At 38.2% G+C, this 72,089-nt stretch overlaps 2 protein-coding genes and 1 pseudogene across 2 annotated transcripts; 1 reads left to right on the forward strand and 2 right to left on the reverse strand.

The window, feature by feature from the left end:
- Positions 1 to 3,390: 3,390 nt before the first annotated feature.
- On the reverse strand, positions 3,391 to 10,399 carry LOC130458052 (ceramide synthase 4-like; the record flags this gene model as incomplete). Its single annotated transcript, XM_056820954.1, has 3 exons — positions 3,391 to 3,501; positions 9,587 to 9,715; positions 10,295 to 10,399. Coding segments are annotated over 3 exons (345 nt in total), but the record flags the coding sequence as incomplete, so codon positions are not given.
- Positions 10,400 to 15,597: 5,198 nt separating this feature from the next.
- Positions 15,598 to 42,375, reverse strand: LOC100619489 (ceramide synthase 4-like). The gene is made up of 4 exons (XM_007489477.3): positions 42,108 to 42,375; positions 21,486 to 21,659; positions 17,391 to 17,508; positions 15,598 to 15,721 (listed from the first exon to the last, which is right to left on the reverse strand). Exons 2-4 carry the CDS (start codon positions 21,656 to 21,658, stop codon positions 15,599 to 15,601), a joined length of 414 nt encoding a protein of 137 aa, XP_007489539.2. The 5' UTR covers position 21,659; positions 42,108 to 42,375; the 3' UTR covers position 15,598.
- LOC100619094 (non-histone chromosomal protein HMG-14-like) lies at positions 22,611 to 23,044 on the forward strand (annotated as a pseudogene).
- Positions 42,376 to 72,089: the final 29,714 nt, after the last annotated feature.

Here is a 72,089-nt window from a genome sequence, read left to right on the forward strand (position 1 = left end):
CCAAGGACAATGATTCAGGAAGACAGTTTAAAAGAAAAGTCAATAAACCCACCATAAAATCTTCAGCGGAGGTATTCCATCCTTCTTCATCTACCTCAGTGAAGGTGGGGACCGAGGGATCGATAGACATGGAGAGACAAAAGTAAAGGGCCCCAGTCCAGCAAAGGTTTTGTTTTATGGAACTGATAGTCAGAATCTGAGATATTTTCCAGGTGATTCAGTCTTCAGACATGAGAATACTATTATCAGGAATCATTATTGAACTGGACTAGGTTATGCCACTGGAACAGGCTCAGTAGCAAGTTGGTTAGCCCCTTGAACTTCTCCAGGCTGTAGACTCTGTGACATAATTGGCCTGGAGTCTCCCATTGCTTTACTTTAATAGCTGACTATTCATCACTTGTCTCCTGTTTCTCTATGTCACTCCTCACATCATTTTCCACCTGAGAACCAGAGGGATAATCAATAAACTTTTATTAAGCCCCTGCCATGCACCCATCACTGTTCTAAGTAAGGGAGAAACCTAGACAAAAATGCAACAGGCCTTGCACTCAAAGAACTTCCATTTCATCAGCAGAAATATCTTATACATGTAAAAGTATATATAGAATATTTGCAAAGTAAAAAGATAAAGAAATTTTGATACTAGAAATTGGGGGAGGGTAGGAAATCAGCAAACGCTTAATTTAGAGGATACTTGAGTTATTTATTAGAGGATATAAGGAATTCTGAGCAGTAGAGGTGAGGGAGGATTGCATAATAGACATGGGACAATCACTACAAAGACACAGAGATGGGAGATGGAGTGTTCTTGGTGAAAATAGCAAGAAGACCAGTTTGGCTGAGCAGAATTATAGGTGAAGCAATAAGAAAATGTTGAGTGAGAATGGAAAAAGTTGATTTGGGCCAAGTAGTATCAAGTTTTAAATAACAAATAGGGTTTATACTTTTGTTGTTGTTGTTGGTAATGGGGATCTACTGGAATATCCACTGTTACCTTGTCATTGATACCACTTGCTATTTCACCCTTTGGAGCACTGGGTCTTGCATTTGCCCTGGCACTATATGAACCCTCAAACCTCCACATTCTGATTTCTGGCTTTGGAACATGCATCAATATTCCATTACTCTAGGATCCATTGTTCCTGGAAAGAACATGTTCATTATGAGTTCATTCACAACCCTAATGACTTCCCCAAAGAGATAAAGTTTATAAAGTTCTTTGGAAACCTTAAAGCACTACACAATTGCTAGTTATTATTCTCAAATTAAAATACTACTTTCTGGCCACTTGCTTTCTATATATTATCTTCCCTTACTTAAGAGCAGGGATAGTTTTCATTTTGTTTAAGTTTCCTTGGAGCTTAGCACAATGGTAAGGCTTTCAATAATCTTTTTCAATTAATTTATTAATTGCATAGGAGAGTTAATTTTTTCTATACTTAATCAATTCATCACATAATCTCAGTCCTGGTGGCTATTATTAATCAACAATCAGGCCCTCAGTGAGTTCAATAGGCATGGGGGCAATAGTTTACCTTGCAGTGTTTCTCCACCCCCTCTCCACAACAAACACTTACCATCATGCTTGTTATTGTTGTACTCTATCCATGGTTCCATTTAGCTGCCTTATCCTTATACTGGGGACTTCAATATCTTCTCTTAATTATCCTAACTTTCCAACACAACTATTTATTTCCCATGACCTCCTCTTCTCCACCTCAGTCACATATAGGAATGGTCATAACATTAATCTTGCCATCACCCACAAAATCACCATATCTATAACTCTAAGATTCTCTTGTTGATGATAATTTTTTATCATTCCATATTTCCTTCTGATTTACAATCCCCAACCACATCAACCTTTCTTATCTTGACCCCTAGGTGAATCAATCCAACTGGACCGTATTCTCCACACATGAATATCTCGTCTCCTTGTCCTATTAGCTATCATACTTTGCCAAACAAACTTTGGATTACTTCTACTATCCATCTCCTTTATTCCTATTTATGTGCTATAGAATGGAGATTTAAAAAAACAACCACAAAAAGCCATAATCACCAAGATGTCCTATAAATTTGTTATATTTTCCTCAACTGGGCTCTCACTAAAGCAAGGAAATTCTTTTATACTTTCCTAATTGTTTTGCTAGGCTACTCACTATTATAGAAATTCCAAACCTTTTCATCCTTCCTGTAGATTCCCATAGTAATTTCATAGAAGGTATCCTACTTTCTTAGCTGAGGATCTCGTCCCCTTCTTCACTGAAACAATTAAGGACATTCCATGAGAGTTTCCTCATCTCCCCTACTTCTTTTCTTAAGTAACTCACATATCTTCTTTCATTAACTCCCTCTTTACCATTCTCTCACATAAAACAGTGGTCTTTCTCTTTGCCAAAGCAAACTCTTCAATGTGTATCCTTAAGCCCATCTCCTCCCATTTCTTCAGCATACTGTATTTTTTCATCTCCTTTCTCTCTGATTTAACATATATTTTGGGGATATCACTTTTAATCTGTGAGTTAGATTAATTAGATTGTTAAGGTTAAAGATGATAAAGACCTGAATTAGGATTATGGGTGTGAGAGTAGAGAAAAAGAGTTTAGAAAGTTGAGATATTGTATAATTTGGACCCTGACAATATGTAGAGTGAGAAAGAGTGGAAAAGAATAGGCATTGATGAAGTGAAAGAATAAAGAGGGATGGGGGGAGAGATGGGAAGAGATATTGGGGAAGATAAAAGTTGAAAGATAAGGGCAAGATTGCTTACTGGAACCAATCAGGTGCCTGTTGACACTAGGATTTGAAGATTGAGTCTCCCACACTCCCCTTCTATATCTAGTAATTCTTTTTCCTCCCTTCTCCTTTGCTGCTGGTCATGAGTTGTGGGGAAGGTCAGTGGGCCAGAGCTAATGTTGTACCTACCTGACCATTTGATAAAAGTTTGTAGAACATTTGGAGGATGAGGAAAGACCAGAAGATATTGAGACACTGAAGGACCAGAAGGAGGCCAATGGCAAAATAGTATCCAAAGAAGAACTTGTTTCTGGTGACAACAACATGGTAGACTGAGTAGAGGACACTGCAATAGAGAGAAGAACTGGGAATCACAATGTAGGAAGGGAAGAAGCCAGGCTGCTAGAGTTTAGACCTCTTGGTCATCAGAAACAACCCCCATACAACCCCAAAATGGGAGAGGCAGAGTGAAAAGCCTACTCTCTTGGTCTGACCTTATCCCATCTTTCTCACACATTGAAAGACTGGTCAGGCAAGAGGTTCACTCCTCTTTCTAGGAGTCAGTTTTTGCCATCAAAATCTCCCCAGGATTCAGACCATTTTTCTCTCCATCCTGCCCTCCTCCCATTCTACTTCTGAGGTCCAGGCTCACTTGATTGGGAAGAGAATAAGTCTGCTAAACAGGAACACCAGGGTAAAGAGGATGAACACCGTGTCCCGAGCTTGGCTCCACTGTGCATAACTTAACATCTTATAGCTCTGGAAGGAGATAAAAAAAAATTGCTAACACATAAATCTAGAGTTCAGAGGGGCCTCAGAGGGTATCTAGTGCAACCTACACATGTCCAAGGGTCCTCCTACCGCAGATAAGTAATCATTTCACTTGAAGGTCTATAATGATGGGGAATTCATTACTGCTCACAGAGAACCTATTTCACTTTCAGAGAACTCTGAGCCTTAGGAAGCTTTTCCTTATATGCAACCTAAAGATGGGCTGAGTTTCAGGTCATTGACCAGTGAAAAAGAGCTTCACTATTTTTATTTGGGTATACCTGGATGGATGGTGATATTCATTATAGATCACGTCCCCTTCAAATTCACCCATTTCCAGAACTCCATTCCTCTCAAAGACACCATATCCCTCATCACTCAGATTTGAACCCCACTGGGTATCTTAAACTCTTCTTCATTGTTATCCGCCACTACATATCCAAACAGCTGTTATGACATGTCTCATCTCTATTCTCTTATCACCAATTATAGAGTCAGTAGAAGTAGGGTTAGTATCTTTTCCATGGATTATTGTAAACAACTTCCTAATTGGATTCCCTGCCTCATGTCTCTCCCCACTCCAGTTCACTCAACTGCCTATACTTCCTAAAGTACAGGTCCTACCAAATTACCCCCCCCCCCCACTCAAAAAATTCCAATAGTTTCTTATTATCTCTAAGATGAAATAGAAATCCCCCCTTTATTTTTTGTCATTTGAAGCTCATCATGACCTAGCCCCAATCTATTTTTCTAACCTTTTTCTCACATTCCTGCACTCTACTCTCTAGCCAAGCTGGCCTGTTTTCCATTCCTCAAATTTATACATAACATACAATTAAATCTACAAAAATAATAATAGCCGACATATATAAAAAGCACTATACAAATACCATTTAATTTTGTCTTCACAGCCACTCCAGGAAGTAGGTGCTATTATTATCCTCATTTCACAGATGAGGAAACTGAGGCAGGCAGAAGTTAAGTGACTTGCTCAGGGTCACACAACTTGGAAATGTTTGAGGCAGTATTTGAACTTAGATCTTCCTGATTCCTGATTGTGTATGCTAGCCAGTGAGCCACATAACTTAAGGTATGAAGCCATCATAAAGAGAGGAATTTATTTGTGTCAAATATTCTTTGCTGTGTTGAAACTGAAGACAATATTCTCTTGTTTATTATTTTTGTACTGACACTGCTTTGTTCACTGACAATTATGACATAGTATTTTGGATCTCTCTACAAAGTATTATTTTTTTAATGGAAGTACATCAGCTTGACTAGTTATATTGATTTAAATAACTAATTAATTACTGGATAAGAACAGGGATAGGGTTTGGATCTGTGATTTCACTGATCTAGGGGACTCTGGGCTAAGGAAATCCCCTCTACCAATTTGGGTTGACACCTTTGACTACAGTGATGGAGTCAAATTCAAATTAGACAAAATGAGTCACTAAACACGTCAGGATTCCTTAGCTGCATAGTGACTTCAGAAAACTATATATTACCATTATCTATGTTCTATTATATCTTTATTTATCTTATTAGATATGTCTTAGTTACATTTAATCTGTTTCCTCCTGTACTGTGGAAAGCTGCTAGCTGACCTCTGTGGTTTAGAGCATTACAATATTCAGACACTGGCTCAGTGTCACATACTGGTATGTGTCAGATTTACTTGAATTTGAATTCAACTCTTTATTACTAATAACCAAGGCATATACAGGATTAAAAATAATGAAATATAATCAGTCACATAGTACTCAAGAGGAGCAAGGATTTTTTGTACACTGATAAATAATTAAAATTTTTTATTCCATTTTTCTCTTTTAAAAACTGATATTTGTGGGTTTTCTTAGGTATCAATAAGAATTCAATAGGACATGAAAATGATTTATAAATAAATGCATATATATAGGAAATAAAATTCAAAGAAACTTTTTTTTTTTACTGAAAGGAATGTGAATTCAAAAATCTTAATGATTTCTGAGTTAAAATGTTCTCCACTTTGTCAATTCCTAAAATACATGTCTGTCTACTGACACTCCTCTTTGGAAAAATAAAATCTTTTTCCCTTTAAGAGGAAGGGGGCAGCACTAGCAGTTGGGGAATAGGACAGGCTTCTACATAAATTGCTGCATGAACTGAGTTTTAAAGGAAGGCAGGGATGAAGTAAGGAGGGATAGAGTATATCAGGCCAGAGAGACTGCCAGTACAACAGCAATAAGACAGATGAGCATTGTGTGTACAAAACAAGTAAGCCAGCATGGTTTGGGCCATGCAGTTCAAGATGGGAAATACAATATACCTAGACTAGAAAGACAGGAAGAGACCAAGTTCTGAAAACCTCTAAATGCTAAATAAAAGAATTTTAATTTTCATCCTAGAGGTAATAGGGAGCCACTGCAATTTACTGAGTAGTGGGAATGACATGGGGAGAATTACACTTTAAGAAAATTACAGTGATGGCTCTGTGGAGTATGGATTGGAGTAAGGAAAGATGAGTAAGAGAGACCAGGATAAGGTTATTGCAGTAGTCTAGCTGAGAAGTGATGAGGGTGGCAACTGTGTGAGAGAAAGAGAGCTATATGTGAAAGATGGAGGGGATGATAAAACGACTCATTGTTTAGCACAGTGCCTAGCACATAGGGGTTAAATAAATGATGGCTGAATGACCAACAGATAGAAACAAGATTGCACAATTGATTGAGTGGAGTGAGGGTGAGGAGTCAAGAATTTCAATCAATTGGTATTTATTATTATTAATTATTATTATTAACTAATTACATTAATAAATATAAATAATTAATAATTAAATACAATTATTAAGTGCCTGTTTTGTGTTAAGTGCTGAGTATAGAAAATGAGACAAAAATCCCCTGTCCTGAAGGGACAATCTAATGGGAGATACATCATTCAGACAAATGTATACCAGGATATTCGAGATTATGGACCCAGATGACTAGAATGTCCTTGGAAGTAAAAGGTGTTAGAAGAATGGAGTGTTGGTCTTAATTAGGGAGGGGGGATAATTAATTTTTATTTTGAAAATGTTAAGTTTGAGTTTGGTATTCAGTTCCAAATGTGAGTTATGTGGGACTGAACCTCGAGAGAGATACCAGAGTTGGATATATATATTCTAGAAGGTTTCCCTATAGGGATAGTCACTGAATCCATGGGACCTCATGGAATCTCCAAGTGAGAAAGTACAGAGAAGAAAATAGAAGAGAGCCCGGGATAGAGCCAAGAGACATATCCACAGTTACTGAGTGTGACATGGATGAAGATCCAGCAAAGGAGACCAAGAAGGACTGCTCAGCCAGGTAGGAGAAAAGTCAAGAGATAGCAGAATTACAAACATTTAGAGAGGAGAGAATATTCAGGAGAATTTAACACAGTATCTTAGATGTAGTCTGACCAAGACAACCCATAGCAGGACTATATTTCCCATATACTCGTATAAGTACAGGTTGTCTTCCTGATAGAATGTAAACTCCTCAAAGGTGGAAGTGTTTCCTTTTTTTCTTTGTAGCCTTACTTCTCTGTACTGACTCTGGCATTTAGTAGGCATTTAATAGACATTTGTTGATTGATGAATGTCTGGATATATTGTTTACTTCTACTGTTTTGGACACTGGTTCAAGCATTAACTTTTATAGCTAAAAGTGTCATCTCTTGAGCTCCCCAGGTACTTTCTATCTATTCACATCCTAAACCTTTTCCAAAGAAAATGGCTAGGCATATTTCACTATATTTCACTGCTTGTATAAGGTGTGCATCCTTCATCCTAGCACTGGATCTTTTGGGATCCTGGTGGAAACCCGTTACTTGCAATCTTCCTCACTTTCTGCCATGGACTCATTAGCTAAGCCACCATTGATTCTTTAACCAAGTTATTCAACGTGGCCTGGATAAGTCTCCAGATTATTCCCATCCTATCAAGTTCCACCCCTCCTTTGAGCTCTATCCCCTGCCCACATATTTATGTCTTCTTCCTCACACCACCTCCCTATGACTCCTGCCAAGACTTGACAGAAGAACTAAGGATGTTGGGATGGAAGAAGACTTAAAATATAGAGGCATACACCATCCCCACAGGAAGGCAAAGCAAGATGCCTGATGGCTGCATTGCTGTGTAAACTCCTTAAATGTAAGATTGGCACTTGACAATTATTTTGGCCTTTTACTGGAGACATAGACTGCTAGAATAATACAGTTTAGCTTTCAGACTGTCCATAGGAAATCAGAAAAAACAGAATTGTTATGGAACTCAAAAATTATGAAAAGCTTTGCCAATTCTCTTTTGGGGCCATTCACTATTAGGGATTTGCTAACACTGTTGCTTCATGGACTTTCAGCAAGTTTGGGGAAGGGTCTTTTCTATCAACCATCCCTTTGCAGTGCAGGTCATAGACCAATGATCCTGAGAAATACCACCCTTGGTAACAACCTTATAAGCAATGAGTTCCAGAGTTCTGAATTCAGATATCAACTGACCAGTTCCTTTGAGAAGGTAGTCATTTCAATTGTAGTCTTGTTGAAAGACTAAAAGAATCCATGTCTTGGCTGGCCAGAAGATCTGGCTTGACTATGAAAGCCTGAGGTCAATGTTAAATATCTGTCCCATTGTTCTACAAAGGGCCTGTGACTTTCAGAGGTGTACAATGAGCATAGATTTCTAAGGATGATGTTTTGTGTTTCTGTATAGTTTTAAATATGTGTGTGTGTGTGTGTGTGTGTGTGGTTCTATGGGGATGTGATTGGGGATGGAGACTCTAAATGGTCATTCTATTGCAAATATAGTAATATGGAAATAGGTCTTGATTAATGACATGTAAAACCCAGTGGAATTGACTACGGGAGGGGGGTGGGAGGAGAGGGGAGGGAAAGAGCATGAATCATGTAACCATGAAAAATATTCTAAATTAAATCAATAAATGAATAAATAAAAATTTAAATAAATATGTGTCCATATGTATATATATGTGTGTGTATATATAAATGCTATAATGTGTCTTTTGAAAATTTGAATTTATTACAATGCTAGTGACATATTAAGGAGCACTTTGAACATAGCAGGAATTTTCAATTTGCTTCTAATCAATTTCTTCTGCAAAAATCAGCAAGATAATCCAGAAAACAGCATCACTTCACAATAACTCTGAAGCTGCATCCCTTTCTGACACCTACTTGTTATAAACAAAACTTCAGATATTTGTCAAGTTAAGGTGTCATATTCTAATAGAACAGGAACTGGGAGCAGAAAAAAAACTGCTCTACACCTTCCTACCTTCACCCCAACGCCCATCTCTCATGGCCTCATGACAACTTGTTTGTACACCTAGGGTACAATTAGAGTAGCTGCCCAAGGCACACTCACCATCTGTTGTACTATTTATCTTGGTCATTTAATAAGTATAAAATTCTACTTTCATTTAAAATTAGACTCCTATCTTCTTTGTGTCACTGATGAAGTTTTTGAGTTTTGTGCCTTTAACCTCATTAACCTCATAAATAACTTCATAGAAGCTGTATTTTTTTTATTGGACAATTCTGTATGATATAGTTTTTCTTGGGAATGTTTGTGTCACATTATAGCAAACTGATTGTAAATTTACTAATGAATACTTGGGAGTCTTTTGCATCAGATCCTCTGGAGGGAGAAAATAAATAGTGTCCCATATCTAAAACCCATATTTAGAAGGAAATCAGTTACTATGCCTCTTCCCCTATTTTGAGGGAATTCTCAAGATATGAACCATAGCTAAGTTTTTACTTTTAGGGATTTCTCTGGATTTTTATTGTCTGGTAGGGATAGATCTAGGGAGAGAAAAAATCTTGGCTCTCTCCTTGGGGGCATTCCCTACCTCCCCAAGGATAGAGTCAGGTTAGGACTTCTGTTAGGATCCCTGGGACACCAGGCACAATGGACTACAATAACAGTGTGAGAATTTAGGAACAGCTCTGTTATTTTCTCTGGTACTGTGGCTCCTGCATACATGAGACTCAGGAACTCAGGATGATCCCAGATATGTGTGTATATATATGTATATGTCAGGCTAAACTTACTCACCTCTAAGAAGACATCTGACACATCATAGAGCAGCAATACCAGGGCGCCAATGTGAACAAAGTTGACACAATAGGAGAAGGAGACCAAAGTGATTGTAACAAAATGGTGGATGACCTGCTCCCTGAAGTCCTGGGAAGAGGAGTACAGCCATGTGTTCAGGACATCACATACTTTCTAGAGAATATAGCTGGCTTTGCTCATGCTCAAAGTTATACTCTGACACACAGTTGAGGTATACCATTCCTCCCACCAGTTCTGCTCTGACTTTATGAGAGTCCACTTAGGGCAGGTTCTAGCCCATCAAAGGGAGGCAGAGACTGAAGTATAAGGAGGAGATGGAGGACAGTGGTCAAATTATTGACATCATGATTGAGGGAGAGCTGGAGATTGGGTTGGATATTGAACTAGTGGTAGGAGCTCCAGAGACAGCACTTTGGCCACTGAATTGAAAAGAGTGAAAATGGTTCCTGTCCCAGTTATCCAGCCTCCCACAGTATTTACCACATTCAAATGGACCAGGTCTGCCCTTGTTGCTTCCATGGGGCAAGACCCTTCACTCAGCCCTAGGCACTACCCTTCAGGGCTAGGATCAAGCATGACACTTTTCTCACAGAAGAAGACACTAGAAGTCAGGTTTATCTTCCCTCTACTCTTCTCACTTCTGATTGGAAAAACGGGATTTTTTTTCTCAAATCTATCCAGACTCACCTTTCTCTTTACATCCACGGACAGAGTCAATATTAAGGAGAAGTAGAAGCTGAGTTCTAAAAGGTACCACCAGTATATGGCAGGCTGTAGAGGCTGAGGGTGAAAGCATCCACGTGGTCATTGGTGTTGCCCATGGATTAGGTCATGCTCAGAAATCAAGCAATCAACAAGCATCTATGAAACTTATCTATTATGTAGAAGACACTAGGGATAGAAAGACAAAATAAAACTGTTCTTGCCCTCAAGGAGCTTACATTTTATTAGGGGAAACAATATGTACCTGCACACAAACATATGTTCATATACACACATTCATGAATACATTCACACATATGCATACATCTACAATGTAGACAGGTATACATATACATTGAAAATTGAGTAAATCAAATTGATTCCATTGTGTAATTTATTTCATTTTGTATCACTACCCACATTTTGAGTAACTAAGTTTCGTGTCATTTGTCTCTGAGTTAAATTTGGAAGTTCATCTTTCCTGACAATCACTCTGCCTCTGAATTAAGTTTAGAAGTTTGGTTTTCCTTCTTATTTGCTGTTTTGTCCTTGTATCAAGAGAAACAGTTATCCTTTAAGGATGCAGGTGGATGCCAGGGAGTCTGACTGTTATCTCTGCAACATTGGCTGCCCTTCAAGAAAGTCTAGAGTCTTTTATTGTTGTGATACTAAATAGTCATGCAAGTGGACACCACTATTGAGTTTTCCATTGTGACAAGAGTGAAGAAAGATTTGTTGTTAGCCCCACATTCCAAATTTCTAGCCAATTATATTGCCCCCTCCCATCTATGATGCTTCTGACTTTCTAATCAAATATAGTTTTCCCCATCTATAATACTGCCTTCTAATTTGTGGATGCTACTCCTTTCATACTTAAAAATATGCTAACCCTCATTCAGGGTCTTTTGCCTTGCTGAGAAGCTAAACACTACTTTTATTGGTAACTGCTAGCCTTACCAAAAAACTGAACATGCTCTTCAGGTTGTTGTTGTTTGATCTCTTTTTCAGTCATATTGGACCTTTTGTGTCCTCATTTGGGATTTCCTTGGCAGATACTAGAGTGGTTTACTATTTCCTTCTTCTATTCATTTTAAAGATTAGTCACTGATGCAAAAAGTTTTAAATGATTTACTCAGGGTCACACATCTATTAAATGTCTGAGGTCAGATTTGAACTCAGGAAGATGAGTCTTCCTTACTTCAGTCCTGGCACTCTATCTACTATATCATCTAGCTGACAATTAAGGAACAATGTTTTGACAGAGAAAAGGGAGGATAATATCAAGGGAATCTGTATGAGGGTTGGCCTTAGTGAAAAGTACTTTATCTTCATGAGAGACATATAGGGGAAAGAATGGGGAATAATATGAAGGGGGATTGGGGAAACTGATAAGAGAAGAAGAGGGAGCTTTTGGCATATGGCCTTTTTACTCAGTAAAATATAGAACAAAGTACTCAACTGATTGAGGGTGTTAGAGGGGGTGGTGTAGGCAATTCAAGAAGAGGAGCAAATAATTGGAACAGCTGGTGTGGGGAATATCTAAGATAAAAGATTGCAAGAAAGGGATTGCAGTCAGGGCATAACTTAAATTCCATAACATAACTAAGTCCTTTTGTTCATAATTATGGTGGAATTTGTTACAAGAAACAGGTGGGGATGAAATCAAGAGAATCTGTAGAGAATTGTCTTGTTGAGAAGAGTCATCTCTTCATCAGACATGTAGAAGAGATAAAGGGAGATGATGTCAACAGATTTTGAAATGTGGACAAGGGAAAAAAAGGCCACTCTTGGAAAATAGCCTCTTTTCCTCAATAAAGTATGGAGCAAGGTCCTCAGCTGTGTTAGGATGTGTGAAGGGGTATGGGGATGGGAAGCTCAATGAGAGAAGAAAAGAAATGGGACAATTTCTGTGGACAATGACCAAGACAATCAAAAGCAAGAGGGGAAGGATTTATGGTGAGTCTGATTTGACCACAGCTGGATTGGCCATAGTCTTTATGGTCTAAGTACTATATTTTATGAAAGACATAAAAAAACTGGAAAAGGTTGAAAAGGTGAGTAATCAGGATAATTATGGGCCTGTAGGTAACACCACAATCAGTATTTTAAAAAATGAATTGAATATGGTTTGCTTGGAAAAAAGAAAAAGAAAAGGAGGACATGGTAAACATCTCCAAAATCTTGAAGGGCTATGATGTGTAAGATGACCCAAAAGGGGAGGACTAGGCTTAGTGGAAGGAAATAATGGGCCAGGGTTAGATTTTATGTAAGACCAAAGTAGCTAACAAAGCAAGTTGTTCTAAAGTGTCTTCAAAATTAGGGGGTTTATGCTCCTTCGACAACTTCACATAGAGCAATTTAATCATTTTTTGAGCAAATTATGGTTAGCCACTCTCTCTAGTCCTTTCCAATTTTAAGATTCTGTGATTCTAAAGGTAGGGTTTAGAGGAGGGATAGAAAGGAGAGGGTTTGCAGCAACTACATTCATTTCTAGCCACTAGGTTCTAGTCTTTGAATTATGTAAGGAGTTAAAATCCAGCCTCAGATACTTACCAGTTATGTGACCCTGGGCAAGTCATTTAACCTCTGTATGCCTCAGGTTCCTTATCTGTAAAAAGGGATAATCATAGCACCTCCTTTACAGATTGTTGTGGATTCAAATGTGATATTTGTAATGTACTTTGTAAACCTTAAGATACTTAAATGCTAACTTTCATCATTATCATCATTCCTCAGCCTTATTTCACTGGACAAATCTTGCAACTGCCTTTGTCCAATGACAACTCACCAGTTTGGGATATTTTCTCAAGACTGTCTCTAAGTCCCAAAATGAGGTTTCCTGGAAGAAACAATGGACTTGTTTTAGACATTGCTCTTAGAATCCCTTCCCCACAAATAATGGTTTCTCACCATAGCTGAGAACCTTCCCTCAGGGAACTCCTAGCACTCAAGAGGAATTATCTCTTGTCTTTATCCTGGCCTCATATTTCTTCCTTCTCCTGTAGGGATCAATTAGAATCAAACTGATGGTGTTAAATGAGATATAAACCCTGGTTAAATGAGAAGTTTGGCCCTTTTCTCCTTTCTACTTCTATCTAGGGCAGTGTTGGTGAACATTTTCGCGATCATGTGCCCAAAGTATAACTTCAAGCTGCCTGTGAGCCCCTTGCATTACTCCAGACAGTGGAGGAAGGAAATGCTCCTATTGGGTGGCTGGACAGTGGTGGGGCATGCAAAAAATATCCCTTGGCACTGTGGAGGGGAAACAGAACAGCCCCTCCTGGTGCTGCTGTGGCTTTGCCAATAGGGTTTAGGCTATCAACACCTACTCCTTTTATTAGCTACAGAATAGTTAGGGGGTATGGTCTGGGTTAAGGAAGTCTGTCAAAGTAAGAAGCTTTTATATGATTAGAGAATTTAACCAGCCATTCTGTGTCAAAAATTTTTAAAAAGGTTTTAGCAGTAGAGTAGGACAGCCAAAAATACTAATTAGACTTTGGGCTTCCTTAAGAGAGTTATAACTTCCATGAATAAAGAGGGGTAGTCCCACTGTATTCTATCCTTATCATTCTGGAGAACCAAGTGAAGTTCTATGCACCAGCATTTAAGAAAGACATAAAAAAGGTAAGGAGTATTCTGAGGAGGGCCACCATTAACAAGAAGTAGGTGAATTTGCCTAGAATACAGAGTATATGTTGGGGCTAATATATGAGAAGCCTCAAAGCATAAATTAAAGTCAAATTGTGTGGAGTCAAAGAGAATAGTTTGTATTTGGTCTTAGAGGCAATAGAGAATAAATCAAGTTTCTTAAGGAGGGAAGTGACCTGGTCAGATAATGACTGTGTGGAGGATGGACTGTTAGAAGGGAGACAATGGAGCCAATAGAAGAAATTAGGAGGCTATGTCAATGGTGGGGAACAGAGATGAAGGGGATGGGTTTCAAGATATATTACAGAAATAGAATCATCATCAACACTTGGGAACTGATTGGAAGACTAAGAGGAATTTGATGACCATATTCAAATCAGTTGTCATAAGGGAAAGGGATTTGCTTTTTTCTGCTTGGTGTTAGGGGCAGAAGTAAGAGTAATGGGGGAAAATTACAAAGAGGCCAATTTCAGCTTGATCTCAGGAAAAACTCAATAATGAGAACTGTCCCAAAGTTGAATAGGCTACTCTGTGATGTGGAGTCTTCCCCCTACATAGAAATCGTCAAGCAAAAGCTGAGTGATGACCATTTTTCAGGTACTTTAAAGTGAGGACTTCTTTCCTATATGGATTGGAAATTATGCTGAGATTCCTTTTTATTCTTGATTCATGTGGTTCTGTGATTCATTCTTTCCTCCTCCCCTCCCCTATGAACTCTGGCCTTCTTCCTCTGAACCCCCCCCCCCCCATGATGTGGTAGACTGACCAGCCTAGCTACATCACCACTAGAGAATTTGTGACCTTACCTCCTCAATTCCCAATACCACAGGGACTGCAAGGTAGGGTGGTATAAGAGGATAGAAGACAATTTATGGTTGATGGGGAGAAATGATTTGGACAAGGTAGGGGGTGGAGTCACAATGAAATAGATGGGAAGAGAAGGGGGAAAGTGAGACAGAAAGACAATGGAGGATAAATTTTCTGGGTGGCGAGTCTAAGAGGGTAGAATGATTGAGAATGGAGGAATGAATCAAGAATAGAAGAATAAAGGCAATGGGAGTTAAGGGACACAGAGGTAATAGAAAGAATAAAGGATGGAGCAGGGAGAGATAAGAAGAGAATGAGAGATGGAAAGGGCAAAAATCACAAAGGGGGAAAAGGAGAGGGATAATAGGTGTGAGGACATGGTAATAGAGAGATTGGGAAGTGACAGGAAGAATAGGAAAAGCAAGAAGGGTCAATATGAATAGTATGGGTAGATAGCAAAGAGGATAGGGAGAGAGAAGAGATGATAAAAGGGATGGAAGAGAATGAATGGACAGAAAAAAGGCAGAAGAATGAAGGCAATAGGAATGGTAAGAATAAGGAAGGACAATTATGTGATAGGCATGGAACCAGACATACTTACATTGCAGAAGATGAACAAACCGCCAAAGAAAGAAGAGGAGTAAAATAAAAATCTCCAACTGAAAATGCAGAATGGGGTAAAGATGAATGGATGTGGTCATATTGTTGGGGGTGGAAGGGAATGGGCTGAGAGAAGAACAAATGGTACCCCTACTTTCCCAATCAGGTCTATTTCCATGACCCATTGGCCCAAGTCTAGGTACCTTGTATCCAGTCTTCCATAGTCCCCCCAGCTCACCAGGATTCAGAGAATTTCTTGCTAATTAATGGCTGCTCTTGGTTTCTCCGGTGTCGAAACCAACGCTGGGCTTGCCTCGTAGAGAGGCCACACTGTCTGGCCAGGTGACTCACTTTATCCTGAGGACAGCAGGAAAATATTAGCAGTAGGGCAGGAAAATGAAGGACCTTGATTTCAGGTGATTATCCTCTCCTATAACATCACACAATCTTCCTAAACAAAGAGTGCTCACTCTGCTTCCCATGGACCTGAATGATTCCAAAAGCATGATAAGAAGTATGCTTCAGACCAAAGAGCTTGAGCCTTGTCTCAAGGGGCAATGTCCAAGGAGGTCTCATCTCCCTTCCACAAATACCCACAAATCTGGAGGCATATTCCCTATAAAAGCATTCCCCAAGCCCTGGTCCCTGCCATAACCTTGTTGCTCTTTAGGGAAGAGGAACCTTACATTGGGTATGGGGAATAGTCTCTGAAACCAACCTGCCAGGCATTGTGGAAGTATAAAAATGAAACATTTCTTGCCTTCATTGATCTTACACTATATTGGGGGAGAGAACATGTATACATGTAACTAAATACAATATATATCAATAAAGACTAACTCATTTTAGGAGAATATAATATTAACAAGTAGGAAAACTGAAAAAAGTTTCTTAAAGGAGGTGGAAGTCTTGAAGAGAATCAGGGTTTCTAAAATGAAGAAGTGAGAGAATTTCTAGAGAAGGAAAGCATTTCACATATTGGAGATAACCTCTACAATGATTGGGGAGTAAGAGATGGAATGTCAAATACAAATAACAGCAGGTAGGTGAATTTGCCTAAAAGATAGAGCATATGTAGGATAATGATGTGCAATAAATCTTGAAAGGTAGCCCAGAGTCAAATTGTAAAGGACTTTATGGGTGAAAAAGAACCATTTATATTTTATCTTAGGGTCAATAGAGAGTCACTCAGGAGAGCAAAGAAGTGGCATGGTTAGACATGAACTTTAGAAATGTCCGATTGGTAGCTGTGTGAAGCATGGACTGTAGAGGGGAAAAAATGGAGGAGGCAATGGAACATTGTAGGAGGGGAGGAAGAGGTGATGAGGGTTTTAATTAAAATGGCTATGGAGAGAAGGGATAGTTTCAGTGGATATTATGGAAAAAATCAAGAAGACTTGGGAACTGTTTGGATATGGAGATGAAATATTGGGAATGACTCTTAGGGAAGAAACTTATGTCCACAAAACAGAATGGGAAAGCTCAGATATCATCCCTTCATTTTACAGATGAGAAAACCAAGGTTCCCCAAAAAAGTCAAATGATTTAACTAAAGTCAGAAAACAAGTCAATGGCAGAAGTGAGATAAGAACCCAGGTCTTACAAGCTCTCAAAAAAATTTCTTACCTTCTGTCTTAGTATGAATCCAAAGGCAGAAGAACTATAAAGTCTAGGCAATTAGGTTTAAGTGACTTGCCCAGGGTCATACACCTAGAAAGTATTTGAGGTCAAATTTGAACCCAGGTCTTCCTGACTCTACTTTATCCACTTTTCTACCTACTAGTCCTCTGGTGAACTCTTAATTCTTTCTGAGGTTAAAGCTTGATAGAACTTGATGCTCAAATAAATATCTTTTCTAGAGGAAACAGCTGTGCAGAGAGCAAATGTCTGAGTGACCTCTGGAAACAGTACCTCCCATTTTTTTCCTCCTTTTTATATTCAAACAGTTGGGACTGGCATATTGAAGGGGATTGGGACTTAAACCTTCCAGAATCCTTAACAGCATCCAAACCTGGAACCTGCTTACCTTTTGGGGATTCTTACTCTGATTCTGGAAAAATGATTCCAGGATGGGGTTGGGAGTAGCCTTGATCCGGATAGGATTATGCACACCCATGGCTCTGCTCAAGGGCAGCCCTATGAACCTGTGAGAGGAGAAAAAGCAGGTAAGTACATAGGAACTCACTCATTTATCTCCCTTGAGGGATTTTTGCCAAATCTGCCCACCAGCTGAAGTTTGAGGGAGATGGAACATAGGATGGAGAGGTTGTATGAAGGGGCAGGGGTACCTGTGGGGCACATGTTAGATGCTAAATCTAGAAGAAAACATCATTTATTTTCCTTATGGGAAAGGACTGCTTAGCTCCCAGGAAAAGGGGTAGGAATATCCCTTTCAGTGGGTCAGAGGTCTTTCCTAAGTTGCTGAGCCACAACAAAAGAGCAAACATTCTCTTCCCCTGAATTTCATTAAATATTTGTTAATGATACTATTGCATACCAAATACAGTGCCCAGCACTAGGGGAAGATATAGACTTTAGATAAGACATTATCTGTGCCCTTACAAAGCTTATGGAGTAGAAGAAGAAAAAAGAACCCATATAGATATTCTTAATATTATATTTTACATATATAATAGTATGCTATATAATATATTAATAATATATAAAGGGCCTCTTCCAAGGGGAAGACAGTTTCCAACTAAGGATAAGGGAGGGAAAGAGGTTAGGAAAGGCTTCCTGGAGAAGGTGGGATTAGTATTGGACTTCAAGGATTGGTGAGGGAAGAAAGTAAGCTCATGTAAGGAGTATTCAAGGATTTTCAGGGGAACAGTGCCCTCCAATTTAGCTGGAACAGAAGACATAAGGAAGAGCAGTGTTAAGGCACCTCTCCATTTCTTATGACCCATTTATAGCCCATCATATTTTTTGTATGACTGGAATTCACTGCTCCTACATGTGAGGAGTCCAGGAATAGAGCTGAGAAAGAAGCATAGACAAACAGAGATTTTACTCTTGGGCATGGATCGCCGTTGTATCTTTTTTAATACATTTATCTATATAGTGATAACTGGAAAAATTTAATTTAAAAATTGAGGCACCCTGATCCTAAGAGCTATCTGATAATCCCTATGCAAATAGATATTGCCTAACGTATACCCAGGTCTTTGAATGGATAAAAATTGTTTTCAATAGAATACTCACTGTAAAGTAGCATGAAGTGTCTGACGAGAGAGTACAAATCAGGTACAATAAGTTGTCTATAGAGAAGACATGATCTGGGCATGGCCAAGGTTGTTACTTGCTGGAAAGGGCCCGGTATTTTTTATTCTAAAGAAACTGGCCCCTAGGGCTGAAAATTTCCTGCTAGATCAATGGAATGCTACAGTAGGGAATAAAATGGGATGTTTCTTTTGGTCTTTAGAATAAGGATCCTTCTTCCTTTTTAAAAAAGAGCTAGGAAAGAGAAAACCTTGGCATAACTATAGCTGAGAAAGCTGGTTGGAGATTGGAAATGATAGAGAAAGACTATGACCAAGAGAGTAGGTCAAAGTCATGTGGGGACCAGAGAGCCATGGGAAAAGCATTTGACAGAGATTTAAAAATCAGCATGGATGAGGCTTACTTAGTCACCGGTCTTTAGGGGCATTAGCCCAAAGAGACAGGTTAAACCAGTCCTGAAGGTCAGAAACTTTTTTTCCTCTTGTTGTCTACTGCTAAAGACTTTGAATTTAAGAAAGCTGGCATAGATATAGTATAGAATAGGAATAAAAGAAACCCTCCACAAGCCTGTGAGGCCTGGGTTCAGCTCAGAAGCTGAGAGACTTGAAAACCAATCTATGCTAAGGAAATCCTTATTTCCCTCTATCCTAATACCTTCCCTTTTGGACTTGTTATTAAATCATCTTTAGTTACAGAGTCAGATAAATCTTTGTAAGGGTGAGGGGGCCCTGAAGGGAGAAAGGGATTCTAAGGGGAGAAGGTTCTATGTAATCTCAAGTTACTCTAAACCTTGAGGTGCTCATCAGTATCTCTCCCCCTTTCATCCTGATTTAATATGTGACAACTACAGAGGCATCTCACTACTCTCCACTGTTGGAAAGATCTCGCCCGTGTTATACTCAACAAACTCCTGTCATCTGTTTCAGAGCAGAACCTGCCTGAATCACAATGTGGCTTCTGACCAGATCGCAGCACCATCGACATGGTCTTCACGGTGAGGCAAATGCAGGAAAAATGCCTTGAGCAGAACCTGAGTCTCTACATTGTCTTCATAGACCTGACAAAGGTGTTCAACACAGTGAACAGGTACGCATTGTGGATGATCCTTAGCAAGCTCGGTTGCCCAGCAAAATTCGTCAAACTGATCCAGCTCTTTCATGTTGACATGACAGGGGAAGTCCTATCTGGTGGAGAGACTTCTGATCGCTTCAACATCTCCAATGGCATGAAACAAGGCTGTGTCCTCACTCCAGTACTATTCAACCTATTTTTCACCCAAGTATTATGACATGCTGTGATGGATCTAGACCTGGGCGTCTACATCAAATACCGTCTGGATGGCTCACTATTCGACCTTCGCAGCCTGACTGCAAAAACAAAGACAACAGAGAGACTCATCCTGGAAGCTCTCTTCCCAGATGACTGTGCTCTCATGGCCCACCAAGAAAATCATCTCCAAATCATTGTGGACAGGTTCTCCACCACAACAAAACTGTTTGGCCTGACTATCAGCCTCAGCAAAACAGAGGTGCTGTTCCAACCTGCACCAGGGAGGCCAACGAACCAGCCGTGCATTACCATCGATGGCCCGCAGCTTTCTAACGTCAACACTTTCAAGTACCTGGGCAGCACCATTGCCAATGATGGGTCCCTAGACCACGAGATTAATGCCAGGATCCAAAAGGCCAGCCAGGCACTCGAGTGGCTGCGCTCCAAAGTCCTCCAACACAGTGGTATAAGCACTGCGACGAAGCTCAAAATGTACAATGCAGTGGTCCTCAGCTCGCTCCTGTACGGTTGTGAGACATGGACATTGTACCGGAAGCACATGAAACAGCTGGAGCAATTCCACCAACGCTCCCTCTGGTCAATCATGAGGCAGGACCAAATCACCAATCAGGAAGTCCTCGACAGAGCCAACTCCACCAGCCTCGAAGTCATGGTCCTCAAAACCCAGCTACGATGGTCTGGACACGTCATCCGCATGGACCCACAGTGAATACCAAGACAGGCATTCTATGGTGAGCTGTCAGCTGGACTCAGGAAACAAGGTCAACCAAAGAAAAGATTCAAGGATCAGCTAAAGTCAAACTTGAAGTGGGCTGGCATGACACCAAAGCAACTAGAACTCGCTGCCTCTGACAGAAGCAGCTGGCGAACCCACATTCACCATGCCGCCACCACCTTTGAAGATGAATGACGTCAACGTCTTGCCGCTGCACATGAACGCCGACACCAGGCCACACCCGCACCTCCCGTAACAACTGGCGTCCCATGCCCCGTGTGCCACAAACTGTGCGCCTCAGCCTTTGGACTCCAAAGCCACATGAGGGTACATCAATAGATGATAATGCACAAAGACAATAGTCATACTCGGACACCGAGAGACTACCACTAATATGTGTAAGGAGAGTTTTTTCTTACAAAACATAATAGGTTAGCATTAAAGAGAAAATAGCTAAATATATTGTGGCACATCAATTTAATATAATATTAAACACAATATTAAAACAAAATAATGAATGTGCAGAATTTAGAGAAAGTTGAGAAAAACTTGATTGAATTGATGCAGTGAAGTTATGACTACAATCATGTTAATTTCAGCTAGGTAATTTTACAACAAAACTTGCCTCCCTTCTTTCTGGAAGAAATGAGGAAATTAACTGATATCTTTATAGATATGGGATCCTAGGGATGCAGAATATTGCATACATTGTTAGATGTGGTTCCTGTATTGGCTGGTCAACCTTTTTTTTTGTTTTGTTTTGTTATTAAGAAGGTATGTTCTGGGAGGGTGGGAAGAGGAGAAGGGCATATTGTGAAAGAACTATAGAAACAAAAGGCACCAGTAAAATTTCAATTTTTTTCAAAAGGAGATAAAAGGAAACTATAGTTGACTCACCTTTCAAAGCTATATCTAATGACTGTTAAGACAAATGTCAGTGGAATAGCTGCCAGCAGGTCCCTGGGATGAGGATATATGATGCCATCTGAATCTTCCAAGTCAGCCCATGTGTACCCAGGGGGGAGCCAGTACTCAGTCGTCCAAAATGACTTATACAGGGTGTCCAGCATCCTGAGGGTAAGAAATGAAACATCTTAAGGGATATTGTTAGGGAAAAGCATGTGGTGATTATGCAAAAACTCTGGTGAATAGAGTCAGAACACAGATAACCAATTCTGGAAACAGAGAATATCATAACTACAAGAGACCATGAGGAATTCTAACCCTTAAGTCTTACAAATAGAGAAATCAAGGGCCACCAAATAGTAGAAAACTAGGACATACGTTGGTGAATGACACAGCAGAGCCTCCTTCTGACTGACCTAATAATGGTAAAGTTATTAGGAGCTTGATTTTTATCATCATCCCATCTAGGGATATAAACATTTTAACCATATTGAATCTTTATGATTTCTCTTTCCTGTTTAACTTTTTATGCTTTTCTTGAGTCTTGTATTTGAATACTGGATTTTCTATTCAGATCTGGTCTTTTCATCAGAAATGCTAAAAAGTCTTCCATTTCATTAAATATCCCTTTTTTTCTCTTGAAGAATTATGCTAAATTTCACTGGGTAGGTGACTTTTAATTATAATCATAGCTTCATTGCCTTCTGGAATACTGTATTCCAAGTCTTCTGATTTTTTAAATGTAGAATCTATTAAGTTCTGTGTAATCATTACTGTGGCTCCAGAATATTTGAATTGTTTCTTTCTGGCTGCTTATAATATTTTCTTCTTGAACTTGGGATTCTGGAATGTGGCTGTAATATTCCTTAGAGTTTGTATTTTGGGTCCTCTTTCAGGAGGTTATTAGTGAGTTCTTTAAATTTCTACTTTATCCTCATGTTCAAGAATATAATGGAAGGAACCCAGTGGCGGGAGGAGGAGCATCAAGGTCCAGGATCGCTGCTTGGGAAGAAGGGTTCCCAGCCACTGCCCTTTCCCTCTGACCCCAGAACCAAGTAGCTCGAGCTGGTGCTCGCCCCTGTCTAAGGACCTACCTGATCTCCACTCGCAGTCAAGATGCCCAAGAGGAAGGTCAACTCTACAGAAGGGGAAGTAAGGAAGGAGCCCAAGAGGAGGTCAGCAAGATTGTCAGCTAAACCAGTCCTTGCAAAGGTTGAACCTAAGCCTACAAAAGACTACTGGGAAGGGAAAATCAGAGGACAAAAAAGTTCACACAAAAGGGAAAAAAAGGAGCAAAAGGAAAAGAAGCAGAAGTGACTAATCAAGAAGAGAATAAAGAAGACTTACCTACAGAAAATGGAGAAACTAAAAATGAAGAGGGCTTAGTCTCTGATTCAGCAGGAGAGAAAGAAACCAAATCTGAATAATATCTTATACCAAGTCTTTTGACAGTTGTTCCTGTTACCTCCCTTCTTATACAATTCAGAGGAATATTTTTATCTACTATTTTGTAAATGCCAGTTTTTTAGTAGCTCTAGAAACACATTTTTAAGGAGGCAGTCCCACCTCATCACCTTAACTTTTAAAAATATTTAGATAAATGTCAATCTAAATGAAGCATAGGTGGCCATTTGGAATTTTGACCATGAATTTTAAAGATCTTATTTGAATTCATCTGTTTTCCATATTATCTTTCAGTACAAATTTTTCCTAAATAAAACTGCCCTGGTGTTGAATCTTCCTTTCAAAATTGTGTGCTATCTATGACATTGTCATCTTTGGGTAGTTGTGGTGCAATTTTTTTTTCCAGTAACTTGGTTTATGTACCGTAAAAGATCAGAAAATGTATATAATGAGTGTAGTTTTATCAAATACAGAATTAGTGGAATTTTGCTTTGTAAAAGATGTAATTCCCTATCCATACTTAGGATATTGGTATTTGATAACTGTAATAGAATAGATAATCTGAGTGGAAACTATTTCTTGTTGTAACTGATGTACTCTGGCTTGACTGTGACTAGAGAGCTGCTACTAGTATAGGGACACACCTGAGGGTGCTTAATTACAATGGAGGTAGAGGGACTACTTCAGAGATAGAGAGAGATGCTGTTGCAAGGGGATGCTCTGGGGTTTGCCTATAATTTCTATTGATGACTAATGGATCAATCTATTTCCCTTCCCAAAGGTCTGACATGTATACTATTCTGTGTTCACCTAATTTACTTATAATTTCCTTCTTTATGTTCAAGTAATTCACCTATTCTTAGTTTATCTTGGTGTAGGGTGTGACGTGTTGATCCAAACCTAATCTCTCCCACACTGTCTTCCAGTTTTCCTAGCAGTTTTTGTCAAATAGTGGATTTTTGTCCCAAAAGCTGGGATCTTTGGGTTTATCATATACTGTCTTGCTGAGGTCCCTTACACCGAGTCTATTCCACTGATCCTCCTTTCTGTCTCTTAGCCAGTACCAAATTGTTTTGATGACCACTGCTTCATAGTATAGTCTAATAATTCTTAAATGACCTCTCCATCTATATTCCAGATCATTTTTTCCAATTAGATATTTCAATATTTCTTCTATTTTTATACTTTTGATTTTGTTTTATTATTTCTTTATATCTAAAAGAGTCATTAGCTTCCATTTATCCACTTATCCAATTCTGATTTTTAAGAAATTTTCTTTAGCAAGCTCTTGTATCTCCTTTTCCATTTGACCAATTTTACTTCTTAAGGATTTTTCTTTAAAGGATCTTTGCAATTATTTTTTCATTTGGTAAATTATATATTTTTAATTTTTAAAAATATTTTTCCATGTTTATATGACACATTTTCTTTCCCTACCCTCCTTGGAGCCAACAAGCAATACCACTGGGTTATACAAATGTTATCACTTGATACCTATTTCCATATTATTTACTTTTGCTATAGAGTAATCTTTTGAAACTAAACCCCCAAATTGTATACCCATACAAACAAGTGATAAGTCATATGTTTTTCTTCTGCATTTCTATTCCCATAGTTCTTTATCTAGATGTTGGTAGAATTCTTTCTTGTAAGTCCTTCAGGATTGTGCTGGATCACTGCATTGCTACTAGTAGTAAAGTCCATTACATTCAGTTGTTCCACAATGTTGCACATTCTGTGTACAATGTTCTCCTGGTTCTGCTCATTTCATTCTGCATCAGTTCATGGAGGTTTTTCCAGTTCATATAGAAATTCTCCAGTTCACCATTCCTTACAGCACAATATTATTTCATCACCATCATATAACACAATTTTTTCAGCCATTCCTCAATCAAGGGACAGCCCCTCATTTTCCAATTTTTTTTTGCCATCACAAAGAGTACAACTATGAATATTATTGCACAACCCTTTTATTATTATTTCTTGGGGGTATAAACCTAGTAGGATATTGCTGGATCAAAGGGCATGCGTTCTTTTAAAGTCCTTTAGGCATAATTTCAAATTGCCTTTGAGAATGGTTGGATCAATTCACAACTCCACCAGCACTGTATTAGTGACCCAGTTTCACCACATTCCCTCCAACATTTATTATTTTCCTTTGCTGTCATATTGGTTAATCAGCTAGATGTAAGGTGGTACCTCAGAGCTGTTTTGATTTGTATTTCTCTAATCAGGAAGGATTTAGAACACTTTTCCATGTGATTATTGATAATTTTGATTTCTTCATCTGAAAAATGCTTATTCATATCCTTTGACCATTAGTCAATTGGGAAATGACTTGATATCTTATACATTTGACTTAGTTCCTTATATATTTGGGAAATTAAACCTGTGTCAGAGAATTTTATTATAAATTTTTTTCCTCAAGTGTTGCTTCCCTTCTGATTTTGGTGGCATTGGTTTTATTTGTACAAAACCTTTTTAATTTAATATAATCAAAATTATTCATTTTACATTTTGTAGCATTCTCTATCTCCTGCTTGGTCTTAAATTCCTTCCTTCCCCAAAAGATCTGACAGGTATAGTATTATTCTACATTCACCTAATTTGTTTATGATTTCGCTCTTTATATTTAAGTCATTTACCCACTCTGAATTAATCTTGGTATAGGGTATAAGATGTTGATCTAAGCCTAATTTCTCCCATACTGTTTTCTAATTCTCCCAGAAGTTTTTGTCAAATAGTGAATTCTTGTCCATGGCTTTGTAGAACAGTTTAAGACCTGGTATTGCTAGATCACCATCCTTCACATTTTTTTTTATTAGTTCCTTTGATATTCTTGGTCTTTTGGTCTTCCAGAAGAACTTGGTTATATTTTTTTTCTAATTCTGTAAAAAAGGTTTTTTGGTAGTTTGATAGATATGTCACCGAATAAGTAAATTAGTTTAGGTAGGATTGTCATTTTTATTATATTAGCTGGTCCCACCCATGAACAATTAATGTTTTACCTGTTGTTTAGATCTAGTTTTATTTGTGTGAAAAGTGTTTTGTAGTTGTGTTTATATAATTCCTGAGTTTGTCTTGGCAGATAAATCCCCAAATATTTTATATTGTCTAGAGTTGTTATAGTTTCTCTTTCTAACTCTTGCTGTTGCTTTTTGTTTGAAATATTTAGAAATGCTGATGATTTATGTGGGTTTATTTTGGATCCTGCTACTTTGCTAAATTTATTAATTATTTCTACCAGCTTTTTAGTCGATTTTTTTGGATTCTCTAAAAATGCTATCAGATCATCTGCAAAGTGTGATAGTTTAGTTTCCTCATTACTTACTTTAATCTCTTCAATTTCTTTTTCTTCTCTAATTGCTACTGCTAGCATTTCTAATACAATATTAGACTATAATGGTGATAATGAGCACCCTTGATTCATTCTTGATCTTATTGGAAAGGCTCCTAAATTATCCCCATTGCCAATGATATTTACTAATGTTTTTTTTTAAGTATTTATTATTTTGAGGAATGACCCTTCTATTCCTATACTTTCTAATGTTTTCAATAGGAATGGGTGTTGTATTTTGTCAAAGGCATTTTCTGCATATATTGAGATAATCATGTGATTTCTGTTAATTTGGTTATTGATATGGTCAATTGTGGATGGTTTTCCTAATGTTAAACCAGTCTTGCATTCCTGGTATAAATTCCACCTTGTCAGAGTGAATAATCCTGGTGATAGCTTGCTGTAGCCTCTTTGCTAGCATTTTATTTAAGATCTTTGCATCTATGTTTCTTAAGGAGCTTGTGCTGTAGTTTTCTTTTTCTGTTTTTAGTCTTCCTGGCTTAGGAATCAGCACCATATTTGTGTCATAATTTGTCAAATAGTTTGTGAAGTATTTGGGATTTAGTTGTTCTTTAAATAGTTGATAGAATTCACTTGTGAATTCATCTGACCCAGGGGATTTTTTTCTTAGGAAGTTCCTTGATGATTTGTTCAATTTATTTTTCTGATATGGGATTATTTAAGTATTCTGCTTCCTCTTTTGTTAATCTAGGCATTTTATATTTTTGTAAATATTAACCCATTTTACTTAGATTGTCATATTTGTTGCCAAATAATTGGGTGAAGTAGTTCTTAAAAATTACCTTAATTTCCTCTTCATTAGAGGTGAGATTGTTCTTTTCATTTTTGATACTGTTAATTTGATTCTTTATTTTTGTATTAGATTTACCAATACTTTCCCCATTTTGTTTGTTTTTTCAAAGTATCAGCTCCTACTCTTATTTATTAGTTCAATAGTTCTATTACTTTCAATTTTATTAATTTCTCTTTTAATTTTTAGGATTTCCAATTTCGTTTTTATCTGGGGATTTAAAATGTATTCTGTTTCTATTTTTTAAGGTGCAAACTCAATTAATTGATTTCTTCCCTCTCTATTTTTTTATATAGACACTCAGAGATAGAAATTTTGCTGAACCACTACTTTGGCTGTATCCCATAGATTTTGATATGCTGTCTCCTCATTCTCATTCTCTCCATTGAAATCAGTAATTGTTTTTATGATTTATTTTTTGACCCACCAGTTTTGAAGAATTAGATCATTTAGTTTCCAATTAATCTTAATGTTGCCTCTCCATAAACCCTTATTAATTATAATTTTATTGCATTATGATCTGAAAAAGTTGCATTTATTATTCCTGCTTTTCTGCATTTGTTGCAATGTTTTCATGCCCTAGTACATGGCTCATTTTTGTATATGTATCATATACTGCTGAAAAGAGGTATATACTTTTTTATCCCTGTTCAATTTTCTCCAGATATCTAACTCTAATTTTTCTAACATTTCATTCATTTCCCTTACTTCTTTCTTATTTATTTTTTTTGTTCAATTTATCTAGTTTTGATAGGGGGTTGAGGTCCCCCATTAGTATGGTTTTACTATCTATTTCCTCCTTAAGTTCCTTTAGTTTCTCCTTTAGAAATCTGGATGCTATACCATTTGGTGCATAAATGTTTAGTATTGATATCACTTCATTGTTTATAGTACCTTTTAGCAAGATGTAATTTCCTTCCTTATATCTTTTAATCAGATCAATTTTTACTTGAGCTTTGTCTGCTATCATGATTGCTACTCCTTTTTTTACTTTAGATGATGCGTAATAAATTCTGCCCCAGTCTTTTACCTTTAATCTGTGTGTGCTATCCTGTCTCAAATGTGTTTCTTATAAAAACATATATTAAGATTCTGGGTTTTAATCCACTCTGCTATCTGCTTCTGTTTTATGGGTGAGTTCATCCCACTCACATTTAGAGTTATTATTATTAACTGTGTACTGCCCTCCATCATATTATCCCCTTTATATCCTGCTCTATTTCCTTTCACTCTGTTTCTCCTCACTAGTATTTTGTTTTTTGTCACCTCCCCCACCTTCCTCCTCCCTCCATTCCCTCCCCATTCCTTTGTCTTATTCTCCTTATATTTCTCTGTAGGGTAAAATTCTATACCCCAATGAGTATATTTGCTTTTCCCTCTCTGATTCAATTACAATGAGAGTAAAATTTAAGTACTACCTGTCATCTCCATAATGATTTTTCATGCCTCTTTATGTTATATAATTTACTCCATTCTATCTTCCCCCTTCCCTTTTCTCCCAGTGCAATCCTCTTTTCACCTTTTGATTTTTTACATATCTTATCTTATACATACATATCACATCATATCATCAAATATATATATCCTTCATATCATATCATCATACATCATCAGATACATCATATCAAAATCAGCTTACTTCTGCACCCTCTTTCTAAGCATATTCTTTCTATCTTTTCTACTACTAAGTGTAATTTTTTGAGAATTACATATATCCACTTTCCATGTAGAAATACAAACATTTTGACCCTAATGAGTCCCTTAAAGTTTCTCTTTCTTATTTACTTTTTTAGGCTTCTCTTGGGTCTCATGTTTGGACTACACATTTTTCGTTTAGGTCTGGCTTATTCTTCAGGAATGCTTAGAAACCTTCTATCTTATTGAATGTACATCCCCACCCCCCTTGAAAAAATATACTAAGTTTTGCTGGATAGGTGACTCTGGGTTGTAAACCTAGACCTTTCACCTTCCTGAATATAATATTCCATGCCTTCCAATCTTTTAATCTAGAAGTCTCTTGGTCCTGTGTGATCCTGATTATAGCTTCATGGTATTTGAATTATTTCTTTCTGACTGCTTGAAGTATTTTCTTCTTGACTTGGGGGCCCTTGAAATTAGTTTTTATATTCCTGGAAGTTGTCATTTGAGAATTTCTTTCTGGAGATGATCAGTGAATTCTTTCAATTTTATTTTCTTGTCTGAGGATATCTGGGCAGTTTTCTTTGATAATTTCTTGTATTGTGATGTCCAAGCTTTTTTTTTTTTAAATCACAGCTTTCAGGTAGTCCAATAATTCTTAAATTGGCTCTCCTAGATCTATTTTCTACATTAGTTGTTCTTTTCAATAAGGTATTTCATGTTTTCTTCTGCTTTTTTTTTATTCTTCTGGTTTTGTTTTATTGTTTCTTGGTTTCTCTTGAAATCATTAATTTCTTGTTGCTTAATTCTCATTTTTAAGACCATTTCCCTCCTTTTGGCCCCCCTTTTCATTTCTTCTTGCATTGCTTTAATTTCCTTTCCCCACATTTTCTTTGTACTCTTCCAGAATCTGTGTCTAATCCATATTTTTTCTTTTGGACTTTGCATGTATTTGCTTTGCCTTCACTGTTCCCTTGTGTGTCTGTACCTTGCTCTTCATCTCCATAAAAATTCTTTAGGTAGGTGCTTTTTTTTGTTGTTTGCTCATTTTCCCTAGCTTTTGTTTTCTTGGATGTTAGGGTACCCGCCTTAAACTTCAGTCCTTACTTGATATTGCTCTTAGTTTTTTCTAAGTTTCTGCCAGTTTCAGTTTTTCCAATATAGTATGATGACCTAAAGGCTCAGAGCTCTGAGAACCACCTTCCACTGCTGATTCAATTAACCTTTGAGATGCTGATAGTGTGAATTTTAAAATCTCCATCTTGCTTGGTCTAGCACCCAAAATTGTGCACACCCACACCACATGGGCATGTGCTAGTCAATGACAAATCAGAATTAACTAACTGCTCACCTGGGCTGTCCTAAGCCAAGCTTGAGTCACCATTGGCACTTGTGAGGCACAGGAAGTGAGGTAGGGAACAGCCTCTGGAATTCACTCACTTCCTGTGGAGAGAACTAGGCGGGAGTTTGTGCTAGGAGCTTGAGGAGGGAGTCGACCTGCAGACAGCTTCCCTTCAGATGGGTCACGTGAGTCAAGGACTGATTTTCTTCTCTACCTTGGCCCTTTGGGCCTAATCTCCCTCTAATCTCCCTCTTGCTTGGCCAGAAGGGTTGAGTTAACCCCTTTCCCTTTTCTCCTCTCTCCTTCTCTCCCTCTCCCTTTTTCTTACTCCCATTGTGATTAAACCACCATAAACTCCATTCTGACTTGAGTGTTTTATTTTAGGAATTTCATAAGTAAATTCCTTGGTGACCATAAATTAATATTATAACAACCTTTAAAAGTGATTTTCACCTTAAGAATAGCTTAAAGCCTTGCCTCAGGTTTAGGTGCAAGCTTTTGGCCTCACTCTGAGCTTGGTCAGGTCAGGAGCTGTTTAAATTCTAGCCTCATGTTTAGGTGTAAGTTTTTAGTTTCACTGTATACTTGATTTAATCAGGCACACAGTCAATTGCCCTGTCCTGGGGCTCCTCCCTGAGCTTTTAGCAAAATGATCCAGAACCACTTTTAGCCTACTAACTACCCCAAACTGGGATTTATGTCCTTACTTCAATCCCAGACTGGGACTCCTGGATTTGCTCTGGGCCCACACAGATCATCCCACTTTAGCACAGACTGCCCTGGACTGGGATTCTGGTCATCTGCACAGGCTTAGAATTTTAAGGGATGTGGGTTGATTGGATCTCTATTTGCTCAGGCAGGGTCTCAGAGTCTGAATATTGGCTTGGGCTTAGGCTTCAAACCTAGGTCAGCAGATGTGAGGGTGGGGGTGTGCGATTTGCTCTTGGCTTGCTCTTAACTGCTTGCTGTAGCCTCCTGCCCTCTGTGCTCCCTTTTTACCCTAGTGCCCAAGATGTCTACTTTTGGGGTTTTTCTTTTCTTGAAAGTTGTTTCACTGTCTCCTTGTTGGTTCTCTCTCTCCTGTATTCTTTTTGTGGCATTATTTTAAGATTGGATGGAGACAATTTTCATGGCAACTCTGAGTTTCTCTGCTTTACTCTGCCATCTTGGCTCCACCCCCATAACTAAATTGCCATAAATTATACTTTTTAAGAAAATTTCCTCAATCAGTTTTTGTGCCACTTTTACCAATAGGGCTATTCTGTCTTTTAAAATGTAATTTTCTTCAGTATTTTCTGTGCCTCCTTCATCAATCTATTGACTCTTTTTTCATTTTAATTTCTTTCCATTTTTCATCTGCCTCCCTTATTTTACTTTAAAAATTTTTTTGGGTTCTAGGGACTAAGACCAATTCCCATTTTTTAGAGGATTTGCTTTAACTGTTTTGATTTCATTGTATTCTTCTGAGTTTGTGTTTTGCTCTTCCCTGAATCCATAATAACTTTTTGTTAGGGGTTTGTTTTATGTTTGATCATTTTTCCTGGCTTCTTCCCTCACTTTTATTTTTATATTAAAGTTGAATTCTGTCTCCAGAGTGGAGGGGACACTTTTGTAAATACCAGGTTTTTCTTGCCACTACCCTCAGAACCTAGTTCTGAGTATTTGCAAATTTTAGTTCTTCCAAGGTAGTATGTCTAAGGAGAAGTGTAGTTAATGCTTTTATGGCCTGTACTCTAGTCTGTTATTGATTACAAGGTCTCCTTTCTACCATAGATCAATAAACCTGGTCCCTTCTGCTGGTTTTCCTAGTTTCTAGCTAGCTTCTTCTAGTCTTCCCCCCTTTCTGTGGGGCTATAATACCAAACTAAGTATGGCCTATGCAACTAACAGTCCTGTACCAGTGCCAGGAAAGGGTCACCTGTAATCTCCTTCTGACCAATTTTTAGATCCCTTTATTGCCTCTGGACAGAGAGCTCTGGAATCCATCTCCTTCCCTGTGTGCTAGGCCTCAGTGCCTTACAGGGGTTTGTACTAGGACTTGGGACCTAAGGGGTGGTATAGGGCATTTTGCTATTGGCTTATTCAGGATCTCAGGGCCTCATTGCTGCCTTAGGTTTGGGTTCAGAATATCGAGCAGTGAAGAAGCAAAACACCTTTCTATTGGCTTACACCAGGATTCCTTGCTGTAAACTTGCTGTGGATTGTTCTCTCCTTTTATTCTAATGAAAAAGACCTTTCCTGCTGACCTTATAAGTCATCTGTAGCTGGAAGAATGACTCATTTGGTCACTGTAGGCTCTGCCACTCCAGTAGTCATTTTGAAATATTATTATGAGGTTGTTTGGAAGGGATTTACAGAGAGGTTAGGGCTTCTATGCCTCTAGTTCACCATCTTGGCTTTGCCTTCCTATACTTCTTATTTATAAGAGCACTTTCTTTGAGGAAATAAACTTGATTAGGAAAAATGGAAGTTTTCTGAAGGAAACATTTATTAAGTACTTACTATATATACCATACCAGGTACTATGCTAAGATCTCGACAAATATTTCATTTTACTTGTCTTTCTGATTGCAGGCCCAGTGCTATAACCACTTTGCTCCATGGATACAGAGGAAACCCACTGAACAACTGGGACTTTTATGAAAATATATAAAGAAGAGGGAAGCAAGGGCAGATAAAAGGAGATGAATAAATATTGGAGCATAGCAGCATCCTGCATAAATAGTATTATGAACAATTAAGTTCAAATGAGTAGAAGATAGGGAAGAACACTAAGGTCAATAATATAGGGAAACAACAATGAAGGAAAGAAGAGATAGGATATTTTCTTGGGCTGATTGAGAGATATTTGATGAAAAAGAGACTACGTCAAAAGAAAAAGAGTCAAGCTAGATTATGGACAGAGATTCAATAATACTTGGCAAGGGATTGGAAATGAGTGGTGACTGAAGATTGAGTAATTGATGATAATGCTTAGATTTCAAACCTGGGCCACTAGAGGGCGGGGAACTGTTTTTATCTGCTTTGGTATCTTCAGTGCTTAGCCCTGGCCTGTAATTAAGAGATTAATAAAAGCTTGTTGAATTGACTTGTTAAATGGAAGCATGTCTGTGTCCTCTAGAGATAAAGCAAGGTTATAATGAGTCTCTAATCTCTTTGGTAAATTCTGAAATCTAATTTCCCAATATCCATTTTGGGACCTTTCATTATTTCACTAGAACTTAAGAGGAGCTTGTAAAAAATTTAAATAAATGTTTATTAACCAACTCTTCATCTCTTATAAACTTGAAGGTGAAATTCTTCCTTTTAACCAGAGATATCTCTAGTTCCACTTTCCCTGACTCTCCCACCTCTTGGTGTCCTATATGAGATAGAATTGTCCTCAAGCCCAGTCAGACACATGTGCTACCCTCCATGCTTTTAGGAAAAGGAAGCTTCCCCAAGATGGTGCTTGTTGTACAGTCTGCTGAGGAAAGTATCTAGCAGCCACATTAAGCAGTAGAATGTATGCTGCCAAGGGGGAAGCTGGGTAACTCAGTGGATTGAGAGCTAGGCTTAGTGGATTGAGCCTAGGTTCAAATCTGGCCTCAGATGCTTCCTAGCTGTGTGACCCTGGGCAAGTCACTTGACCCCCATTGCCTAACCCTTATCACTCTTCTGCCTTGGAGCCAATACACAGTATTGGCTCCAAGACAGAAGGTAAGGGTTAAAAAAAAAAAGAATGTATGCTACCAGGAGGGGATAGAGCATAAAGTAGAAGTATCAGACATCTTATTCCCCTAGGCCAGTGATGGTGAACTTTTTAGAGACTGAGTGCCCAAACTGCAACCCTCACACCTTACCCCAGATGGGGGAGGAAGTGCTCCCATTGGGCTGCTAGGCAAAGGTGCAGGGGATGTGAGAAATGTCCTCAGGAGTTTATGGAGAGGGGGAGGGGAGCATCCCCTTTCAGCACAGGTGCCATGGGTTCTTCAACATGGCCCTAAGCCCTGGCACAATAGTAAATAGAAGCTGGGAAAACATGCACAACTAAGTAGGGAATGGGTAACTCAGCACTAATGGATTCATCTCAGGAGAGGAGCCATATTCCATGAGCATTTGGTTATATGGGCAGTCAGGGTACAAACACATCCTTCCTGTGTTCTTCTAGAGAATATGGGCCTCATCTACCTCCCTAATGTTTCCTCCCTTCAGATGAGAAGGAGGTAGTGATCTGTTTTGGTAGATAAGGGCAGTGGGAAGTAACAGGAATAAGACCCTCATACTCTGAAATCTTGTCTTTCTCACTAGTTAGCATTAGTTAAACATCAACCAAAAATCTGTAATTTTAGAATTAGTCAAGCATAAATTACAGATTGATCAGTTAGTTACCAATTCTGTACTGGATCTGTAATGTTCTATATGGGGCATCAGTTTTGTGCCTAATCTGTTTTATTAATTACTCATATTGTTCTATATTTACTTTAGTTCAGATTTGTAAGACATAATTATCTAAAGTGGTCCTTCAAAATATTTTACTGAATTTATTGTAAAATCCCCAAACTAGCCTTACCCAAAATTTTCCTACATAGAATTCCTTAGATTAGATAAAGTTAGCATAGAATAGAGATAGAGTAATTGAGGGAAATTTATTATTTTGGGAGGAGTAGTTAGAAATTAGATTTAGTAGCTTGGTAAGTATAGTTAATATAAGTGACCTTGGGAAGGTCACAACATAAAAAGAGGACAATTGTGGAAAAGAAAACTAGAATCCAGCTTTTGTATATCTGCCCACTGAGATTGAGCAGCCATCATTTGGAATGTGACAGGAGGGGAAATGACAGGTGGAGTAAGAGAAGAAGCTTGTGGGAGAAACTGTTGAAAAGAAAGGGTCTTTGTCCTTTGAACTCTGTTGAGTAATGTGAGATTTAAAATGGTTGAGGTCTTAAACTGTAGTGATTAAAATAGTGGAAGATATAAATTGTGATAGATATAAGAGAGGGTGAGTAAATTTGACCGCAGAAATATGTTTCACTACAGTGTCTTGGGTTTTAAAATCAAATATAAGGTGGTCCCCAGGGAAATATTCCCAATTATTCAAATACCCAAGTAAATTGGGTTTTATAGAGATTTTAATTAACAATACACATGAGTATTCAAAGAAAGAGAGAGAGAGAGTAAGAAAGGAATAAGTATGAAGGGCCTCAAGCCAATATGGCCTAGACCTGAGTCTTAAAAGAGAAATCAGTCAGTTTTTTTAACACTCACCACAAGGTCTGACTAAACAAGGATTTTAGTGACACCAAGCCAGTTCCATCTCAGCTGACTTCACCAGAGAGCCTTCCAGCCAGAGACTGTTCCAATGGGCCTCTCTCCAGAGTCTCCAGAGGGACAGAGTCCCCTTAGAGGAGCTCCAGGGAGACCTCCTTAGAGATTGTCCTCCAAGAGCTTCCCTTCTCCAGAGCCTCTCTCAAGAGATTCTTCCCAAGCAATCCCCATCAGAGATCCTCCAAAAGGATTTCTCCAAAAGGATATATCTCTCAAGAGAATCTGCTTTTTCTTATATAGTGGTTTTTCTCCCATGTCACCTCCCCTAAGTCCCTACATCTACCAATCGTTGTAGATGTTTTCCAAAAGACAGCCCATTTTGAATTCACAGCTGAGTAGATTAATCTCTTTAGTAAGAGAGAAAAAAAGGCTGCTGTGTCGACAAATTTCATTAAGAAAAAATCTCTGAGTAAGTTATCACCCTTTTAGGTTTAAGTAGTTTACAAGTTGCCCCACCTTTATAGGTACTTAGTATCCTATTGTATCAATTCTAAAACAGTCATGACTCAAAGAACTTCCTGTCCCTTCCATAAGCATGGATCAAAGTACTTTTCATTGTTTAGCAAGCCATTTCTGTCTTACAGCAGTCTTAAGTAGGGTGGAGCAGGGACACTCCCATAGCTAGGAGCCCCCACACTCAAGTAGAGTTCTCACCATCTGCTAGGGAAATTTTTTAAAGTAGAAGATTCCCCAATGGGGGAAACCCCTAACATTTATAAGTCTGAGAAATTTTGAGGTTTACAGTAAGGAGCAAGGAACTTGAGCTCTAGATCCCACCCGTGCAAAAAACCTTGCCTCCATTTTCCTTACCCAGAAGAAGAGAATATTTGAGAGTATCCACTAGAGGAAGAACCAAACAACTGCTGCTGCTGAAAGGAGCTGTTCTCTTTAAACTTCAGGGGGTCACCCTGAAGATTCTTTCCATCCCTTGACCTTTCCAAGAAGGACACTTGCCATTTTTAGTTAGGATAGAGACAGTGATAAGCTAAGAAGAAGGTAGATAAGCTGAAGCTGAGCCATTTGGGCTCAGCTGAAGAAGAAGTAAGTCTCCTATCCCCACATACATATTCCCTTTCTTTTATTACTAGACTTATTAAGCCACTTGAAAAATAGAAAATCACAGTCAGATTCAAATTGAAGGAAGAACAAAGAAAGAGAGGGTGGTGGGCAGGACTTGCCATTAGGCTTAGCTAAACAAGGAAAGCCAACAGTGACAACCTACCTTCCAGACAAGGGGGATTTCTGAGGTTTCAATTACCAGTCAAGACTTGAAGAGTAAACTCCACTATTCCCCAGAAGCCCACTCAAAGACACTGGTCCTGTTATCCTTAACCTAACCTTACCCAGGGGTACATCTCCTGTGGGTTGAGTGTGAGGGAATTACAAAGATTGTCTCTCAGACAGAGGGTACCTATCCCTTTATCTTACCAGCCTTCCATATTCCCTCTGTCCCTTCACCTCCTCCAGACCTTATTACAAACCCTTCCTTATCCCCTGTACCTCAATCCTTGCACAACCCTGTGACCTTGGGCAAAGCATTCAAATTTTCAGATTCCTTGGATTCTAGAACCCAGGAGGGGATAATCTCATTATCCTTAAATTAGGATGATCTCTAGTCTAACCTAGTAGGATCACATATAGGATAATGGATTGAATTCTAATAGGAAGGTACTGATAAACTGGAGAGAGTCTACAGAAGGCCTATTAACATGGTCAGGATCTGAGTTCATGTCATGTGTAGGCTGGTTAGAGGAGTGGGGACTATTTAGTTTGGGCAAGCATTTTGAAAGGCTATCATGTGAAAAAAGGGCTCATTTTATTCTGACTGGCTCCAATGGGCAGCACCAAAAGAGTGGTGGAAGTTAAAAGCAAACATGGACATGATGTTAGAAAAAGCTTCCTAACAACCAGAACAAGGCTAAAAGAGAATGGGTTGACTCAGTAGATAGTGGGTTCATCCCCACTATCTTCTGCCAAACAGTGAAGGACTTCTTGTCAGATTCTTGATCTTGTACAGAGTATTTATGCAGATATGAATGAGACTAGCTAGAACCTGTTAAAAGAATATGACTAACTCAATTTTGTCTCATATTAACCAGCTTCTGCGGTATGACTTCTACATAAATTGAAAGATTAGTTACAATATCTTCAATATCTTCATTGCTCCATTAAATGGCCCAAAGAGACTTAATTACTATAAAGTCAGTTTCAACAGTGTAAGGAATGTTCCCCTCCCTTATTTAGACTGGCAGGTATTTCCTCTTGATTTAGTATAAGTTGCTACTAACAAACACACAGTCCTTCTCAATCTCCTTTACCTAATAACATATATATATATTTTCTTAGTAAGTATATCGCCTTTAATCTTTGCATGACCAGCTGTACTATAATAAGAACCACCAAATTTTCCTTTTTCTCATGTAATAGATAGATACTTATGGTTGCTAGCAGCCACAAATTAATATATTCATGGGTGGATACCTGAGAAGGAGAATTGGAAACTGAGGGAAAATGGGTGAGGGAGATGAAGAGAGAGGGAACATAATAAAGGAAAAAAGACTCCGAGACAAAAAGTTGAATAATATGGGCTCCATCATTCATGCTCCTCTGATGGTGATATAGAGAGAGTGAGCTGCATGTGTTCCCAATCTTTTATTGGAGAATCCATGAATATGGAGTGGGAGGTAGCTAATGAATATGTGACATGGCATAGGAATCTCAAAGGACAAGTATCACCCTCATTGCTTCTGAAGGGGAGGAGGTGAGAAAAGTCTTCTCTCAAAAGTTGGGATTTGAGCTAAGCCTAGAGGGAAAGAAGATAGTAGGCTAAGATGAGGGAGGAGATGTTCCAGGCATGAAGGGAAAGCAGGAAGAAAGCTCCTGGCCTATTGCTGACAACAAGAAGGTCAGTGTCATGTTGTAAAGTATAGGGGAATGAGTGGGATCCAGAAGACTAGGAAGGTAGAAAGGTAGGAAGGTGGGAAGGGGCCTGATTGTAAAGTGCTTAAAAACCAAACAGAAGATTTTCTTTTTAATGCTGGAAGTATTAGGGAGTCAGTGGATTTTATTGAGTTGGGGGGAAGGGTGACATGGTCAGACTTATCCTTTAGGAAGATTCTTATATTTATAAATCAATGCTCACTGCCTGGAATATAGTAAATTTGTTGACTAATTTATTGGCAGCTTCTCCATTTTCAAATTAGATTTCTATCTGGGGTCCTAGAAGGAAGAAGATCCACCCCCAAAGGTGAAGTCATAGGTGGGGCCTACCTATTCAACACCCATTTTCATTAATCTAAATGGAACATCAGCTCTCTCTTTCTGGGGACATGAGCATGTAGAAGTTAGGGGTGTAGTCCCAAACTGTTGAGCAAGGGAGCCTCCTTAAGAACATTCTCCAGTATTACTTCCTACCCATTTTCTAGGAGAGGAAGGTGGAGCCTTCCTGAAATCAACAAATATTCTGAAATATACTAATTTATGGAAAATGAAAAACTTTATGGAAAACCCAGACTGACAGACCAGTGAATGGGGAAGCAAGCTCTCAATATTTCCTCACTCATTCAATTCACAGTGATCTCACCTGTCAGCCCTGGAAACTTTTCTGAGCGTGGGATGAGAATGATGTTAGCTGGGGTAGGGATGAACAGGGAAATAGGGGAACAAAGGGAACTTCTCTCACTAGCCTACCAATTGAGATTGCCTCTAGAAGACGTGTGTTACAGGGCAAAGACCTTGCCTAGGCCCCTTTGTAAATTAGGTTAACTCATACTTGCACTGGTTATATCACAGGTTGTTATTTGGAGAAGAGAAAATATATATAGCCTAATAGAAAATGGAAGCATCCACCATATTTCCCACCCAGTGCGTTGATCCACTGAGCAAATACTGATTAAGTAAGTATCTGCTGGGAATATAAAGATGAAAAAAATCTATAATGCCTGTCCTCAAACTGATTACAATCTACTCTTTTGAGCTCCAGGCCTGTATCATTACATATTTCTATTTGCATGTATCTCAAACTCAACATGAACAGAATGTTATCAGTTTCCCCAAACCCAGTTGTCTTCTAAATGAACTTATTTCTACCCAAGTCCCCAGGTTTGAAATATTGGAGTCTTCCTTAACTCATTACTCTTCCTTACTCCTTTTCCTGACATACAAATTAGTTGCCAACAATTGTCAGTTTTGCCTCCTTGGTATCTCTTGAATTCACCCCACTCTGAGCTCAGTCACCCAGAGCTTTGGCCTTCATCTTGTTATCTCAAGACTCTGTTCTCCACAATCTATCCTTCCTGTAGCTGACAGTTTAGATCTGAGCAAGTTACTGCTGTATTACCTCCAGGTATGTAAGAGGCAGAAAGTGTATGACAGCTGCAGTGTATATGTAACCTGAAGGTAACGGGGTGCTATGGGGCATACATGTGTGACACAATGGTACACACAAATATGTATAACATGTTATATATGTTTGACTCAGGGATGTGTGTTTTATGTACCCATGTTGTAACTTGTGTTTAATGGGACAATGTCATAAGACTTAGGGTGGCAATATCATTGGGAGCCATGGAATCAGGGAAGGGAGAAAAGAAATAGGAAATGGGGGGTGGAGGGACCAATGAGGTCTTCCTTGGGAATGGAGCTCTGTGCTTAGTATGTACTTTTTTTTTTTTAATAGCCCTTTCCTTCTGTTGTAGAATCAATCCTGAGTTACCAGTCCCAAGGCAGTAGAGTGGTAATGGGGCTTAAGTGATCTGCCCAGGGTCACACAGGTAGGAAATGTCTGAAGCCAGATTTGAAATGAGAACCTCTCAGCTCTAGGCTTGATGCTCTATCCAGTAGGTCACCTGGCTGCTCCAGCATTCACTTTTAAAACTCACATGAAGAGATGCAGAGCGAAAGGAGCAGAACCAGGAAAACATTGTACATAGAGACTGATACATTGTGGTACAATCGAATGTAATGGATTTCTCCATTAGTATCAATGCAATTTCCCTGAACAATCTGCAGGGATCTAAAAAAAACACTACCCACAAGTAGAGGATAAACTGTGGGAGTAAAAACACCGATGAAAAGCAACTGCTTGACTACAGGGTTGGAGGAGATAAGACTGAGGAGAGACTCTAAAGGAACACTATAATGCAAATTCCAACAACAGGGAAATGGGTTCGAGTCAAGAACACATGTGATAACCAGTGGAATCATGCATCGGCTATGGGAGAGGGAAAGGCGGGGGGGGGAGGGGAGGAAAAGAAAACGATCTCTGTTTCCAGTGAATAATGTATGAAAACGACCAAATAAAATAATGTTAAAAAAAAAAAACTCACATGAAGACATAGGAAACTGACCCTGGGCCCAACATGGACTTTTCTCTCCAGGCCTCCTCAAGCCATCCTACCCAGCATCATCAGCACAGGCCATGAATGGTGCCAATCCTTAAGAACCAGTCTGTCCAATTTCTCTTCCAATAGGGCTTTCTCCTAACTCTCAGTAAAATAGGGTGAGGAATTGAATCCAAGCTGGGGTCTACCTTGCCCCTCAGTGTTCTTCCTCAAGAAGTGGGAAATATTCCCGAGACTTTTACCAGATTTCTTCTGGACTAAGGACTATTCTGGATCTTTGACCAAAACTGGACCAGCTCCTGTTCCTAGAGGTAGAAGTGTGGAAGATACAGAAGTAGGTATGACAGAGGGATTAAATGTGTAAACTGAGGTGAACAGAACTTTTGGAGCACTGAATGTGACTCAAGAGTGACAAATGACAAGACCTACATACATACATATGTATGTTTGACAAGGGTACGTAGTTGGTGAGGGGTGTCTTAGAATCAATACTAAGTATCGGTTCCAAGGGAGAAGAATGGTAAGGGCTAGGCAATGGGGGTCAAGTGACTTGCCCAGGGTCACATAACTAGAGATCAGATTTGAACAGAGATCCTTCTGATTCCAGGTCTGGCTTTCTATCCACTGAATCACTTAAGTGACAAGGGGGTATGTATGTACATGTGATATGGGATATGGATGTGTGTGTGTGTGTGTGTGTGTGTGTGTGTGTGTGTGTGTGTGTAAAGGAGGGAAGGAGAGGGGGGAGGGAAACAGAGGGAGGGAGGGAGAGGGAGTAGAAGAGAGAGGGAGGGAGATGGAGAGAGGGAGACACACACATATATATATGAGACAAGATATATATACATATGAGAGAGAGAGGCACACAGACATATTTAGAGGGAGAGGGAGAGGGAGAGGGGGAGAGAGAGAGACAGAGAGACAGACAGACAGAGACAGAGAGACAGAGAGAGAGACAGACAGACAGAGAGACACACAGAGAGAAAGAATGTATTAGCCCAATTGACAAGCCCAACTATGAGCCCACACTATGCAAAGGTAAAAGAGAGAAACTCTGCTTCGAGAATTTCTATTGTTCTAGTAGAGAAATCACACATCTTACTACATACCGACAGATACAAGATAATGGGGGAATGAGAGGGCTGGTACTGTGGTGTTTTTGTGAAAGGAAGAGGGTATTTCAGGATGGATTTAGTGTTTGAAAAGACCCCTAAAGGAAATCAAGGAAAAATACTCGTTAATGAGGAGCTGAGGACGAAGTGAGTTCCAGGCATGGGGTGCTACCGGGAGGACAGACCCATAGGAGCCCCAAAGTTTCCCCTGATTGGTCAGCAGCTGGTGCAGTGACCACCAGCCGTGTGGCTAAGAGTTAGGGCAACTCCTTAACGTTGGGAATGGTTGAGGATAAAGGAGATGGGAAGGAAGGGCTTACCTGTTACTGTGTAGAAGAGAGATGGAAAGTAGTTGGGACCGACTTTCCCTTCCCGCTGCTGGACCAGCCCTGGCTCGGGTGGCGCGGTGTGTCCCTGCTGCTCAGCCAAAAAGGATGTTCGTTCTCTGTAGCGCGGGGACTAGTCCTACAAAATATTCTACCCTCCCACCCACACTCTGGATCCAGGAGGAGGGAAGACCAGGCGGAAGATGGTGACTAGTAGTCCGTATTGGGGAGGGAGAGGGATGGGAGGGGCAAGAGTTGGGGATCCAAGATGAAGAGGTGGGTTCTCGTACACATCAGAGTCCTGGAAGGTGGACAGGCTATGGACTCAGGAGAAGGAGGGATGTCACATGAAAGGTAAAGGTGAGGGAACCACCCAGGGAAATAAGGAACCCTTAGGGAAGGGCGTTTCGGGGGACTGTAGGGTCCCTGGAGGTGGAAGATGAAAGGCAAAGAAGAGCTCCGAGTGAGGTGGAGTCGGAGACTGGGAGGGAGGCGAGGGGGAGACATAAGAGCGGGTGAAGGAAGAAAGAGGCGTGAGAAGAAGGTGATGTAGGAGGAGGAAAATGAGGAGGCGAATAAGAAAACGGGAAAAGGAACTAGTGGAGCCCTGCAGGTTCTAAGGAAGCATCAGAAATCCAGAAACCCTCCCTATTTCATCTCTTCCTATCTGGCCTGGCCTCAGGCGCTCCTCCAGCTCGGTACTGGAAAGATATGTGGACTGATTCGGAAGCGGGACGCCACCTTTCCGACTCCCATCTTTGGATTTCCGGGGACTTCTTAGCCAGTCTCCAACCCTGCATGCACTTCTCTAGACAAGCTTACTTGTTATTCTTCTCACAGAATCACCTTGCCTCACACTAGGTCACTCAGCCTCACTCAAGATTGAGGGGAACCCTCTCCCTCCAGACACCTCTGGGGATCCCAGGCTCATGACCCCTCCCCCACTGCTCCCCCCTCAGCAAACACTGAAAACAAGCATACACGACTCTTTCCTCCCTTTCCAGTCATTGCACACTTATGCTTCATACACTCAGGAGATGCTTCCCTTTCCCTACACTCTGTGATCCAGCTACACTGGGCTCCTTGCTTGACAATTCATCTCTTGTCTTCATGCCTTTTCTCTGGCTTTCCTTTTTGCCTGGAGTGCCTTCCTCACCTTATCTTCAAATCTTGACTTCCTTCAAGACAGCTCAAAATTTTCACCTTCTTCTCTTCCCCTTTATCCCATCCTCCATCCCTTCCCTCTGAGAATACCTCCTACTTATACTATAAATTTCTTATATATCCCTTCTTAGGATGGGAATTCCTTGAGCTCAAGGATCTTGTTTTTGCCTTTCTTTATATAGCTATAGTTTACAATAATGTCTGGTATATGATAAGTGCTTAACAAATGGGAGGTATGGAGTATTCAGGGGGAACTGGTGCCTCTGGTGTGAGGGTTTTCTGAGTTCTTTTTAGGACTTCACATCCACCTTTGAGGTCTATCTTTCACCTAATTCTCCCCAGTGGCTCCAAGAAACTGTAGCATGAGAATCAGTCACATACAGATAAAACCATCTTGGCAGGCAGGGCTAACCAATTTGAGGGTAACCTACAGGCCTCAAACTCAGTGCTAAGTTAGGGGATATATATATATATATATATACACCTGAATCATGTAAAGAAGATTTTCCTTGGCAGAATGGATGGATGAGAACAATGTGTTCTAATGGCTATGAAGGTGACTAAAGCAGGTTCTGTGAAGCATTTAGAGCTTATTCAGATGTTGAGGAAGTCAAGGCCATACACTGTCTCCTGGACCATCATCAGTCATCATGACTTTTGTCTTGCCACTGAACTTGGATGACTCTGGGAAAAGAATAAGACTGATGACTCCTTGCAACTTCACCTCCCTGAAATTCAATTCACATACAAGTTTAAATATCACCCTTCTGATGTCATTGGTCCTCTTTGAAAGGAAGTATGAACAATGAGGTGCTTAATAAATGTTGACTGACTCCTATTGGTCTACATTCTCTTCAAGACACAAGCTCATGGCTTCCAACAAATATTCCCACCTACTAACAGTTCCTGGACAGGTATAAAGGTTCCCTACCACAAAATAGGGCACCCTTTCAGATCCAACTGCGCCCACATCAAATACCAACCTAGGATATTCAGACACAAACTCTCCTCCTCACTCAATCTTCTCTCCTTTCAAGTCCCAGAAAAAACCTCCTTCAGGAAAATTCCCAGTCTTCCTAGTGCTAGTGCCTTCTCTCTGTTGATTATCTCCACTTTATCCTGAAGATGTCTTATTTGAACATAGCTGTGTACATTTTATCTCCTCCATTAAATTGTCAGTTATTTGGGTATATAAAAATACAGTATTTTTTACATTTCTTTGTATTCTCAATGATTAGAACAGTTCCTAGTACATAGTAGATACATAATAATTGCTTATTAACTAAATTCTTCCTTCCTTCTGAAAAACAAAAAGAAAAACAGAAAGGCTGGAAGTGTGTGTGTGTCTGCGTGTGTGTTTGTGTGCAGAAATTGTTGTTCTCATGTAGAGAGTTTGGGACAAGACTTTCCTAGCATAGACCTGGTCCCTCCTATCCTTTCCATTTTGTAAGAATGACTGATTGTTCACATGTATCATGTTTGGAAACTGATGGATCATGATCATTGTAGTTTCTATCAACTGAATCTATGAGAGGAGAAAGAATTTCCTTTCATTACTCTCTCTCTGTTACCTGAGAATTAAACCAGATCAAGGGAGTGTTTGTTTCTGTCTTACCTGTTTTGTCCTCAATTTCAAGCACCAAAGATGACCTTATAGGACAGGGAGCTCAAGACATGGCCAAGACCCTAGAACTAGGATGGGATACAAAATGTTAATTAAGCTAACCTGGAATGGAGACCATGTGATGCTGGTGTGCTTGAAATTAGAATTCAGACTGTGTTCTATAGGAACTGAGCTATGCTGTGAATCTAATTCTCAAATCCTCTCTAGAGACTGAAGTGGTATGGGGGAGGCAAGGAGGAGAAGGAATATGTTTCTCACTTGGGGTGGTAAATTCATGTGTTTGTGATTATATCTTGAAGGAATATTTCTGTGTAAAAGCTAATCTGTGAATGGATAATGGAACTGGAAATCACTATAATTAGGGAAAATATTATTGATGGCAGCTGGAGCCATTTGCAGAGTCCAGGGACTCCCTCCAAATCCTCTATAAGGGTATCAGAGAACCCTAGGAGATGTGTGTAAAATTAACTTACCTGATCTTCAGGTGGTAGGGGGCAATGTGGTCTCTGTTACACATATAAATCATGTTTATGGAGCTGGGGTGTTAGAGCTGGAAGGACTCTGAGAACACAGGAAGTCAGAGCTAGGAAGACTCTTAGAACACAGAAAGTTAGAACTAGGAGGAAATTAGAACAAATTTCAGGACTAGAGAAACTACCTGTTCATATTCTTTGACCATTTATCAATTGAAGAAACCTTGTATTCTTATACATTCAACTTATTTCTCTATGTATTTGAGAAATGAAGTCTTTTTAGATAGACTTGTAAAAGAATTTGCACCATTATGATTATTGTGTATTACTTACCACTCTATTTAACCATGTTTAGTTTCTGGCTTCTATCTCCCTAATTTGCCCCATTTTCTATTAGACCCATTCCCCTCCTCTTATCTCCTTCCCCTTCCTGTAGGGTAAGATAGTTTTTTTTTAATATACACAATTGATAGTGTATGTTCTTTCCTAATAGAATTAAATCTGATGAAAGTGAGTTTCACATACTCTCTTCCTCACCTCTCCCACCTTCCCCATCACCGTGAATGCTGTAAGGGGCAGAAATGTAAGGGGTTGGACTAGGTTATTTAAGAGTATGGTCGCCAGGAACTTAATCAAATGATTTTTTTAGCAATTTATTAATAAAATATAAAGAGAGTGAAAGTAAGAAAATCAGAAAAAGGATAGGTAAAATATCTAACCTAACATATACAATATAAGGAAGAGAGACCCTGCTGTTGGAATGAGAAGCCAATCTGATGGACAGATCAGCTTGAGGAGCAGTGGAGGAGGAGCAAGAGAATACTGGCAGTTCTGGAAGCTGAGTAGAACTCTGAAGCAACTGATGGGCATTCCAGCCTGGGAAGGGGAGAAGGAGGAGTGGTTTCCTGAGGCTCAGGAGAGTGCTGAACCAGATTTTTCTCTACCTGTTAGGGACCTGTCTCCATCCAGAGATCCTCCATATCTCTTCTGTGATTTGTCAACAGCTACCTGATTCACAAGAGGAATTTGTTGGACTCTCTTGCCTGAACCAAACTGATCTTTCCCCTTGGGTCTCTCACCCTTACCTGTCCCTTGAACTATACTCTATAATTTAGTTAATTTATTAAGGGTAGGATTAAGAAACAATTGGTTGGAAAAAAGACAAAGGCCCAGATGCTTCTGGTCTTGAAATCCAACTGCAAGGGGGGATTGACCTCAGAGGCATTCTCCTCCCACTTACCCTTTTCCCTCTTTTCTCTGCCATTACCTTCCCCTTTGACACCAATGTGAAGATTGGATTTGGCTATCTCCTGATTGTAACAATGAAGGTACTTAGCTCTTCCTTTATTGGGAAAATTGAATTGTAATCCCCAGTCTATTTTTAGATTTTAATCCCCAAAAGTGTTAACTCAGTATTTAAAGTAGATCTACCTATTTTAACTACAAAAAAATTCAAACTATCTACTAAAGGTTCAAACTAACTACAACGGGTGTGATATAACCAAAAAAGGTATAATTAACTAAAAAAGGTGTGAACTAAAGAGTGGGCAGTCCTGGAGAGGGTGTCTGCTATGATTGGTAAATGTAAAATTTAGGGGAGGTGACACAAGAGAAAAAGATCCTTAAATAGAGGAAGCAGAGGCACACAATATATAGATCAAGGAACTCTGACTTGGAGTTGGACTGGAGGATCAGTCTCTTGAGCTTGGAGTGAAGAAGAGTCACTCAGAGGAGAGACTGGAAGACAGACACTTGAGGAGAGACTGGAAGACAGACACTAGGACTTGGATGTGGAACTTGACCCTGGAGGAGCTCACGTAGGAGACCTCAGATGGCTTTCCTTTTAGACGGTCACAGTGGTGAATGAAAAGCTGACTTAGTTTCCCTGCCTTTCTGGAGGTGTGAACCTCCGAGAAAGGCCCATCATCTTGAGACTCTTTTCTCCGATTAGGGCCTTAAAATTTCTATCTGGCTCTGAGGAAGCAGAACTCTCTTTCCCCTTTTCTCTCTTCCTTAATATCTTCCCTCTATTGTAAACTAAACTACCATAAATTAAATTTTACTTTAGTAATTCATTTGGGATTTAGAAATTAAATCCCTGGTGACCACCAATTAATTATTTCAGTCCAACCAATAAAAATTTAACATCAAATAAATTATATTAGTATAAGATACATCTGGGTTTGGGCCTCTCTTTTATAATATAATAAAAGGATAATATATAATAATATATAATAAAAGGATATAATATAATAAAAGAATTAGACTAGTTATAGACAGGATTTCAAAGCTGAAATCCTGTCCTTGTCTGTGATAACCCAGCTCTGGGTTTGTCATAACTCTCCACAGAGAAGGGGTTTGATTTTTAACCCCCTGGCACAGTACTGTTGACAAAGGAACACTGACATCTTTCCTTTCCAGTTAATGCCATTATAATATTCAGAAAAAGCTGACAGCTTGAGTGTCTTTGGGGAAGTGGGATTGAAAAAGGTCATCTTGCCTTTCTGAGGCTGACTGCCTCAGAGGTCCTTAACTCCACTGAGGGAGACATATTGCCATCCTAACTGAATCAACCTGCTTCAAAAATCTGTCTCCTGCTCCCACTTCTCCCTTTCAACTTCTCACTTGAGTCATATTCTTAGAGTGGAGACAGTACCTTGCTCACCCCTCTCGATTAGTAATTGAGAAGAGGTTCTTCTCCATTTTTCTTACTCTTTTACACACACTACGTATTTTGCTACAGCCCCTGGCTCAACCCAGGTAGGGCTAATTAGTCCTCAGCTACAGGGGCTTCAGCCTTGAGCCCAGTGCCCAGAGAATTGGGGAATGGCTGAACAAATTATGGTGTATGTTGGTGATGGATTACTATTGTGCTCAAAGGAATAATGAACTGGAGGAAATTCCAAGGGAACTGGAATGACCTCCAGGAATTGATGCAGACTGAGAGGAGCAGAACCAGGAGAACATTATACACAGAGACTGATACACTGTGCTACAATTGAATGTAATGGACTTCTCCATTAGTGGCAATGCACCGATCCTGAACAACACAGAGGGATTTACAAGAAAGCACACTATCCACATTCAGAGGAAAAACTGTGGGAGCAGAAACACAGAAGAAAAACAACTGCTTGATTACATGGGTTGAGGGGGATATGATTGGGGATGTAGACTCCAAGTGATCATCCTAGTGCAAACATCAACAACATGAAAATAGGTTTTGATCAAGGACAAATGTAAAATGCAGTGGAATTGTGCGTCAGTTACAGGAAAGGGTGGGTGGAGGGGAGGGAAAGAATATGATTCTTGTAACCAAGAAATAATGTTCTAAATTGACTAAATAAAAATTTCCAAAATAAATAAGTAAATAAAATAAAAATAATTAAAAAATTTAAAAACCCATGAAATTTTACATAGGGAAAGCAACTGCCCAGGAAAATAGATCCAGGAGAGACAATTTGAGAATTATTGGACTACGTGAAAGCCATGACAAAAAAAAAGCCTAGACATCATATTATAAGAGATTATTAAAAAAAAAAACGGCCCTGATAGTCTTGAACTTAAGGATAAAATAGACATTGAAAGAATCCACAGATCACCCCCTGCATTAAATCCCCAAATGACAACTCCCAGGAATGTTATAGCCAAGTTCAAGAGCTTCCAAGCCAAAGAGAAAATATTGCAAACTGCCAGAAAGAAACAATTCAGATAACAAGGAGCCCCAGGATCTGGCAGTTTCCACACTGAAGGACAACAGGCTTGTATTATAATATTCCAGAAGGCAAGAGAACTGTCTCTACAACCAAGAATCACCTACCCATCAAAACTGACTATATACTTTCAGGGGAAAGTATTGCCATTTAATAAAATAGAAGAATTCCTAGAATGTCAGTGCAGTTTTACTTGATGACTTCTTGTCTAAACTCTTTTTTTTGATCCTGGCTTTCAGGAAGTCCAATAATTCTTAAATTCTCTCTCCTTGATTTGTTTTCCAAGTCCATTGTTTTTTTTTCCATAATATATTTCACATTTTCTTCCATTTTTTCATTCTTTTGATTTTGTTTGATTGTTTATTGATGTCTCATGGAATCATTAGTTTCCACTTGTCCAATTCTAATTTTTAAGGCATGATTTCCAGGAGTGAAATTTTGAATCTCCTTTTCCATTTGGCCAGTTCTACTTTTTAAAGAGTGCTTTTTTTTTCCTTCAATGAATTTGTGTGCCTCTTTTTCCAAAAAGCCAATTCTGTTTTTCAAAAAGTTTTACTCTTTAGTGAATTTTTACATATCTTTTCCATTTGGCCAATTCTATTTTTTAAGGAGTTCTCTCCTTTGTATTTTTGTTCTTCTTTTAGCAAAGGCTCTATTCTGTTTTGTAGAGTATTAATTTCTTCAGTATTTTATTGTGTCTCCTTTACCAAATTCAAAAATAAATTCAAAATTCTCTTTTTCTCTAATGGAGAATGAGATGCTAAGGATCCAATAGCAAAGCAACATCTTAAGTTACACATATTAATTTTCTTTTACTTTAACTTATTTTAACTGCTTATTTTAGTAATGGACTGTGTCTTAATATAGTAGGCACTGTCTCAGTTTACTTGTGTAGTCTCACACTCAAATGAATCATATTTCACTCGTTAGGTCACTATTTTCAAAACTTATCCTCCATATCTATATTTTTATTTCATATATTTTCAGTATCAACCTATCTAATGACTGCATTACCCATCATGGTTTGTAAACCTCAAAATTCCTTAGACTTATAAATGTTGGAAATTTCACCATTGGGATATTTCATACTTAGAAAATTTCTTACTGATAGTCTATTGGAATGGGAACCCCATTGGCATGGGAGGTTCCTTCTCTTCCCTTCTTAAGATTACTTTAGGACAGAAACCTTTTGCTGAACAATGGAAAGGACTTTGACCTATGCTTAAGCATAGAACAGGAATTTCTTTGAGTCATGATTGATTTTAGAATTGATACAATGGAGATACTTGGAATCAATCTCCACCCTATTCAGTCCTAACAGGATTGAGTAAGGGCTGCAGCCTAGATCAAAATTTAATTATTCCAATCTCTACCCTACTCAGGTTAACAGGATTTAGAAAGGGCTGTAGCAAAGGAGCAAAGATTTAATCATTTGAAAATATGACCTTCAACAGACATGTGCAAAGCCTCTGGGCGGTCCTGGGTTAAGCTAGAGCCTCCATTGGCACAGGGAAATTGATGGACAGTGATTGGTAGATGTGAGAATTGAGGGGAGGCAACTTGGATGGTTTCCTTAAAGATCAGGGGGGTCTGAAGACTCGAGAGGGTTGAGGAGTTGGTCGGAGTGGTGGAGTGTGCTCTGAGAAGCTTGCTCTGAAGGAAGCTGAAGGTGGGGGCCCCTGAGACCGTTTCTCCATTTTGGTCACGTGAGTAATAGGGACTGATCTCTTTTCTTTGCCCCAGCTATCTAAGGGCTTGGGCCTTTTGGCCCAGCCTAAACAGAAGGGGTATTTAAGCCCTATTCCCTTCTCTCCCTTTTTCTCTCTCTCTATCTCTAATTCTTTTCTTCCTCTTATTGTAATTAAACTCCATAAAAGGTTGACTGCTGACTTGAGTTTTTCATTTAGGAATTACATAGCTGAATTCCTTGGCGACCTTAAATTAATATATATCAGTCTTTTAAAGTGATTCCCTTGTAACAGGTTATAGAAAATCTACCAAAGAAGGAGAGAGAAAATTAGCTATAGTAAGGGGAGAAATGCTTCTCTAACTTTATGTATCAACGCCAGGTGGAAGTTGTCAATAATGCACAGCCATGCATAGAACTTGCCAAGTGGGAAACTTTCTATTCAAGAGGAGGAGAGTCCTAAATCAGTTCAAACCAAAATTTTTCTCTCTCAACTTTTCCTTGACACAGAGGTCTGCCTATAGTTCACAAGTGCCATCCTATACTGGTACTGGTATCACAGGTCATTTGCTTCCATAGCTTGTTTTCCAAATACAGTCCCATAAGATTTAACATCAAATGGCAAATCTCCCTAATATATTTTAGGGTTAAATATAATATTTCCTCATGTTGTTATAACTATATTGATATCAAAAATTACCAGGCTATATATTCTTTCCTAAAAACTAAAGTGTGAACTTCTGACATCAGACTGAAAAAATAATCGCATTCTGAATTCTATATAGTTACCAAATATATGATAATTTGTCCACAACCTTTGAAAGGCACTTTGGACAAATTGCTGTAAATCTCTAAATTAATAAACATTAGATTATGTTAGCATTGGAATACTCATACACTTTTAAAAAAAACTCTTACCTTCCATCTTGGAATCAATACTATGTATTGGTTCCAAGGCAGAAGAGTGGTAAAGGCTAGGCAAAGGGGGTTAAGTGACTTGTCCAGGGTCACACAGCTGGGAAGTGTCTGAGGGCAGATTTGAACCTAGGACCTCCTGTCTCTAGGCCTGACTCTCAATCCACTGAGCTACCCAGCTACCCAGCTGCCCCCAACACTAATACACTTTTTATGGAACTGTGAACTGATATAACCACTCTCAAGGGCTATATGGAACCATGCATATAAAACTATGCATACCTTTGACCTAGCAATATCATTATTGGATCTGTATCGCAAAGAGATAATGGAAAGGAACTATCTTTTCCAAAATATTTTTAGCAGCTTTTTTTGTAGTGGCAAAAAATTGGAAACTGAGTGGTTGTCCATTACTTGGGAAATGAATGAACAAGTTGTGGTATATGATTGTGTTTTTAACAAATTTTCCAAATGTTTGAAAATTCAAACAGAACAAGCATTTCTATATATATAAGAAAAAGAAGATATTACACAAATAAAATCATAGGTCTCCTATTTGTTTAATTTTTCTTCATACCTACATAATAGATCTGGTCCACTCCTGTCTCAACACCTTTTCACCCTTCCTATTCCACATAGGCTATTGTCATGGAGGCCCACATGTTCATATAAATTAAGCCTTTCCTGTTTTATCTTTCTGTTCACTTTCTGATAAAAACGTCTCAGTTTCTTTTTCTTCTAGCATTGGTTCTGTGGCTTCTGCATAATGTTCTCTTGGTTTTAATCACTTCATTTTTCGTTATCTTATAGTTCTTTCCAGGTTTAAAAAAAATCAGTTTGTTCATCACTTCTTATAGAGCAGTAGTATTCCATCATGATCATATACCACAATTTGTTTAGCCATTATCAGAAAGCAAATTTCCAAGATAATCAAAAAAATATCATCAGTCAAAGAAGGGACTGTTGGAGTCTGATCATAGATCAAAATATGCCAACTTCCATTTATTTCTCTAATGATTTTTTGATTACGTGTGTGAAATGTGTCTTCTATCATGACATCAACGATATGGAAATATACACATAGTATGAAAGCACTGGTATAAACTATATCAGAATATTTACCACCTGGGTGAGAGGTGGGCATGAGAGGGATGGAAAAAAATCTGAATCTTTTTTTTTTACTTTTTTAAAAATTTGAATTAATTTATTTAGTCAATTTAGAACATTATTCCTTGGTTACAACAATTACATTATTTCCCTACCTCCCCTCCACCCACACTTTCTGCAGCCAGCGCACAATTTCACTGGGAATTACTTGTGTTCTTGATCAGAACCTATTTCCATGTTGTTGGTGTTTGCATTAGGATGTTAATTTAGAGTCTACAGCCCTAGCTATATCCCCTCAACTCATGTAGTCAAGAAGTTGTCTTTTTTCTGTGTTTCTACTCCCACAGTTTTTCCTCTGAATGTGGATAGTGTGCTTTCTTGTAAATCCCTCTGTGTTGTTCAGGATCGGTGCACTGCCACTAATGGAGAAGTCCATTACATTCAATTCTACCACAATGTATCAGTCTCTGTGTATAATGTTCTCCTAGTTCTGCTCCTTTTGCTCTGCATCAATTCCTGGAGGTTATTCCAGTTCCCATGGAATTCCTCCACTTTATTATTCCTTTGAGCACAATAGTATTCCATCACCAACATATACCACAATTTGTTCAGCCATTCCCCAATTGAAGGGCATCCCCTCATTTTCCAATTTTTTACCACCACAATGAGAGCAACTATGAATATTTTTGTACATGTCTTTTTCCTTATTATCTCTTTTGGGTACAAACACAGCAGTGCTATGGCTGGATCAAAGGGCAGACAGTCTTTTAGTGCCCTTTGGGCATAGTTCCAAATTGGCCTCCAGAATGGTTGGATCAATTCACAACTCCACCAGCAATGCATTAATGTCCCCACTTTGCCACACCCCCTCCAGCATTCATTACTTTCCTTTGCTGTCATGTTAGCCGATCTGCTAGGTGTGAGGTGATACCTCAGAGTTGTTTTGATTTGCATCTCTCTAAATATGAGATATTTAGAACACTTTTTCATATGCTTATTAATAGTTTTGATTTCTTTAACTGAAAATTGCCTATTCGTGTCCATTGCCCATTTATCAATTGGAGAATGGCTTGATTTTTTGTACAATTGGTTTAGTTCTTTATAAATTTGAGTAATTAGACCTTTGTCAGAGGTTTTTGTTATGAAGATTGCTTCCCAATTTGTTGCTTCCCTTCTAATTTTGGATGCATTAAGTTTTGTTTGTACAAAAACTTTTAATTTGATGTAATCAAAATTATTGATTTTACCTTTTGTGATTTTTTTCGTAGCTCTTGCTTGGTTTTAAAGTCTTTCCTTTCCCAAAGATCTGACATGTATACTATTCTGTGTTCACCTAATTTGCTTATAGTTTCCTTCTTTATATTCAGGTCATTCACCCATTCTGAGTTTATCTTGGTGTAGGGTATGAGATATTGATCCAAACCTAATCTCTCCCATACTGTCTTCCAATTTTCCCAGCAGCTTTTGTCAAATAGCAGATTTTGGTCCCACAAGCTGGGATCTTTAGGCTTATCATAGACTATCTTGCTGAGGTCATTTACCCCAAGTCTATTCCACTGATCTTCCTTTCTGTCTCTTAGCCAGTACCAAATTGTTTTGATGACCACTGCTTTATAGTATAGTTTGAGATCTTGGATTTCAAGTCCTCCTTCCTTTGCATTTTTTTTTTCATGATTTCCTTGGATATCCTTGATCTTTTGTTCTTCCAAATGAACTTTGTTTTGTTTTTTTCTAATTCAGTAGAAAAGTTTTTTGGTAGTTCAATGGGTATGGCACTAAATAAGTAAATTAATTTGGGTAGGATTGTCATTATTATGATGTTAGTTCATCCCACCCATGAGCAATCAATGTTTTTTCAATTGTTTAGATCTAGTTTTAACTGTGTGAAGAGTGCTTTGTAGTTGTGTTCATATAGTTCCTGTATTTGTCTTGGCAGATAGATTCCTAAGTATTTTATATTGTCTAGGGTGATTTTAAATGGTATTTCTCTTTCTAATTCTTGCTGCTGAAATGGGTTGGAGATTCATAGAATGCTGATGACTTATGTGGGTTTATTTTGTATCCTGCAACTTTGCTAAAGTTGTGGATTATTTTGACTAGCTTTTTGGTTGATTCTCTAGGATTCTTTAAGTAGACCATCATATCATCCACAAAGAGTGATAGCTTGGTCTCCTCATTGGCTATTTTAATACCTTCACTTTCTTTTTCTTCTCTAATTGCTACTGCTAGTGTTTCTAGTACAATGTTAAATAATAGCGGTGATAATGGACATCCTTGTTTAACTCCTGATCTTATTGGGAAGGCTTCTAGTTTATTCCCATTGCAGATGATATTTGCTGATGATTTTATATTTATACTGTTTATTATTTTTAGGAAAGGTCCTTCTATTCCTATACTTTCAAGTGTTTTCAATAGGAATGGGTGCTGTATTTTATCAAAGGCTTTTTCTGCATCTATTGAGATAAGCATGTGATTTTTTGTCAGGTTGCTTGTTAATATGGTCAATTATGTGAATGGTCTTCCTAATATTGAACCATCCTTGCATTCCTGGTATGAAGCCTTCCTGGTCATAATGAATAACCCTCGTGATCACTTGCTGGAATCTTTTTGCTAGTATTCTTTTTAAGATGTTTGCATCTATGTTCATTAGGGAGACTGGTCTATAGTTTTCTCTGTTTTTGACCTGCCTGGCTTTGGAATCAGCACCACATTTGTGTCGTAAAAGGAATTTGGTAGAAATCCTTCTTTGCTTATTCTATCAAATAGTTTGTATAATATTGGGATTAGTTGTTCTTTGAATGTTTGATGGACATCATTTGTGAATCCATCTGGACCTGGGGATTTTTTCTTAGGGAGTTCTTTGCTTGTTCAATTTGTATTTCTGATATGGAGTTGTTTAGGTAATCTATCTCTTCCTCTGTTAGTCTAGGCAATTTATATTTTTGTAAGTAGTCATTCATATCACCTAGATTGCCATATTTGTTGCCATATAGTTGGGCATAATAGTTTTTAATGGTTGCCTTAATTTCCTCTTCATTAGAGGTGAGGTTTCCCTTTTCATCTTGGATATTGTCAATTTGGTTTTCTTCTTTCCTTTTTTAATTCAATTTACCAGTACTTCATCTATTTTATTTGTTTTTTCAAAGTACCAGCTTCTAGTCTTATTTATTAAATCAATAGTTCTCTGACTTTCAATTTTATTAATTTCTCCTTTATTTTTAGGATCTCTAATTTAGTCTGCATCTGAGGATTTTTTATTTGTTTACTTTCTAGTTTTTTAATTTGCGTGCCCAATTTATTGACTTCTGCCCTTTCTAGTTTGTTAATATATGAACTCAAGGAAATAAAATTTCCCGAGTACTGCTTTCACTACATCCCATAGGTTTTGAAAGGATGTCTCATCATTGTAATTTCCTTCAATGAAATTATTGTTTCTATGATTTGTTCTTTGACTAACTGGTTTTGGAGAATTGAATTTATTATTTCTACTCTTTTGAACTTGTTTGCAGTGTTTTATGCCCTGATATATGGTCAATTTTTGTGAATGTACCATGTGCTGCTGAAAAGAAGGTGTATTCCTTTTTGTCCCTATTCATTTTTCTCCACATATGTACTAACTCTAATTTTTCTAAGATTTCATTCACTTCTCTTACCTCTTTCTTATTTATTTTTTGGTTTGATTTATCTAGTTCTGATAGAGGAAGTTTCAGGCCTCCCACTAATATAATTTTTCTATCTATTTCATCCTTGATCTCCACTAGTTTCTCCTTTAGAAATTTGGATGCTATGCCATTTGTTGTATACATGTTGAGTACTGATATTTACTCATTGTGTATACTGCCTTTTATCAGGATGTAATTACCTTCCCTATCTCTTTTAACTAGATTTATTTTTACTTTGGCTTTGTCAGATATGATTACAATTCCTGCCGTCTTTTTATCAGTTGATGCCTAATAGATGTGGCTCCATTCTCTTGCTTTCACCCTATGCATATCTACCTTTCTCATGTGTGTGTCTTGTAGATACCATATGGTAGGGTTTTAGATTCTAATCCACTATGCTCTTTGCTTGCATTTTATAGGTGAGTTCATTCCATTCACATTCAGAGTTATATGATTACCAGTTGTGTATTTCCCAGCATTTTGATTGCTACTCCTAGTCCTGCCTTTTCTTCTTTCACTATTTACTTCTACACCAATGTTTGTTTTTAATCAGTCCCCCTAGTTTCCACTCTTATTTAACTTCCCTTTCTACCCCCTCCATTCTTATTCTCCCCTTATTTTCTTTGCAGTCTTTTAAAAACTACCCCCCACCCTCTACCTCCCTTGTACTGCTTCCCTCCCCACCAGTCCGTTTGTTACCTTTCTACTTCCCTATAGGGTGCTAATCTATTCTCTGCCCCAATGGATTGGATTATTCTTCCCTCTTTGGGTCAATTTTAATGCATGTAAGAGTTGAGTATTTCGTATCTCCAACCTCTACCCTCCCAGTGTATTGATGTTCTCCTCCCCCACCCCCCCCGCCATGAGCTTCTTCATGACATATAAATTTACCCCCTTTTGTTTCTTTTCCCATTTCTTTTAGTATTGACCTCTTTTTTTAGCTCTTGTATATATATATATATATATACACACACATATATATACATGTATATATACACACATGTATATGTCTTTATGCATACATATATCTATATACATATTTATGTCTTGTCATTTTATCCTATACAGTTTGTCACTCCCTCTAAGTATAATTCTTCTAGCTGCCTAGGTTATAATAACAATTTTTAAGTTACCAATGACCTCTTTTCTTATAGGGATATATATCATTTTAACTTATTGGGTCTCTTAAAAAAAAGGTTTATTTTTCCTTTGTTTTTCTTTTTTCCATCTTTTAAAATTACCTTTTGATGATTCTCTTGAGTTCTGTGCTTGGGCATCAAATTTTCTGTTCAGGTCTGGTCTTTTCTTAACAAATGCTTGGAATTCTTCTATTTTGTTGAATGACCATACTTTCACATGTAAGGATATAGTCAGTTTTGCTGGGTAGTTCATTCTTAGTTATAGACCTAGTTCCATTGCTTTCTGGAATATCATATTCCATGCCTTTTCGTCCTTCAGTGTAGATGCAGCCAGATCCTATGTTATCCTCACTGTGGTTCCATGGTATCTGAATGACTTCTTCTTGGCAGCTTGTAATAGTTTTTCCTTGGTCTGATAGTTTTTGAATTTGGCTATAACATTCCTGGGTGTTTTCAGTTGGGGATTAAGTACAGGAGGAGATCTGTGGATTCTTTCAATCTCCACTTTTCCCTCTTCTTCTAGAATATCAAGGCAGTTATCTTGGATAATTTCCTGTAGTATGATGTCCAGGCTTTTTCTTTTGTCCTAGTTTTCTGGTAGACCAATGATTCTCAAGTTGTCTCTCCTAGAACGATTTTCTAAATCTTCTGTTTTGTTAATGAGATGCTTCACACTTTCCTCATTTTTTCATTCTTTTGGTTTTGTTTTATAGTGTCCTGCTGCCTTGTGAGGTCACTTAATTCTGGTTGTTGTATTCTGGTTCTTAAAGACTGGATTTCATCCCTGACTTTTTGGTAATCCTTCTCCTTCTGGACCTGATTTTCTTTGGAGGTCATCTTTCATTTTCTTTACCTCATTTCTCATCTCCTGTGCCTCATCTTTCATCCTCTGTGCCTCATCTCTCATCTCCTTTGCCTCATCTTTCATCTTCTTTGCCTCATCTTTCATCTTTGCCTCATTTTCAAGCTGGTTGATTTTGGCTTTCAAGACACTATTTTCTGTTCCCAGATGGCTTATCTTAGTTTTTAAGTTCTTTTCTCAGTTGTCTTAGCTTCTCTTAATTGTGTTTTGAGTTGTATTTTGAGTTTTTCTGAAGCCTGTATCCAATTCGCTGGGATTTCTGTTTTATTGCTTGATTTTCCCTCTTCCTTCTCTGTTCCATTTGCTCTTTGTTCATTGCTTCTATAGAAGGTGTTGATTGTAATTTCTTTTTTTTCCCTTTCTGTTGTTTGTTCATAATTACCCCTTCTTTGTTCCCTGAAGTTGTCTGTGCTCTTGCTCCTCTTGGTTTTTTGGGTTTTTTTGGGGTTTTCTGTCAGTCTCCCCTCTTGGAGCTTTGTCAGGAGATCTCTCAGTGCAGCCTGTGGGGAAAGTGTGTTGGAGCTTGAGCTTCCCTGACCTCTAAAGACTTTTGATGGAACTAAGTTCAGCTGGGTTGGACTGGATGTGCCCTGAGGCCAAAACCTCCTGGAAGGCTAGAGCAATATGGAGGGTCTCTGCCACTGTGACCAGGCTGACTGCTCTGCTTTCCCTCTCCAGCTCCTTCCCCACCACCTGTGTTTGATGCTCTGAGACTGACACAGCCCTGCCTGCAAGGTAATCCCTCCAGACCAGCGCCTTTGCCAATGCAGAGGTTCCTACTGCCACTGGAGGCTTAGAGCTTTAGGTGGGGGAGGGGGTCCTCAGACCTTCCTTCTTCCTTCCCCTTAAGCTCGAGTGTTCTTGAATTCTGGTGTTTGGGGGAGGTGCCTTTTGAATTGAGTCCAGCAGGAGGGTTCCTTTGCTCTGTCTTGTTGTTAGGTTTGATTTTCAGTCCCCTAGGAGCATTTAGTTTATAATTGGCAAGGAAGGATTTTCAGAGGCCTAAACTTTTGCTGCTTCTATGCTGCCATCTTGACTCTGCCTCTTCAAAACAATCTGAATCTTAAATCAGAAAACAATTGTTAAAAATTATTTCTAAATGCAACTGAAAAATAAATGAATAAAAAATGTACAAGGTATAGACCACAAAAAGAAAAAAAAAACATTAGCCCTTATAACAAAATAAAATGTAAAGCTGATTTGAAACTTTCATACTCATTAGATGTGAAGTTAACTCTTCCCTTATAATTCTCCTAGATCTCAGGTTGAAGCATTTGCCAAGCTTAAAAGGAACTTGCTCAAGGTAGGGTAACAAGAGAATTCTCAGTGGAGGGGACCATACACAAAGAAAAAAAATAGCATTTTGAGTGTCCGTAGCTGGGACATGTGCTGAGAGAGATCCAATGAACTAAGTAAGAAGGAGCAAGGACCACAGGATGCTTATAGCCCACCTCTGAAGTCTTTTGCAACTCAGTGAAATATTTTCCATCTGGATGTAAGACATTTTTAGTTAAGTGTCTTTTCCTCAGACCTAATATTTATGTCTCAGCTAGAAGGTAAACTGGTCTGGCTGGATCCCTAAAAAATGGTAGGAACAATACAAACCTGAGGATTGGAGGTGGTAAGCATGAAAGGCTAACATTATGTTTGGGGTAGATTTCACAAAGCAGCATGTGTACTCATCTAAATCCTCACCTATATCTAAGGGCCAGAACTAGGCAATTTGTCACATCCCAGTGAAATAATATTCTCAAAATGCCACAATAAATTAGAAAATTTCTCAGACTTCCAAAGAAAAGCTATAAAAGTCTTTGCCAGAAATTTCTTTCTTTCAAATACAATTTAAAAACCACAACCACAACCAAAAAAAGGCAGTCATTGGGTTTTAACAATCCTTAAAAAATGTATACTTTTTCTAAGCATGTAATGGTTACATTCTGGAAAATTGCATTATATGTTCCAAAATATTAGTCCAAAGGTGTAAATTTCTTCTCAAAATGACAGAATCCTTAAGGATTCCCACAAAATGTAGCTTTAATAAAATTATTCAGGAAAAGCTAAAGATCACATCTAAAACAGAATAGAGCATTTAAAAATTGAAATCTTTAACACTTACATTGTTAAAGTGGTAGGCACAACCATGCAACAAGTTAATCAGCTAGATTTTTGATATAAATGAACTCTCTAGTTAGTTCAAAGATGCCAAATAAAGAGTAAAGCAAATTATTATACCCCCAAACCAATCAAATATGTCCAAAAGATCAGTTATAACAAAAACAATTAACTAGGATACAATTTAGAATTCAAAATCAAGTAATCTAATTTCTAATTAGAGTTAGAGGCTCTAACTAGACTATATAAATCATCTATTCTTCTATATGTACAAATGGTTATTATAATAACCATAATGGTTAACCATATAATGGTTATTATAATAATAACCATTTGTACATATAGAAGAATAGATGGTTATTATAATAACCATTTGTACATATAGAAGAATAGATGGTTATTATAATAACCATTTGTACATATAGAAGAATAGATGGTTATTATAATAACCATTTGTACATATAGAAGAATAGATGGTTATTATAATAACCATTTGTACATATAGAAGAATAGATGATTTATATAGTCTAGTTTCTCATTGGTATATAACCAAAAAAAAAAAAAAAACCAAGACTTAGGAGAGAATGTGTGGCAACACAAGATGGAGTGTGCACCCTTAAGTTAAAATTTGATTAGTCCTCATGATTCTTACACTAAACTACATTTTTATATAATCTTTATTTTCTCTTAATGGTTCTCAACTAAAATTAAATCACCAGAAATAAAAAGTCTTTTCTGTTTTGGAGGAGTTTGAATGTGTTTCCTTATTGCTTATTCGCTCTTTTTCACCATAGAATTTTCCAGGGTCAAGAGCTTTTTTTGCTGTTGTTTACTCCTTTTGCCACTGTGGGATTGGGATTCTTACATATTGGCAGTCATTGCTGTCTTGGTTTCTGTCTTGCAGGGCTTTTTCTTGGGCATATTTTCCTTTCCCTGTTAGAGGCCTGAGTGAGGGCACGTAAATCTGTGGTGTTTTTTGTATAGTATGTTTTAGAGCATTTTGCCCTGATGCTATCTTTTGCTGCTGCTGCTGCTGTTGCAGCTCTAAGTCCCACCTCCAGTGGCTGGTATTTTCAAGGGTGGGTTTGATTGGCTTTGATTCAGGTGTGGTAGGTGGTGGGGAGGAGTGGTCAGCCTGCACTTTTCCTTGTGCATCTTTGCCCCCTTACAGCATGAGAATCCCCTCTCACTGCCTACCTTTCATACTGTGTCCAGTGGAAGAGCCCCTTTACTCATCAGATTTTGATGTCTGTCCTTTTGAGAGGCTTTGTAATGGTTGGTTTGGAAGAAAGTTCTGAGCTGCTTCAAGATTTACTTGCTACCCTGATGCCATCTTGGCTCTACCCCCTGTTTTTTTGGCATTTATAAAAAGATTAAAATGATAGTGAAAACATTAATTTTCAAAAGAACAACTTACAGAATTTTCTTAACCTAGAACCCCCCAAATATCTAGGTTTTTAAAAATTTACTATTTTAACAATAGATATCAAATTCATGTTAAGCATTTTCATCTACTGTACAAATCAGTAAACTAAAAACTATTTTAAATGATATATTTTAGAGCTACATCTAAGATGTCACAAAATTGATTTTTATGCCATATAATTTTTAAAATTGTATTTTATTTTTGCCAACTATATGTAAAAACAATTTCTAAATATTCATATTTTAAAACTTGAGTTCCAAATTCTCTTCCTCTTTCCCAACCTCCCCTTCTCTAAGATAGCAAGAAATCAATATAGATTTTACATGTACAATCATGTACACATTTTTTTCATATTAGTCATTTGGTGGGAGATCTCAAACCAAAAAGAAGTAAGTGAAATATAATATGTTTTGGTCTGTATTCAAATTCTAGTTATTTCTCAGAAGACAGATGGCATTTTTCATCATGAGACTTTGGGATTGTCTTGGATCACAGCATTGATAAAAATAACTCGGTCCTTCACAGTTATTCATCAAAAAATATTTCTGTCACCTAATGGTCTTTTATTTCTGCTCACTTCAGTTTGTGAAGATGGGATTAACTCTTCCTATTCACTTTTAAATTTAATCATCAGAACTGTATACACCCCACTTTATGCTTGAGTGGGGGAAGGTCTATAACCCAAGTGTGCTGTGACAAATCAGAAACAACTGATTGCCCCCTGGGCAGTCCTAAGAAAATTCTAAGAATGCTATTGGTCCATGTAAAATGGAGGAAGGCACAGGAAGTGCCACAAAGAAGCGTCTTTAAAAGCAGTTGTAACTTCCTGTGAGGGGAGTTCTTTAGAGTTCAAGTTCCAGTTGGAGCTCTTTTTGAGGCTGTGAAGGCTGGTGGAGGATCTGCTTCATGAACCTGGGATTGGTAAAACAGCTCTTGGATCTTCTTTTATGACTACCATGTGGGTGAGTGAAAAGGCTGACTCTTCCTGACTATCAGGAGGGACTAACCTCTGGAGAGGCCCCCATCTTGGAAAAGGCTTTGTGGCTGTAGCCCTTGCTTTATTCATCACCAGGCCCTTAGCAAAAGGCTGAGGGCACTCTGGTTGAGGACTAATTAGCTCTGCCTAGGTTTGCTGGATCAAATGATATCTATAGGTTAAGAATCCTTTGGGTATAGTTCCAAATTGCCCTCCAAAATGGTTGGATCAGATCACAATTTCAGTAATAGTGCATTAGTGTCTCAATTTTCCCCTATCTCCTCCAACATTTGCCATTTTTCTTTTCTGTTATATTGACCAGTTTTATATATGTAAGGTGATACCTCAGAGTTGTTTTAATTTGCATTTCTCTAATTAAGGGTGATTTGGAAGGGGCAGTTAGGAGACTCAGTAAATTGAGAACTAGGCCTAGAGACTGGAGGTCCTGAATTAAAATCTAGCCTCAGATACTTCCTACTTATGTGACCCTGGGGAAATCCCCTAACCCTCATTGCTTTGCCCTTACCACTCTTCTGCCTTGCAACTAATACACAGTATTGATTCTGAGATAAAAGGTAAGGGTTTTAAGGGAGGAAAGAGTAATTTAGAACACTTTTTCATATAAATATAGATGACTGAGTTCTTCATCTGAAAACTGCCTGTTTATAATCTTTGATCATTTATCAATGGGAGAATGACATCATTCCATACAATTAATAATTTCTAATTTTCGCTACTAAAAATAGAACCAGAATTCATTCAGTCATGTCTGAATTTCTGTTCCCAAAAGGAATCATATGGAATTTCAATTATTCAAAATTATTCTTTAAAAAGCCTAATTTTCTCAAATACTTCACAAGGGCCTACAATTTTCAGTTCTTTGAACTTTCAACTCCAACCCATTCTATTTTTGTTAATTCAGGGGCATCCTTGAAACTACATTCTGATTTAGAATTAAGAGATCTTACAGCCAAATCAAAACGAGATTTTATTTTTACTACTATCACTGTGTAAAATCTCATAAAAAGCTGCCACTTTGCTCAGTCTAAAAGAAACCACACTTAGTTCCTTATAATTTTTTAAACTTCAAATTCTTCTTTTACTTTCTCAAAGGGATGTCTTGGGTATTCAGAAAGGACAGAAACCTCTGATATGAGGACCTAAAGAGTCCTTTTCAATGCTTTTCATCTACCTTTCTTACCTTTCACTCCACTCTCACCTATGGCTCCAGGAAACTATTGCACACTCAAAATTTCTCTCTCGCTCCCTAGTAAAAGCAGCTTTTAAGAGGAATCTGGACCATTCAATTAACACTAAAAGCCTTTTATATAAATCACAAAGCATTTTTCCAAATTAAAACATACTTACTCTTCCCTTCTTTTTTTCCAGTTTACTTCTCTCTTTATCTTTTAGATTTGGAGAGAGCTGAAAAGAGTTGACTTTCCATTTTTTATATCATTCCATAAACATGTTAATTTAAGTATCAATACAATTTATTTTTCAAAACTGAGTTGCAATTTATTTAGTTTCCATATTTCTCATACCATTCACTAGTCAAATTTTCCTATAAATCATAAAATTATTTCCAATATTTGTAGTCCTTGCAGAACTTTTCCGTTTTCAATTACCAGTCAGGTATGCTGTTCATTGATCCCCAATTAACATAATCCAGAACATATACCGATTAATCAGAAGAGCATTATCTTTTCTAGACAAACAGCTTAAAAGATTAAAATTATAGTGTCAGATCAAAAAAGGAGCTAACCATCACTAGGAAAATAAAAATGCATCTTACTACTGGTATGACTTCCAAATGACTCATGAAATCTCCTCTTTTGACCTTGTTTATTCAGATTTCCATTTTCTGCTGAAGTTGAGAAGAAGATTTATCTTTTTCTTTTGCTGTTGGAGAGTCACTTGTAACCACAACCTTGATATTTTACCTTGTTATTTTGGGCTCTAACAGATTACATGATAGTGTTGGGGGTTTTTAATGCTATCTTTTCCTCCCACAGCCCCCTCTGTTTAATGGGAATAATAAATAAATAATAAATAAATAATAAATAATAATAATAAATGATAAATAAATAATAAATAATTCCTAGCCTGAATTGTCTGAATTGTTGCCTCTGGAGGTCCCTCTTAGGATTTGTTTCTTTAATGATCCCCCTAGGCTCTATTTGTAGTACTTATTAGCTACTTCATAGCAATGTTCAAGCCAGATCTAAGTATTTTGTAGTAAGGTACCTTTCTGAAGTTAATTTATTGCATTTAACCAACATTTGTGAAGTTGTATTTAGTTATCTACAAGCCAGTTGTGGGGGAGCTTTGAGGTGAAACCCAGATTCGGGGCAGGTTACCCTTTGCAAGAATGCAAGACTCCAAAACAACTTAAAAATCAAAAGGGAAATTTATTCATTTGGAAGCCATGTTGGAAGGTTGGGACAGTGTGCAGTTGGAACACTGCCTCCCCAAGGAGATGGGGTTTGGGTTTTTTATACTCTTGACAACAGGGGTTACAGGATAAGGAAGGGGAACTGGGGTGAGTCAGAAATAAGGTAATTCATTGAAGTTGGAGCTATAAGGGATGGTTGGATTGAATTCATTGGAATTCGATGGATGATCATATAAGATTAGGTACTACTCAATGCTTATAAGAGTGCAACTGCTATAGTAATTGAAGATCTAGGGGAAAGTCCAAAGGTGGGGATGCATGCTCCTAGAAAGGAATTTCTTATGCCCCCTTTGATCTAGAACAATTTTGGAGTTTGGGGTGTCCAGAGGGAAACCTGTACCTCCATATCATATATAATCTCCACAAAAATGACAACTCAGACACAAAACCATTTTACCTGGCAACCTCCCTTTGAGATGAAAAGGAAAGTCCGAAGGGCTTCACAAGGAGTCCAAGCTGGCAACCATCCCATAGGACTTTTAACAAACCCCCACTTAAAGAGCCGTCAAAGAAATAATTCAGAAGTTGAAAGTTCACTTACCCAGGTCAATATGCCAAACTGAATCCAATCTTGAACCAACTGGTTCCTATCAACGCTACATGTCTGGGGGTCAGTTCAGCAGGCAGTTAGGCAAGAGATTTTAAATCTCATTGGGACCTCCAATATGTCAAACTGGAAAAATATAGAATTACCAAAGTAATTGTAATGATGAGTCTTTAATCAGGATAAGGATATTATAATCTTGAAAACTACACAAAGCCATAGCACTAGGAGTATAATCTGGGAAGCCAGAGCTTCAGCAATGAGACTTCCACTGACCTAAAGAAAAGGAATACTTAAATCGATTATGGGAAAACATGGAGAGGAGAAACAACCAGGTTACCTGGAGTTCACAGAAGCCTCAGAAAGACCAATAACTAGAGTCCAGGGTGATCAGAAAGGTACTTAAGGTTGGATTGTCTAGTCCTGGGAAAGAGGCAAAAAACAATTCATAGTTAATTCAATTTTTTGTCTGTCTTTTTTGTTCTTTGTATTAACAGTCTGGGAAAGAGTCAGTCTCCAGATGCTGAAAATATCACCTCTCTTAATACCTCCCTGAGTCTATGACAGTGGCAGCAGTGACAGGGGCCAAAACAGACACATCTTCTATTTCCATAGAGACAGAAAGCAAACACATTTCTAATTGCTCTGGCAAGAAATTGGCATCACCATGGCATTTGCCTGTCTTCTGGAATATGAGTCACAAGAGAACAGAAAAACATAGGAAATGAAAAGGGGACATTAACCCATAAATGCAACTTGGTGTCCCTTTACATAACTGGTGAATTCACACAGTTGTAAATAAGAGGTCATTAGTGGAGGGAGAGAAGAGATTTACTAAGATCTTCAGAAACATTTGTTTAATACCTTTTTTGATGATTCATCATTCCTGGGGGAATTTGGGAGAAGATAAGGCCAAGTTAGTGAGACTACAAGCAACTATGAAAACTGTTCAGCAACTGATCTGGAGAAGTGGATTGCTCTTTTAGTTTATGAACCTAAGATGGGGAGAAGTCCTTTTTAGACTTCCTCATATTCTCTTTCAATCTATGATCCTCTATTGGAGTGACTATACCTCCCCTATTCCTTTCCCATAAACCACAGGTGTGTATTGCAATTCCTCTCTACCCAAAACAGATTTAGGAGAGAAATGAGAAGAAATCTAGGATGTGGAGTTGGAGAGGAATATTTCCATATAGTAATGTTCAGTGTAATTTTTTTTTACTCCATTCTAAATACAAAAAAGTATGATTAACTAAAATTAACTGCTAAATCTTGGAATCTATGAAAGTATTAGAATTTAACCTAAAAGAATGGAACCCATTATGAAGTGGGGGCTCTGTTTTAGGTAGACAGTAGAATTAATATTTTAGTATCTTGAGTAAAATTCCATTCTATCATCTGAATCAGAGGTTCTTAACCTTGACTCTGGGGATAGATTTCATGGGCAATTGGATATGCATACAACTATAATAAAATGAGTTATTTTCATTAATCTTTAGTTGGAATTGAATATTTCCTTCAATTAGGACCGTAAGTAAAAAAGTGTCACAGATCAGGAGGAGTTCATAGACCCCCACCATAAGCTCCTGGATTTTGCCCAAATAGGTCCAGGACATAAATAAAGGTTAAAAACTCCTGTCCTAGATTAAATTCAAATATGGACAGTTGATCTGGTAGCTCGAGTACCTTCTGGTAGGAGTATTGCAGGCTTTTAGGAAAAGGCTATCTTCTGGAGAAAGAAACTTACTTTTAAGGCATGACTTAAGGAGAGTGTCATCTGATTAGACAATTCAGAACTGTGCCTGAATAATTAAACTTCCTTGCTGAATCATTGATACAAAGACATACTTACTTTTTATAAGCTTAAAGGTAGTTACTCAAGAACCATATAGTCAACCAGATTCATGTAAAGTCAGTTTCACACAAACATTCCTACAATGTAATAGGGTAATTCAGATATTTCACACTACTAATTAAACTTACTTAATAATTGACAGAGACAAATTATCTTTCTATATGCTTAAGGATGATTGCCGTGAAACCACATATCCAAAGGAGATCATGTCACACAAATATCATCAGAATTCTTTAACTTTTGGTAATGTCTATGTGTGAGGTCAAATGAAGATTCTCTAGCTAGCACTCGTATTGTGCTTTAAGATTTACAAAGAACTGTACATATCTCATTAGATCCTTACAACAACATTATGAAGTAACTGCTGTTATTATCTCCCATTTAAAGATGAGATAATCTTGTTTGAAAGAGTTTACATGCCCTACCCAGGGGCACATAGCTATTAAGTGCCTGAGATTATATTTCAAACCTGGTCTTCCTGATTCCATGTCAAGTGATCTAACTATAACTGCCTACCAGTCATATTAATGTCTTCTACTTCTCCCATTTAGCTTCTTGTTATTGTTCTAGTGTTTCTGTGGTACCCAAATCTCCTTCCTAGCAAGAGTAGCAATCATGACCTGAGACAAAACAATGGCAAAAATTGACCTAAGTAAAAGAGATAAAAAGGGAAACTACATTTGCTAAAAACAAACAGAAAAATGAAATAATATAAACACTAAATATATATTCATCAGTACTCAACATGTATGCACCAAATGGCATAGCATACAAATTTCTAAAGGAGAAACTAGTGGAACTCTAGGATGCAATAGACAGAAAAACTATACTAGTAGGAGACCTAAACCTTCCTCTATCAGAACTAGACAAATCAAACAAAAAAAAATAAGAGGTAAGAGAAGTGAATGAAATCTTAGAAAAATTAGATTTAGTACATGTGGAGAAAAATAAATAGAGACAAAAAGGAATACACCTTCTTTTCAGCAGCACATGGCACATTCACAAAGATTGATCATGTACTAGGGTATAAAAACATTGCAAACAAGTGCAAAAGAGCAGAAATAATAAATGCAACCTTCTCAGATCACAATGCAATGAAAATAATAATTGGTAAGGGTTGTAAGAGTTAAAATAGTTGGTTGTTATAAACTATAGTGATTAAAATAGTGGAAGACTTAATTTGTGGCCACTAAAAGAGTGGATGAGTAAGTTGTGACTGCAGAAAATATGTTTTCACTACAGCGTCTTGTTTCAAATCAAATATAAGGTGGTCGCCAGGGAAATATTCCCAATTATGAATATACCCAAGTCAACTGGGTTTTATAGAGAATTTAATTAATGATACAATGAGGAATTAAAGAAAGAGAGAAAGGGTAAGAAAGGAATAAGTATGAAGGGCCTTAAGCCAACATGGCCTAGACCTGAGTCTTAAGAGAGAGATCAGTCAGTCCTTAATCACTCACCACAAGATCTGTCCAAGCAAGGATTCTAGTGACACCAGGCCAGCATCATCTCAGCTGCCTCCACCAGCTCAATCTTCAATCTGAATGCACCTCTGAATGAATCTGAGCTCCTATTTAAAGGGCATTTTCTCCCATGTCACCTCCCCTAAGTTCTCCCATCTACCAATCAAAGTAGACATTTTTCAAAGGACAGACCATTCTTAGTTCACACCTAAGAAGCTGTAAGTTTTTGAGTAATTCACACCAGGAAAGCTCTGGGTAAGTTTCTCACCTCTTTGTTCCTTGTAAATTCACAAGTTGCTTGACCTTTATAGGTACTTAGCACCCTTTTGTATTAGTCCTAAAATAGGCATGGCTTAAGAACTTTTTGTCCCACTATAAGTATGGGTTTAAGTACTTTTCATTGTTCATAAAGGAGTTTACAACTTTATCTTCCCCTAAGGCATGCTTAAGTATGGTGAAATAGAGTTCTCACATTCTTGATCTAAATTACTTTCACTGCCCAAATGGAGAATGGTCCTAATGGGGAATTTTTTAAGGTTCACAATCCTAACCTATGAAGTAGGGTTTGAGAATTTTTAAGGTTCACAGGGTACATGGAGAGGTAGATCAAAAATTAATTGGAAATTAAACAATATGATTCTCCAAAATCAGTTAATTAAAGAATAAATCATAGAAACAATTAATAATTTCATTGAAGAAAATTACAATGATGAGGCATCCTTTCAAAATCTATGGGATGCAACCAAAGCAGTACTCAGGGGGAAATTTATATCCTTGAATTCATATATTAACAAATTAGGTAGGGCAGAGGTCAATGAATTGGGCATGCAAATTAAAAAAACTAGAAAGTGAACAAATTACAAATCCTCAGATGAAAACTAAATTAGAGATCCTAAAAATCAAAGGAGAAATTAATAAAACTGAAAGTCAAAGAACTAATGATTTAATAAATAAGACTAGAAGCTGGTATTTTGAAAAAACAAATGAAATATACAAAGTGCTAACACTTGTAGGATTTTGGATAAGGGAAACATAAGAGGAAAAAACATAAAAATCTACTTTATTGTTTTGGAAAGGAAAGAAATAAGGGCTTAGGGATTTACTTATGCTTATTCTTATTTTAAAAACTAACTATGCTAATTAGTGTGAAGATTGGATTTAGCTATTTCCTGATTTTAACAATGAAGATATTTAGTCTAACAAAATCAAGGGGGCATTGTGAACCTTAAATTACTCCACCCTACTTAGACTGCACTTTAGGGGAAGATAAAGTTGTAAGCTCCTGATTGAACAATGAAGGTACTTAACTCCTACCTTATAGTGAAGCTAGAACTTTAAATTAAGTCCATTTTAAGATGTTAATACAAAAAGGTAAGTAACTATAAAGCTTAAATTAATCACAAAAGGTTAAGTAACTCACAAAAGGTGGACTTAACAAAGAAATGTTAAGTAACTCTAAAGATATAATCTAATAAAAGAAGATGAGAACTCTAAAAGATATGGGCATTTAGAGGAGGAGACACAAGAGTGAAAGTTCTATATATTTGGCTCACTTCCTCTCTCGGGGACTTTTCTGGTAGCGGAGAGTTGGCTGGTGGCAGTGTGCTGAGCCTTTTGGCATCTTAGCATGGCTACAAGCTATTGTCTGGTTTGGTGGTGAGTTTCGGGCTGAGTTTTCCTCCTTTATTTTCCAACTTTATCCTCTTAGAAGACTCTAATCATCTTCAGAGACCTAGAGGTGGGGATTCTAAACTCCCCCTGGCACAGTCTAGGCAGGAAAAATCCTATATCCTCTTCCCTCCTTCTCCTTAAATTCCTTCCCTCTATATTAATTAAATTACCACAAATTTCCAGACTGAGTTGGGTATTTTATTTGAGATTTCCCTTGCGTTACAAGGGAATCACTTTAAAAGACTGATATATATATTAATTTAAGGTCGCCAAGGAATCAGCTATGTAATTCCTAAATGAAAAACTCAAGTCAGCCGTCAGCCTTTTTTGGAGTTTAATTACAATAGGAGTAAGAAAGGAATTAGAGATATAGAGAGAGAGAGAAAGGGGAGAGAAGGGAATAGGGCTTAAATACCCCTTCTGTTTAGGCTGGGCCAAAAGGCCCAAGCCCTTAGATAGCTGGGGCAAAGAAAAGAGATCAGTCCCTATTACTCACGTGTCCAAAATGGAGAAACAGTCTCAGAGGCCCCCACCTTCAGCTTCCTTCAGAGCAAGCTTCCTCAGAGCCCAGGAACCACACTGCTCAAAAACTCCACCACCCTCCTGTCTCCAGACCCTCCTATCTTTAAGGACACCATCCAAGTTGCCTCCCCTCAGTCCTCACATCTACCAATCACTCTTCATCAATTTCCCTGTCAATGGAGGCTCTCGCTTAACACAGGACCGCCCAGAGGTTTCTGGCTTTTGCACATGTCTGTTAAAGGTCATATTTTCAAATGATTAAATCTATACTCCTTTGCTACAGCCCTTTCTAAATCCTGTTAACTTGAGTATGGTAGAGATTGGAATAATTAAATTTTGATCTAGGCTGCAGCCCTTACTCAATCCTATTAGGACTGAATAGGGTGGAGTATCTCCATTGTATCAATTCTAAAATCAATCAAGACTCAAAGAAATTCCTGTTCTATGCTCAAGCATAGGTCAAAGCCCTTTCCATTGTTCAGCAAAGGGTTTCTGTCCTAAAGTAATCTTAAGAAGGGAAGAGAAGGAACCTCCCATGCCAATGGAGTTCCCATTCCAATAGACTATCAGTAGGAAATTTTCCAAGTATGAAATATCCCAATGGTG

This window comes from Monodelphis domestica, chromosome 3, assembly GCF_027887165.1.
Source record: "Monodelphis domestica isolate mMonDom1 chromosome 3, mMonDom1.pri, whole genome shotgun sequence".
In the NCBI taxonomy this organism is placed as follows: domain Eukaryota; kingdom Metazoa; phylum Chordata; class Mammalia; order Didelphimorphia; family Didelphidae; genus Monodelphis; species Monodelphis domestica.

What these genes read in the sequence shown, in the direction of transcription:
- LOC100619489 (XM_007489477.3), bottom strand. Translation starts at nt 21,658, where the DNA reads ATGCTGGACACCCTGTATAAGTCATTTTGGACGACTGAGTACTGGCTC. An exon ending in ATTAGATATAGCTTTGAAAG is followed by an intron (nt 17,509 to 21,485) that starts GTGAGTCAACTA and finishes CTCCTCTCACAG; the next exon opens with GTTCATAGGGCTGCCCTTGA. An exon ending in AGAGTAAGAATCCCCAAAAG is followed by an intron (nt 15,722 to 17,390) that starts GTAAGCAGGTTC and finishes TGCTGTCCTCAG; the next exon opens with GATAAAGTGAGTCACCTGGC.